The 70,363-nt window shown below is 52.0% G+C and overlaps 2 protein-coding genes across 2 annotated transcripts; one reads left to right on the top strand and one right to left on the bottom strand.

Annotated features, from left to right (window-relative positions):
• The first annotated feature begins 29,695 nt into the window (after positions 1-29,695).
• LOC139044037 (ral guanine nucleotide dissociation stimulator-like) lies at positions 29,696-33,138 on the top strand. Its single transcript, XM_070503643.1, has 7 exons — positions 29,696-29,722; positions 30,501-30,569; positions 31,013-31,087; positions 31,674-31,706; positions 32,084-32,205; positions 32,411-32,502; positions 32,837-33,138. The coding sequence occupies exons 3-7, from the start codon at positions 31,070-31,072 to the stop codon at positions 32,896-32,898; spliced, it is 327 nt and encodes a 108-aa protein (XP_070359744.1). The 5' UTR covers positions 29,696-29,722; positions 30,501-30,569; positions 31,013-31,069; the 3' UTR covers positions 32,899-33,138.
• A 12,236-nt stretch (positions 33,139-45,374) lies between these two features.
• On the bottom strand, positions 45,375-48,817 carry LOC139044038 (ral guanine nucleotide dissociation stimulator-like). The gene is made up of 7 exons (XM_070503644.1): positions 48,791-48,817; positions 47,944-48,012; positions 47,426-47,500; positions 46,807-46,839; positions 46,308-46,429; positions 46,011-46,102; positions 45,375-45,676 (listed from the first exon to the last, which is right to left on the bottom strand). The coding sequence occupies exons 3-7, from the start codon at positions 47,441-47,443 to the stop codon at positions 45,615-45,617; spliced, it is 327 nt and encodes a 108-aa protein (XP_070359745.1). The 5' UTR covers positions 47,444-47,500; positions 47,944-48,012; positions 48,791-48,817; the 3' UTR covers positions 45,375-45,614.
• Between the last annotated feature and the right edge of the window lie 21,546 nt (positions 48,818-70,363).

A 70,363-nucleotide genomic window follows, 5' to 3' on the forward strand; every position in this document is an offset into this window, starting at 1 on the left:
GGCCTTTGCACTTGCTGTCCTCCTACCCAAACCAGTCTTCGCAGGCTGCCCTCTCTGAGCCATCTGCCACACCCACCCCCCAAACTTGCCCATCTGTGCTTGGCCCTCAGAGCTTCCTGCTCGTTCCCTGCCCAGCACTCAAGGCTTTGAGGACTGGCACATGGGCTCCATGCCTGGCCCCCTACTAGCCTTGGCACCCTGTCAGACCAGGCAGCAGATCTCCACTGCCCATCACTGAGTCCTCAGCCCAGCCCTGGTGTTTGGCATGTGGGAGGTGTTCAGTGGTGACAGAAATTCTGGAGTTCATTCTGGACTTTTAGAGGAGCTGAGCACTATCCCAAGGTGTGGCACCAGGGCAGATCTGGGGTCAGCCTTGTCCAGGCAGGGGCCTGGGACTGGAATGCCTCTGCGGCCCTCTTCTGGTCTATGTGCCCCTGAGTGAGTGGGCAGGGTCCCGGGGGTCTCGCACCCAGCCAGACAGGCTCCCCAGCCAGTTGGGCAGGATTGCCATGGGAAGCACTCAGCCCGCAGAATGGCCCATCCTGACACTCGTGGGCCGGGTCCCTGGTAAAAGGCTTTTGAGCTCTGGGCCCAGGCCTGGCTGAGCCTCTCCCTGGCCTCACTCCCTCAGGCTCCCTGGCCTTCTCTGCAGGAACCACACCCCTGTAACATCCACCAGAGGCCTCCCACTGGCAGGCCCTCTGCCCGGGCTAGGGGGCAAGCAGTGAGCTGAGTGGGAAGGTTGGGATTCCTGGAATTTACAGGTCAGGCGCATCAAACTACATTGACTGGCTGGAGTGTGGGAGCAGGGGAGCATTAGTACTCTTGCAAGGGCTCCACTTTAGTTAGGGTGCCCCCAGCCCAAAACGAGACTCAGCACAGGTGGCTTCCATGGAGGTAAGCAGAAAACCTCCAGAGGTGACTGGGGAGGTGAGACGGGGAAGCGGAGGGACCCAGATGGGCTGCATTGGTGGGCAGGCCTCCATGGTGGGCACCTGAGGCCCCCTCCCCTGAAGAACTCACCCTACAGCCATCCCAGGCCCACCGCCAGCCAGCCAGGGCATGGAGCCGCCAGCTCCCACCAGGCGTGGGCCTTGGGCTGCTCTGAGATTGGGGTGACAAGGTTAATTCTGCAGTCCCCCCCTGGGGTGCCATGTATCACAGAGAAACACCTTCCCGGGTGAGGCCTGGGGTGGGCTCTGTGACAGCTTCTGCTACAATCTTTAAGGCCCTTTCCAAGGCCATCTGAGGAGTGGCGGTTTCTACGATAAGGCACACCTCTCCCCCCACTACAACATGCACACGTAAGACTTCCGAGGGACATGCAATTATCCCCAAGAATTCTCAGAATAAAAGCAGCCTCTCTGGCCGGGGCAGCCAGCAACAGCGGCACCCTCACTTGGCCTCTTCCCGCCTGACTTTGCAGCTTCTGGGCCTTCACACGCCATTCCCTCTGCCTAGAGTGCACTTCGACCTGTTGTTTCCGCTCTTGCCTGGTCTTGGTCAGGGCATGGTCCCCCCAGCCCTCCCCACTGGGCAGTCTCCTGCCAGCACCTTGCTCCCCGCTCGGCAGTTATCAGGGCTGTGCTTCAGATGGGGTTGGGTTCTTGCTTGTTGAGTGGCCCTGTCTGCACACTGTAGTGCCCAGCTGCTCAGGAATGCTTGCTGCAAGAGTGAATGAATGCTCAGCAGAGATCCAGAACTGGAGTCCAGGCCTGCAGCATCTCTAACTCAGTGTGTAACCTGGATGAGCATTTCCTCTGCACAGTGTCTGCTGTCCATGGAGGTGTCAGTCCCCAGGCTCCCTGAGGGCCCTGTGGGCTCAGATCTTTGGGGTTCTGGGACAGAATTATCAAGGGAGAATTGCTGTCCACAATCCCAGAACTGGAAGCACCAGCAAAGCCTTAGACCAATGACTGCCATTGCCCTCCCAACGAAGAGAGAGGGACCCCTGGCCTGGATCTAAGACGGCGCAGAGGAGGCTGCACGTGCTGGGAAGGCTTACTAGTCGCCTTGGCCTGAAAGTGGGAGAGCTGCAGAGAAAGCAGGGAGTCCAGGCTGGAGGAAGGAGAACACCCCACTCAGACCCTCCCCCTGGAACCTCGACCTGGTGGGGGAGGGCATATCCATCAAGATTCCTTAAATGACTGAAATCCATGCTGCTAAGTTAAGCCAAAACAAAACATGCAAAGAATGCACTGAGAGTACATAGGCTAGCTCACAGGAGCCAAAGAATAAGTGAAGAGTCAGACACTGGAAAAGACTGGTCTGGCCATGAGCTTTAGGTAACAGAACTCATGGGCAGCCTTTGGGATGAACATACTTTCTCTGCTTCCATCTTTGCGTCATTCCGCTCCAGACTCAAATTTCTTTAATATGTAAAGAGTTCCTACAAGTCACTAAGACAAATCAAATTGCAATAAAAAATGAGCAAGAATACAAACGAATAGTCCACAGAACAGGAAATACAGACGACTCTTAAACTTATGAAAAGATGTTTAGTCTTATTCACAACAGAAGTGCAAAAGGAAACTACAGTCCAATACCATTTTTTACCTATCAGATTGCCAATGATTCAAAACTTCGATAATACTGTGCTGGAGTGGGTATGGGAGATGAGTCCTCTCAACGTTACCAGTGGAAGTGTAAACTGGTAAAGTTGATATAAGAATTTTTTAAATATGCACATGCCTTGACCTAAAAACTCACTCCTAGGAATTCATACTTCCCGAGATATTTGCATGTGTACAAACGACACTAACACAAGGATATTTATTACAATTTTTTTTTGCAATAGCAGAAGATTGAACACAACTTAAATACTCATCAATAGAGGACAATAAACTCCATAATAACATATCCACTCAGTGAACACTGCAGCTGTTAAAAAAAAGGGATGAGGCAGTTTTATACGCTTTGGTCTGGAATGATCTCCAGACCAACTATTAAGTGAAGAGAGCAAGCTGGAGGACAGAGCATTACGTGTGCACGTGGCTGTGTCAAAGCCTCAGTCTCCTGTCCCCTAACTCAGGACACTCCCCTTCGGCCTGGAGCAGGTTCCCACGCACCCCTGCTTTGGCTTCCAACTGTCTGCACCTGAAATTCCTTGGAGCGGACGGTCCTCAGGCTACTGGAGCTACTGTTCCTCCTTGCAGAGAGCTAGAAGTGTCCCCCCAGATGGCCTTAACTGGCAACTGCCAGTTAACTTAACTGGGAGAGTGTGAAAGCTCAACATCCTAGCTCAGTCTGGGAAACGCTGGCATGCGGCTCAGTGCCCTGCGGGGTCGGCGAGCTCCCCGTGGTAGGACTCTGCCTGGGCTCAGAGCCTTGCCTGGCTGCTTGCCTTCTCGGTGTGCTGCCCCCGCTTCCTCACCGCTCCCCCTGGGGGCACTTGCTGAATGGTCAGGCCACATAAATCAGGGCCTACTCCTGGGGAATGTGACCAAGACACCTCCTGTCTTCAACTGCTCCCTCTCTCCTGCCTTCCCACATGCACGAGGGCTAATGTGCTCGATGTCTCCTCGCAGGGGGGCTGTGAATAATATTAGTAAAAATACTAGCGCAGTAACGTTAAGAAAAATAGCTAACACGTGCTGAGCAGTTTTCAGGCGCCAGGCCTGGGTTAAGTGCTGCACCTGCCGTCTCCTGCCAACCCTCCAACAGCCTTTATGACATGGGTGTTAGGACTGTTCTCGGCCTACAGGCGGGGAAACTGAGGATCCCAGAGCTAGGGGACTTGCCCCAGGTCCCGGTTAGGAAACGGCAAGTGGTTTTGAAGTCTGGCTCCACTGCCAAACTCATCTCCACTATGACATTGAAAATAACCCAACACGGTGAGCAGGAGAGCTCCGTGTGTGAGAAAAATCTGCATTTTCAAAGCAGAGAAAGACCAGGAGATTCTCTGCTTTGCGGCATTCCCTTCATACACACACACCCCAGTCTCAGAAGCAAATCCTAGGATGACAGTTAAGCCATTCAAGGTCGGCAGAGCCCCTGGAGCAGCCACGTCTGCAGAGGTGGGAAGGGAGCCACTGAGAGAGGTGCGCTCAGTCCCACTGCAGTGAGCTGTGGCCTCCCGATTTCCCAGGACCTTGGGTGTGGGAAAGAGCAGGCAGACCGTCGGCAAATTCACATACTTTTACCAGCCAGACTACATGCATTTCAACTCTGCTTCTTCTCCATGAACCAAATGCCACCTAGAACTGCAGGACCCCACCCCTAGCCCTGAACCTCAGTGTCCTGATGCCAGGCGGTGAGTCAGCCCCAGGAGGAAGGAGGATTCCTGGAAGCCAATCCCACACTGGGGTGACTAGAAACAACTTACCTGTACACCTGTGCACTAGACACCTATATGCCATAGGAAGCACCTATGAGCCACGTAAGTACAGCCCATTCAGCCCAAAGGAAGCCTAGCCCAGCTCACCTCCCCACAGCACCCATCCATCCTCCAACGCGCGTGGCCACTCCACCCGCCACACCCGGAGGAGTGTCACAGAAGGGAAGACAGACTGCACAGAGACGGTGGGCTTAGCCCACTGTGGTTAAATATCTCACTTGTGCAAAGTTTTATACAGCACCTGCCCACGTGAACACGTGGCTGGAGGTCTTGGCAGGCCGGCACCCCTGCTGAGGAAGGAGCCACAGGTCAGGCCTTTTTACACAAATCCCAGTCTTGATTCTTGACCCTCCCTTACCACCCTGGCCACAAGACAGACCAGCCAAAGGTGTCCAGCAGTTGGTGGGACCAGCTTCCTAGGGGGCGCCCTGGCCTGGGAGCTCTGCCGGAGAGGACCCTCCCTATTGGACGAATGACCCACTCGCCACCCTCCTTCCTGTGGCATGGGGCTTGAGTTTGAGTCCCACCAAAGACAGCTGGAAAAACAAAGCCCACCTCAGAGGAAGCCGAGGACCCAGGGAGATGTGGAGAAATCAAGAAAACTGCAGGGGTCAGCCCCATGGCCGAGTGGTTAAGTTCACACACTCTGCTTCGGTGGCGCGAACTGCTTTCACCGGTTCGGATCCTGGGTGCGGACATGGCACCGCTCATCAGGCCACACTGAGGCGGCGTCCCACATGCCACAACTAGAAGGACAAGTGAAATATGCAACTATGTACTGGGTAGATTTGGAAGAAAAAGCAGGAAAAATAAAAAAGATTGGCAGCAGTTGTTAGCTCAGGTGACAATCTTTTTAAAAAAAAAGAAAAATGTAGTTGTATTTTGGCAGGGGACCCTAAAGTGATGTCAGCTCCTGATAGGGCCAGGGGATGGGTCACCCTGAACTTGACCCTCTTTCTCCTGGAGGCCCTGCCATGTGGCTCCTAGGAGGAATCTGGACCCTGAGCATCGGCTCTGAGCATCCCTGTGATAAGGCACCTGAGTGCACCTGAGCTGCCACCTGCAACCAGTTGGCTCCGGCACCCAGAGGATCTGAATAGATGTCCCTTGCACTTTCCACTTATTTCACTGCTTTTCTACATCCGGGGTCTTGTATTTAACCCCAGAACTTATGAGTAAATCAGTGGCTTTTGTCACATGGACTGATAACAAATCTCACTAGATTGTCAATTGCAGAAGAGTGAGGACTAGTCTTGTGCCCGCTGGCTCCCCATCTAGAAGAGCGGCTGACAGTAAGAGGCTTCAGGTGGAGGAAGGACAGTGACCGTTTGTTGGGCCCTTTGCAAAAGGCACGGGTACACCCTTAATGTGGATCATCTCCTTCAGCTCGCAGGACAGCCCCATTTTCCAGACGAGTAAATAAAGACTCAGAAAGGAGAACATGCTTGTCCAGCATCACGAGCAAGCAGTGAGGCTGGAATTTGAACCTGTCTGTTAGACTAAATACCTCCTCAGAAAAGGTCAGAAAAGGGAGCTGCCCGAGCCTGCATTTGGGAACCTGGCCGGGAGGGCCAGAGTGGGAGCTGGGGCCAGGCCTCCCTTGCTCTGCCGTGCGAAGCGTTCTCATGGGCCTCTCCTCCCTTCAGCTTTTCTTCTCTGCCCCCACTCTCCTTCCTGGGGGCACAGAGGAGTGAGCAGAAAAGCATGCTGGAGGGCACAGTGTGCACAGAGGGCCCCCAAACCTGTGCCCCATATGGAGAGCAGCTCCCTGCAAGCTGAGTGTCTGCCAGCCAAGAAGTGATGTGGGCATCCAGGGAAGAGACTGAGGGAGGAAGGAAGGAGCCGCTCCTCTTCAAAGGGGCACCTGCCCTCAGTTCCTGAGGGACCCTCAGTGTTTCTGTCCATGGAGACCAGTCCCAAACACGCTGGAGCGCAGGCCTTCCTCAGACCCGGGGCCATCCTCAGAGAAGCCAAGAGGACAACCTGTTCATCCCTCGCCGTGGGGCAGGACTTCTGGCCAGCCATCTCTTAGAGCCTCTGAATTACTGAGCATCGAATATAAATATAAAAAACAAAGTAACTTGTGTTCTTTATAGCAGATTTAAAAACACAGAAAAGTATAACAGAATGATAAGATAACCCTCCACTTAGGAATAAACACTTTTCCCCCCACATTTTACGACAAATTTTGAACATCCAAAGCAGTTGGCAGAATCCCACAAAGACCTCCCAGGCTCTCACCTTGTGACGCTGCATTCGCGAGCCCTCCGGTCTTCAGACACCTCTCTCCATCCCCCCCCACCTCGGCCTCTAGCCGTCCTTCCATTTCCCTTATGTTTTCATGCATTTCAAACTAAGTTGAAGACAATTTTAGCATGAATACTATTAATTAGTGTAAAATAACTTTTTAAAAAGCTTTTAGTATAGAAATGTTCAAATACACGAAAGTGGAGAAAAATAGAATAACTATACGAGAGCATGCATCTCTTAGCCTCACCAACTGTCAACATTTTTCCAATCTTGTTTCATCTATCCCTCACCTTTTTTTATGAAAAATCACGAGTTTTCTAAAAGTAAGTTTTACTTTAAATTGTGAAAGTAACACACACTTGGAATCATCAGGATAATAATTGTCAGGCCTTTGATGGATGCTAAACTATGAGTAAAAGCTTGGTGGGGAATAGGATATTCACACAGAACATCACTCAGAAATTACTTACTAATGACATGGGGCCGACCCGGTGGTGCAGCAGTTAAGTGTGCACGTTCCGCACCTTCTGCTTCAGCCAGGGTTCGCCGGTTTGGATCCCAGGTGCGGACACGGCACCGCTTGGCAAGCCACTGCTTGGCTTTATATGTGGCAGGGGTCCCACATATAAAGTAGAGGAAGATGGGCACAGATGTTAGCTTAGGGCCAGTCTTCCTCAGCAAAAAGAAGAGGATTGGCAGCCGTTAGCTCAGGGCTAATCTTTCTCAAAAAAAAAAATTTACTTATTAATGACAGAGGGAACAATTACCTCCACACTGGAGGACCTGGCAGACACTACCCTAACCAAGAGGTCAAGGTCAACAACACCAGTGATGAGAGAAGCCGACTTTGGGTGACTCCTGATAGGATGCACAAGGACAGACACAGTGTCACTGCTGTGAGATCCCAAACCCGCACAGCATGGAGCTAATCACGCGAAAACATCAGACGAACCGAAAGCAGAGACAATATACAAAGCAACCGTCTACACACGTTAAAAAAATCAAGGTCATGAAAAACAAAGACAGGCTGAGGAATCGTTCCAGGGTGGAAGGAAAAGAGAGATGTGACGCCTGAAGGCAGTGCGAGGTCCTGGTTTGGGTGGTGGATCAGGGGGAAAGTAACACAGAGGATGCTGTTGGGACACATGGCAAAGTTTGAATACGGTCTGAGTTTGACCACCATAGAGAATGCCCTTGATCCTAGGATCTTAGGAGATCACACTGAAGTAATTGCGGGTGAAGGGCATGAGGTCTGCAGTCTATGCACGGATGGCTCAGAAGGCAACTTCCCATACATGTACATACGATGTATCACTATGTATAACCAGAGCATATTATATATAACATAACTTAAAAACATTTTTTTTAGGAAGACTAGCCCTGAGCTAACATCTGCCACCAATCCTCCCCTTTTTGCTGAGGAAGACTGGCCCTGAGCTAGCATCTGTGCCCATCTTCCTCTACTTTATACGTGGGACACCTGCCACAGCATGGCTTGCCAAGTGGTGCCATGTCCACACCCGGGATCCGAACCGGTGAACCCTGGGCCACCGAAGCGGAACATGCGAACTTAACTGCTGCACCACTGGGCCAGGCCTATATATAACTTATAATGTGCAATATATAATATATTATTATACCATGCATTATTACAAAGAGTGAGGGAGAAAACAAAGGTCATAAAATGTTAACAACGGGTGACTCTAGGTGAAGGCTATAAGAACGTTATTTTTTAATGCTTGTAAATTTTCTGTAGGTTTGAAATTATTTCAGGATAGAACATTTAAAGGTAACGTGTGCACACAGCAGAGGTTCCAGCTGCTCACACGGCACGCGCAGGGAGGCAGGGGCCCCACCACCCAGGCCCCAGGCCCTTGTCCGCTCACGGAGGCAGCCTCATCAACCCGCTCATGGGCAATCTTGGCATCTTTTCCAAAATACGCATAGTTCTGTATCCTGCCCTTTTTGTGTAACATCATCTCATGAGCATTTTCCTGTGTTACAAAAATTTCCTCAAAAATACCACTTTTAATGGCTCTCTAGCAGCCTGCCCAAGGTTTCTTTGGGTATTCCCCTCTGTCAGAATGTGTATATTTTTCTGCCTTTTCACCACTGTGAATAATGCTGCAGTGAACAACTTTAAATGCTCATCTCTGCTGCAGCTCTGACCAGTCTCTTCAGGAAGATTCTGAGGAGGGAGACCCGGGGGAGTCTTCTAAAGGCATTCTGCAGGTCCCGCCACGCGTGGCCAGGATTCCAGAATGCTCTGCCGGCGGGAGAGCCCCAGTGCAGGGCGCCTGCTCGGCAGCTCCCGGCACGCTCGGAGCTATTAGAAATCATTCAAACATTTGCCAGTTCAAGACGTCCCTCATGGCTCTCATTGTCTGCTTTGATTACGGATATTCCCAGCTTTGTTTTTCCCTTTGGTGCAATGTCTGTTTGCCTCCTTTGCCCATTGTTCTCAGTCTGTCCCTGTGTTTTCCTTGTCAGTTTGTGGTGGCTGTGAGGACCCACAGGGGCCCATGCTCGTGAAGAGCTGCCGCAGCAGAGGGGCAGCATCCAGCTTGTGCGGGCAAGGGCGCCACAGCACCGCCTGGGTCAAGGTCTGGTTCTGCTGCCTGCTGGCTCTGCCACCCTGGCTGGGCTGCTCACCCTCAGCGTGCCTCAATTTCCCCTCTGTGAAAGGGGTTGTTGTGAGGGTTTCGGGAGCTCCTGCATGTGAAGTACTCAGACTGTGTCCTGCACACACCAAACACTCCATGAAACTTGCCATTATTTGTACATGAACAAATTGAGCCCTTCGTCCCTTTTGCTGCCAGTGGCTACCTTCCCCTGTCTGGAAGCTCTGCGATGTGGCTAACCCTGCAGGCTCCCCAGGGAGCCGGGCGGGGAGCCGAGGCTAGTGTTCACTGAGTGCTGTCTTGGAAACAATGTCTACCACTTGAAAACGTTCTCAGAGCCGTAAAGATAGGCCTGGTTGGCCCCAAACCAAAACCCAAATTAGACCCAAGGAAGATGTCGCAACTTCCTTTGAGAGATGGCTCCCAGCGATGCCTCCCAGCGTCCCAGGCTTGGGTGGGAGTGTCTTGCTTGAGGGCTAATCCAATTTCTTCCTGCTCTCCTAGCTTCTCCCCAGTCTCCTTGGGTGGAGGTGGCAGGCACTTTACCCCCAAAGAAAGCCCTCCCAGGGTTTGGCAGGTTCGATTCACCTCGGTGCCAGGTGAGGCCCTGAGAGGGCAAGACTGGGGCCTCTCAGCTTCAGCCCATGCCCTGCTTTCATTCCCTTCTTGTGACTCAACAGGGGAGGGACCCTGGTGCCACTCACCCCATCTTCTCAACCTGCCCCTCATCTCTGGATTCCTGGGGCTTCCTCTGCTCTGTATGGAGGAGCTGGGGCAACCTGAGCCAGAAGTGGGCGTCAGGTTGGGGTGGTTTGAAGAGGCCACAACTGCCTGGCATTGGCCTCCTGGCCTCTGGAGAACAGGCTGAGCTTGCAGCCGCATCTCAGCCCAACCTCTGTGCCGCATCACCTGACCTCCAGGGTGACCCCCTTGTGGGCATGTAGGCAACTCCACCCACTGCTCCATACACACGTCTGCCGCCCCTGCTTGAGAATCAGCTAGCTGTGTGATGTTTTAGAAACTTTTCCCGTGTTTGGAAAACATGCAGAGAAGGGCACCACACCACCACACCGTCACAGGAGAAAGCATTTCTTACACCACTGCTCTGTGCAGAGCAGGGGTCCCGACGCTGAGGCCCCAGCCCCCCAGAGAGGACGCCAACAGAATGCCATCAGCCTCGGCACCCAGCCTGTAAAACCACATGCCTCAGGCCTTCTGGGTGACAGTGCCCAGAGCTCAGGCCTGGCGTTGCCGCCGTGGACAGGACTGTCCAACTCCTGGCTGAGCTGGAAGAAGACCTCCCTCAGCTGGAGGCAACCTGGCCCTGCGGGGACTTGGCTCCCAGGAAGCACTGCCCATCAGGCTGCAGAGGGACAGAGGAGAGCACCGTGCCCTCGCAGAGCTCGGAGGAGGCCGCAGAGGGACAGAGGAGGACACCGCGCCCTCGCAGAGCTTGGAGCAGGGCTCAGAATGCGCGGGAAGGGGTCTGGCATCCAGGCGAAACAGGTGCTTATGTCCACGCAAACGATGCCACCACATTCTACAACCACCGTAAACAAGCCCTCCGCACAGCAGCCTGGACAGAGTGTGCTGTGTTCACACCAGGAGACACCACGCAGCAAAGAAAAAGAGCGAATCCTCCCTCACGCGGCAACTTGGACGAATGTCACAAAGTGGGACAAGAGCATGCAGACACACAAAGAGTGCCAACTGCATGACTCCATTTACACGCAGGTCGCAAACAGGTCAAACTAATCAATGGTGATGGAATCAGGGTAGTGGCTTCCTGGGGGGTTGTTGGCTGGGAGGAGGCGTGAGGGAGCCTTCCGGGCTGCTGGGAATGTTTTAGATTCTCATCTGGGCTGTGGCTACTGCGGGGTACACGTTTGTAAAAAGGCAACACGTTGTACCCTAAGTTTGTGCACTTTGCTGTAAACTATACCTCAATTAAAAAAGGAGAGAAAGGAGGAAGGTGAGACCTGTGAGAATCTGTTGCTGCCGATCCTCGAGCGTTGATTCATTCGGTCCTCCCAGAGCCCAACGAGGTTCAAATTGGAACTCTCCCTGCCAGTGAAACAGATTGCCGGCTCACCCCGGGGCAGAATTTGGGGGCAGAGTTCCTGAGTCAGGAGGTCTGGGGCAGGACCCAGGAATTTGCGTTTCTAACACTTCTGTCGATCAGTCTATCCACAGGCAGCACCGAGGCTCCTGGCGCAGGCAGGGTGCTCTGAGAACCAACTGCTGGTCTGTGCCTCAGAACAGAAGGCAGGAAGGGGGACACGCTACCGTGGTACCATGGGATCTCTCCAAATTGGGAAGGACCCAGGCAAATTCAGGAGGAGTTTCCCTTGAAGGATTAATAAGATCCGAATATGCCAAGTGAGCAGGAGCTGGGGGGTCCAGGGAGGGAAGACAGAGCTAGCCGAGGCAAGGAGGCAGCCGAGTGAGCAGACAGCGTCCAGTGCCCGGGTGCAGAGTGGTGAAGAGGACATTGGGTTTCTGCTTGTGGGGGTTTCTTTTGAGTGATAAAGCCTGAAACTAGGAGGAAGCTGAGGACTCCTCTGGAAACATCCACATACACACCCACTGGGGGTTTACATTTCAGTCAGAAGGTATAGCAAGTCACCTGTGGTTGTTTACCTGTGACAACCTATCCATGGCCCATGAAGGGGACACTGGAGCCTGGTCACAACACGTGCTGTTTCACTGGTTGGGTACCAGATGAAAGCATGCATGTGCACTGAGGGGTCATGTGGGGTGACAGCCTGGACGAAGAGGACCCTAGCAGTTCCCTGTAACCTGTGGGAGCTGGGCAGGTGGGCTGAGGCCGAGGGCAGCTGTGGGTAATGTGGGGAGCAGATTTGGGGGCAGCTGGGGTAGGGATGTGGGGGCCTGCACCTGCTGGTAGGTGGGAGGATGAGCTCATTATAAAGGGCTGCCCAGGACCACCTTCCTCCAGGTGTACCAGCTTCTCTCACAGGCTTCCCCGGAATGTTGTCTTTTCAACTTAGTCTTAGAGCTCTCATCCTGAGACACTATATTCATAACTCATTAAAAGTCACGTGTAGAATTAACATGTCATCCAGTAATTCCACTGCTGGGCATACACATAGATTCTCCAAACAACCAAAAGCAGGGATTCAAACAGATATTTGTACCCTTGTGTTCACAGCAGCATTATCCCAATAGCCAAAAGGTAGAAATCACCCAAGCGTCATCGACAGGTGAGTGGATAGACAAAATGTGACATGTGCCTACAATGGAACGTTATTCAGCCTTCAAAAGGGAACACCGACACCTGCAACAACGTGGGTGAACCTTGAGGACATCATGCTGAGTGAAACGAGCCAGACACAAGGAGACAAACTCTGTGGGATTCCACATATATGAGGTCCCTGGAATAGGTAAATTCATAGGGACAGAAAGTGGAAGGGTGGCTGCCAGGGGCCGGCAGATGGGGGATGGGGAGTTAGTGTTCACTGGGTACAGAGTTTCAGTTTGAAAAGATGAAAAATTTCTGGAGACAGATGGTGGTGATAGTTGTACAATAATGTGAACGTACTTAATGCCACTGAACCATACACTTAAAATGGTTAAAATGGTCAATTTTACATTATACATATTTTATCAATAGAAAAAGTCATCATACCCAAAGGGAGTTCCTCCATCTGCTTCCCCCACCCCCAACTAACCTCCCCTGCTGAGGTGGGGGCCTGCGGCCTGATCCGATCTTTCTCCAGCCGCTATTTGTTGGACAATGTCCTGTTCTGGACAAAGAGATGGGATCCCCATATTCAGGGTCCAGGTGCGTGGAACAGCAGTGGCGTGAGCAGAGGGAAGTCCATTTCTCCCGCATGCAGCCTGCAGGTAGGCAGTGCAGGGCTGGCGTGGCGACTCTGCTCCTCGCAGTCTTTCAGGGACCCGGGCTCCTCTCTGGCTCTCCCTATTTCTCTCACCCACGTGGCTCAAGGTGTTTTACCACCACATCCTGTCCTCAGCAGTGGAGGGAAGAATGAGCATGTTTCCTTCCTTTAAGACACTGTCCCTGGGTCTCTGTATTAGAAGGGGAGTGCGACTGCTGCTTGCTGTGTTGTCTGTCCCCTGCATCCCCCAACAAGATGCCAGCTGCACCCATCTCGCCGTGGAGGTGGGCTGCTCAGATCACCTTTCCAGAGAAGCTGACAGCCTCCAGCTGCAGTGCCTTCGGGAACTTCGGCTATGACAGGCTTTGCCCTGGAGCACCCAGCAGACTGGCCGAGGCTCCCTGCCCACCTCCTGCCCACCTCCTCTGTGGGCTGGCGCCTCTCCATGCTTGCTCATGCTCCCTGTCCACTTATTACAGACATTTTCCATCACATTTCTTGCACGTGTAACTCTGTCTTGTTGCTGGCTTCCCGAAGGACCTAAACTGACACCTTTGCTCAAGGTCGCATCCCCAGCACATAGGAGAGTGCTGAGCACACAGTAGGTACTCAATAAAATCTCCCAAGTGACCCAAGAAAATGCAGTAGGAACTCAATAAATGTGTGTTGACCTGAGCAGACTGCAAAGCAGCCAGGACCCAGCCATCTTCCTTCATCTGAGTGGAGTTCCTCTGTCACATTAGCTGGGGCCCTTTGCCAATGAAAACAGGAATGGAAAGTTAGAACCAGATTGGCTCCAGCCACCGGGCCCCCTTCCTGCCACCTGCAGGGCGGGGTCATCCTGAGCCCCAGAGGGCCCAGAGGGAAACATCTGCTCCTGGCCATGCAAACCACCCTGGTATGGGCACCTCGAGAGTCCCGGTCCCAGGAGCCGGGGACAATAAGGACGCTGCCAGGGCTGCCTCCCTGGGACGAGGGCCCAGGGCAGAGAAGGTCCCCCTGGCTTCCTGGCCACAAAGCCGATTGGACTGGATGGGGTTTGTTGGTGGTGACCCTTTTTTCCCTACAGTAGCTCCCCTGTGGACATATTTTCGAGGCCCCTCATGCCACCTACTTCCCCTGCTGCTGGCAGGAGCAAGGAGAACAGCCTCCTAATGGCCTGTGTGTTTATCAGAGGGCCACAGAGTCTGTTGCAGGAGCTTACCTCACGTCTTCTCTGGTCTCCTGGTCTGTGAGAGCTGTGGTGGCATGTGACGAGCTTGGTCTGTAGGTGGTGGCATGTGACAAGTTTGGTCTGTAGGTGACGCACCGCACGAGGCTCAGTAACGGGCAGTGGAGGGGCCAGTGAGGAGCTGCAAGTGGCTCAGGCCACAGGGACAGACAGAAGGAAGTTTGGTCTGAGAAGGCAAGAAGGAGGCACCAGCAGCTATAGATGGTTCCAGGTCATTCCAGAATCATCTGGATGACTGGATGATTCCCTTCCGGTAGAAATGAGGACCTTGTTGGCTCTCTTCTCACCTTTGCTCCCTGGGGTCGCCTCTCTAGAAGGCATCGTCTCAGCCCAGATTCTGGGGTGGAGCACTGAGGGCAGAGCCCCAGGAAGGGACTGTGCAGGTGGGCACCCTGCTCAGGGGCTGGCAGGGCCCTGGCCCCTGGAAGGTGAGGTGGTGATCACCCCGTCATAGCTGACATCCCATTTACAGAGAATCTCGGTGGAGGGAGTGGGAGGGGAGCCTGGGTTTCCTGGTGATGTAGACGGCTGGGCAGGTGAAGGGGCTGCATGGTGAAAGACTGTGGAAGGCAGCTGCAGAGCCTTGAAGACAGAGCATGGCATCCCTGGGGGCCTGCCGTGAAGGCTGAACAGCTGCAGCTGCTCCCCTGGCATGGCCAGCGTGTGGCTGATCCACGGGGTGGTAGCTGTGGGCCCTCACGGCCCTCCACATCGCGGTCAGTACCCACAGGCAGTGAGGGTGCCCGGAGCCTGGTCAGGGAGGTTCAGACAGGCGCCCCTGGAGTCCTGGGCTCTCTGAGCTGGAAGGGGCAGTCCCTCTCCCTGACAGAGGACAGAGGCCCCCTTACCTGGAGGCCAGAGGTCATGCCAGGCCTCCCAGGCCTTGTGTAAGCATCGTCCTCCTCACCTCGGCTGGTCTCCCCCCGCTCTTCTAGAATAATGACCAGGGTCAGATCCCAGCACAATGCCAGACAGAAATCCTGCAAACAGATTAAACCCCGAGAACACAAACCATCAGGACCCAGGGAAACGGGGCGGGTGGACCCACAAGGACTGGCACAGGGTAGGTGGTGATGAGGGCTGGTGACACGGCTGTGCTGGCCCAGGCTCCCTACTGAGGTCCTGGCCCACAGAGGGTGGTCTTCAGTGAGCTAGGTGGAGGTGAAGCGTGGCTGGTCAGTGTGCAGAGAGGGTCAGCTGTCCTCTGGAGACCAGAGCTGACACCGTGGAGCTGGGCCCCTCGAGTCAGCGAAGGCGACTGCAACCCCAGTGGTGGGGACTGGCAGCTCCAGCCACTGAGGCAGGGACAGCTTCTCCAACTAGCTCGCTGGCCACAGGCAGGACCACAGCCCAGGAGTGGGGAGTCACATCCTGCCACCGGGGACCTCGCTGCCCGTGGCTCCCTGCGGCTGTTTGGGTGATGGTGCTGAGAGGCGGGTGGTCCACATGCCAGTCAGCAGGCATGAGGGATGGAGGCCCAGGGCCTGTGGGGGCCACCACTCAACTCACAGCCCCACAGAGCTTCTGCCTCCCCGTCTTTACCTGGTCCCCCTGCCTCTGGGATCACCTTCCAGGAGCTACAGCCTCCCTCAGACTCCGCCTCGAAGAGTCAGAGGCAAACACACTTCGTTAAACTTATTGCTAAGTCACTACCTGCACAACACGCATTTCTCTCTAATTCAGAGTGGCTGGTGCCAGGAGTCATCACTGCATCCTCGGCTGTGCCCGGGATGCTGCAGACCCTTCGCCGAGCTCTCCTGCAGGGCTGGGATGAGGCCCCAAAATCCTCCCCACAGGCAGCAGATGGCCACCCCAACATGACCTGGCTCGGCAAAAAATGAGGGAGCCTGAACACGGGGGAAAAGTGCAGAATTAGCACGGAGCATGAGGACAAAGTCACAGACACCTGGGGAGATAGCACATCCTCAGAGAGGGCTTAAGAGGTCAGACGATTTGGGCCCTTCAGAAAATGCCTCAAACCAAGTCTCAGGGCAGCGTCCTGCAAACAGCACTGTCCCCCCTTTTTGGGGTGAAGATGGGGCTGTTCCAGCACCAGGCCCTCACCGTGGGTTCTTGTCTGTAGCTGCATCCCATCTCCCCACAGCTCGGAGGCTAAAACCACACACGCCAATCATCACTGAATGTCACAGCCGGGCTCCCACTGGGGTCAGGGTGACCGGTCTCCACGGGGCTCTCCCCGGGGTTGGGTGGGCGGCCGCAGCTGGCTCTTCTCACTCTTGCAGGCTTGGCTTGCGGCTGGTGGTGGCAGGATGACATGGGGAGGAAGGAGTGGCCCATAACTAGGTAACGTGAATGATAATAGAGTTCCCTATGGGACCGCTGCACTTCTTGAGGATTGATCCTCTGACACTCCTGCTGAGGCCCTTAGTCACCTAAGGACTCCTTTTGGTAAAGGCCAGGAGGAGCAGGAGTCCCTTTTCTTCAGAGCTGAACCCCTGCAGCCTCTCATTTCTCTATCAAGCAGTTTGTTCAGACTTTACAGATGCAATTCTTTCCAATTTTAAAGCCAAATTAAAAAGGTCAGCCTTCCCCATTCACTCCAAAGTTCCTCAAGGCTGCTCTGGCCTAGCAAATTCCTCCTAGGTTCCTCTTACCGAGGGTATGTACCGGTACCCCTTAAGACAAATAGTCTTAAGACCTTAACGAGCTCATGTAAGCTCTTGGACTGTCAACATAAAATCAGGAGGTCTGGGTTTCAGGAGAATTCACCAGGGTCACCTGAAGAATGCAGTGATCCAGGGGGGCTCAATGGGCCCCTATTGGTACCAAATGCTGGTTCAGTGTAGATTTCCAGTGGTCTCCCTTGGGTTTCTTTGACATCCTGCCACGACTATGCCAGGAAATGTTGACGAAAATAATCCGTAACCAATCTATAAATGAAAATTTGGGTGAGTTTATTCTGAGCTAAAATGTGAGGACCATGGTTCAGGGCCTTTCTTCCCAGTGGAAGGAAGGGCACCAAAGAAGTGGGGTGTACAGAGCGGTTATATACCCCCAAACAGGATGTTTCACATGTGATTGAAATGTCCCTTTTACAATGGTCACGAGACTGCTCTGTCGGCACAGCGATTGATGGACACAGCAGGTAGGTCTGCTGTCTCAGTGGACACAGCAGAATGGCAGGTCTGTTGTTTTGAGCTGAGTGGTCACAGGTGAGCTGGGTGGTCAAAGATGAGCACAACAATCAGCTCCTAGCCTAAGGAAAGATGCTTATCCTTAAGGAAACGCCAGTGTTGGGGGAAGTTGCACCTTTATCTTAAGGGCATTTGTTCTTGCCATAGGAAATGTTTAAAGCAGATATGCAATGCATGCTTGATGACCGTGTCAGGCCCCTGTGGAGAAAGAAAGTCAGGCCGATTAGGTTTACACCAAATGGCTTCCTCATATACTCCAATATATCCTATTGCTCGCCATTTCCATTTGTCAGGCCACATGTGACTATTGAGTACTTGAAGGGCGGCATTGTCATTGGTTTTTATGGGTACTGATTTTTAATGTTACTGAGGTACTAGACTTTTAATTTTATTTAATTAGAATTAATTTTAATGTAAAAAGGCATTTGCCACTCCATATTGGACAACACATCTCTAAGAAGTGACCTGGAGAGAGGTTGCACAAGTAGGGGGACCTGCAACCCTCCCCCGGTGCCCAATGAGTGCTCTGTGTCTCTACCCCCTAGAGTAGATGGCGTAGTTGGCAATAACAGGAACAGATGATTGAAAGTTATAAATGATTTGATGCGAGCCATTCCATACTTGGGATTGGTAATCAGAGAAGACATCCTGAAGGAAATTCCACTGTAGGTGAATCCTGGCATATGAGTATGAAACACATGGTAAAGGAGAAGGGGAGGAATGTGCTTCTAGACAGGGAAGAAATCATTTGAGAGGGAATTTACAAATTTACCCATGGTCTTGCCAAGTGATGGCCCATGCTCCCCCTCACCATCATAAGATGGCCTGGTGCAATTTCAGTCCTCTGTGCCCAGAGGTATAAATTTGATTTAATTTGTTACACTCTTGTAACGTGATCATGGCCTTGGATTATGTAGCAAAGTGTCCTAATTTTTCAGATATGCAAACTGAAATGGGGTGAAATATCAGGATGTCTACTTGACTTTAATATTCCAGTGAAAATATGGGAGAAAGCATGGGTGGCAGGTCTGAATAATTTACACATTGGATGAAACATGGTTTAACTGGATGAAGTTTACATTGTTAAATCAGGTCATGGATGTTTCCAATATTGTTCTCCTTTTCTACCTGTTTCAAAAATTTTATTTAAAAAAGTAAAACACATTCACATGTATTCTCCATTTTATTGACTTCCAGGGTACTTTGCCAACAGAAGTGATGCCTTGACTGAGAATTCGAGTGAGTCTCAAGGAAGTCCTAGCCCAGGTGGGGCTTGTGCTTCATATCTCAATGCTGTGCCTCATCAAAGGGCACCTTGCACACAGGGTCTTGGCTGATGATGAAAGGTGGCCAGACCATGTGAAGGACTGCTGAGCACAGTGGGCAACAGCAGAAGCCCTGGGAGAATAGCAGGAGGTGGCTCAGCCCAACATTTGTCTCCCCAGACCTCCCCTTCTGGGCCATCGTCCTCATCTGCTTGGCAGGACTCCTGGTGCTCATCACATGCCTGAACTGCTGTCTCCTAGTAAGCAGGGAAGTGTCACTTGTCTTCTTAAACTATTGGATTGTAAGAGTCCTTTGGATATTATAAACATATGTGCTTTGCTAAGGATCTGTTGTGCAGATAGTGTCTCCCATTGACCAGCTGGTGTTCATAGCTCCTTTAGAGCTTGAACCAGTTGTGAAATTGTCATCTGCCCAACTCTGAGTGACTGACTCCCCTGTCCCACATGTTTCCATCAACCCAAAGGATCATGTTCAAAAATAAATAATTCAGAAACGTATTAACCCACACAAATCCCTGATGGCCGGATTTTGGTCAAACACTCATACAACAGATACCCATTCCTCAAGATCGGAAGTGATGCCACATCACCGTGTTCTCAGCTTAATTTCTCTTCTCCTACCCAGCCATTCCTGCAATCTGTGGTCTGTGATCTCAGTAATTCCCTTGGAGCCGTCCAAAATTTCTTACTGCTCATCATATGTGTCTTGTAAAATTTCAACCCCAGAAGATCCTGATTATCAGCCAGGCCTTAGCTGCTGCCAATCTTATGATCTTATGACAAAACAGGATTTTTTTGGTACCAGTGTAAATGCAAAATCAGCTGCATCAACTGGGAAGCATCCCTAATGCCTGGAAATTCTAATTTCTTTTATGGATTGGCATATTTATGCCTTGATTTTCCACAAAGCCTGTTTTCAATGTTCCCCACATTTCTTTTTCCTTCATACATATTCAGGGTCCCTTAACTTGCCTGATATTTCACAGAGAAATTGCTGTCTCTTCTCCTTCCCTTTTGACATGAACCAGTAAGAAAAGGTCATCTACCTTATGTGTTTCTGTGGCCTCACCTGCAAACACCTCCTCAGAAAACCCCATGCTCCATCTGCCCTCACCATTCTATGGGTTGTTCCCTTGTAAGGCCACACTGACTCCTTTCTTACTAGACCAATAGGGGCTTTTCATCATTCATCTGACATGCTTGTTCAGTGGGAAACTTTGATAAGCTTGGAGCTCCTTAGATAAGTGAATCTTATGTTACCTCTGTGAGCATTATAGTATCTCAACACAGATACTGCAGATGAGAAAATATACAACTGACGAATGAAGACTGTGCTCTAAATGGATTAGTAGATCCCAATTAAAACAAAAAAGAATGTGAACTATTTCATTGTTAATTTTTATATAGATTGCATGGACAAATGGTAATAGCTTGGTTATAATGGGTTTAAATATACTATTAAAATTAGTTTCACCTGTTTATTTTTACTTTTTTAAATGTGGCTACTAAAAAAAATTAAATTCCATAAGACAGATTGAGAAATTCTACTGTTGTACAGCACTGTTCAAGCCATGAGAATAAAGCCCAGAGAACGTGGTTAGGGACAATTTTTCCAAGGAAAGGAGTCGATCTGAATGCATGGCAAGATGCAGAAAACAGTCTCATACACACACACACACACAAACACACACACACATAGAAAACAAGACCAACGTCATCATAGAGTTGCACTACTCTTCTCAAGTGGCAAGAGGTTGCAGTCCTACATTGTCCTAAGTGGACGAACCTCAGGAAAGCAGCCAGGAGTCAAGAGAATTTACCAACCAGGAAGATCTAACACCAGAGAGTAAAGATCAGGATCTTTCGAGAGGTTCCCAGCGGTGGATTCTGTTAGTGATTCAATACATTAGGGAGAACTTTGTAAGAAGCGTTGTTACAGAACTCACCTTTCCTTTCCTATGTAAAAATATACAAGTTTTGTAAAGAATAATAGCTCCTGCCAATCAATGAAAAGATGCTAGAACACGAATATCACTCTTGTAAATCACTCCTGGATTAGTGAGCCAGTCAGGGAACAGATGAACGTGGATTGAGCTGGACCTCATTAGGCTGATTCTGACTTGAAGACCATCCTATGGATCGTCTTGTGCCAGGACCTCTGAAACATGCTGCCCCCGCCACTCTTTCGCCACCAAGGTCCACCAACCAGACAAGTCCTTGCTGAAAAATGCCCTGGCTGACCACACCTGGAGGACTCTCCCCAAATCCCACTCCTTCACGGTGCTCTTCCACCTGCCACCGGCCAGGGAGACATTCCCTCCAAGGCTCACACTGTGTGTGCCCAGCTCTGGGGATGGCACTTCTCCCTCAAGTGAAGAAAAGGATCAGAGTGAAGAGCCTGTGGGCTGCAGCCATTAGGACAAGGCCTGGGGTTTGCTGCCAGAGAGAAGAGAACCTGTAGTGGGTGTGGGTCCCAGGGTTCAAGAAGCCCCCGTGATTCCTGGATAGAATCCCAGAAGATGATGCAGGACAGAGGAGGGATGCTTGGGTGTGATTGTGCCTGGGAATGTCCATAGGGAGGTGGATGTGCCATTGGTAATGCCTTCAACAGTGTTGTTCATTCATCGATACGTGCTGTCTCAGGGAGTGCTGTCTACCTCCTTCCAGCCCCTAGTCTCCCGTCTGGAGCAAACAGATAGCGTCAGAAGAACATTTGCATTTCATTCATAATGTATGCGTACAGGGCATGCAATGTGCTGGATGTTGCAAGCGTTTTGAATCATTAACTCCTTTAATACTCTCCGTATTCTCACAAATTAGGTACGCTTATCATTCTTGCCGACAACAGATGAAGAAAGGGAGGCACCGATGAGGTGAATAACTTGCCCTCTACCAATATCAAGGAAGTGATTGAGCTGGAATTTGAACATAAGTTGTGGCTCCATATTCTCTGCTCTCAACCATGTTCTTTGCTCCCTATGACTTCACACCATGAAGACGTTGGCTCAGTGTATCCATTTTCTTGTTATACCCAGTAGCCCCACTCTTTGATCTCTGTCTGAAAAAGATGCTATTTGCATCAAAACTCTTGCACATACACAACCAAAATGACTTCTCCCCATATCCCATGTCCTGGAAAATACATGGAGAACATTTCAAAACATTTCTTGCCCAGTCTGGGAGTGCTTCTGGGAAATCCCACTGTTCCTCTAAGAAGCCAAGGGCAGGCTGGGAGCTGGGTGTGAGGGGAAAGGTGAGCTCAGGAGTTCCCATGGGATTACAAAGTGGATGGGAGGCCTCAGCAGGAACTGACTTCAGGATCTGGTGGTGTTTCAAGCTGGGTGCTAATTTTCTGGCTTTGGGTGTAGGGGCTGGTGCCGCATTCCAGGGAGAGGCCAGTCTCCCTGAGTTCTTGGGGAAACCAGACCCTTGAAAGCAAGGGAATGAGAATTTCCTTTCACAATGGACTTGGGAGGGGAAACATTCAGCCCAGAAGAGACAGTCATGATCCTGAGGAAACCGGAAGAAGCTGCCTCCTCGTCCGCCAAGCAGAAAGCCCTCCTTCATGGACTCACTTTATCCAGATGAGACCAAGAAGGAGGACATGATGATATGCCCTTGCAGGTGGGAGACCTGTGACAGTGGAGCCTGTGCCTGGGAGGCTCTGAAAGGCCTCACAGAAGTGACATTTGCTGTGAGCAGAGTGACAGATGAGAGGCACGCCGGCCTGTGTCTGGGAACAGTTTGAGAGTCAGGGAGAAGGCACCGCTGGTGCAGAGACTCACAGGAAGAAGTGAGTGTGACCAGAGAAGGGCAGAGGGTGGGGGTGTGGCGAGAAGGAGCCTGAGAAGGGAGTGGAGGGCAGATGGGGGCACGGCAGGGCCATGTGGTGGGAACTGGTAGGCTGTGCTTTTTGCCATCGCTCTCTGACGACATTGCTCCAAGAGGTTGCACCCAAAAAGTACAAATCCTTAACATCTCACAAATTCTGTGTGCCAGGAAGAGGGCACGGCTCGGCTGGGTGCTTCTGCCTCAAGGTCTCTCTGAAGCAGGGCCTGTGTCTCTACTGGGGCTCGACTTGGGGAGGGTTTGGTCCCAAGTTCAGTCACATGCGTGTTGATGGGTTTTGTTTGGACTGAAAATCTGAGATCCTGCGTGTCTGTTGGCCGATCATTCCCTCCATTCTCTCCTATGGAGCCTCTTCATAGGGCAACTGAAAACATGCACACTTGCTCCCCCAGTTCCAGAGAATTAAGAGGCAGAGAGAGAGACAGAAAGATGGAAACAGGAGGAGGGAAAGAGGGAGGGGGCTGGAGAAAATGAGTAAGAAGGAAGGGCCAGGCTTTTTATTCTTAACCCTGGGTTGCGTGCCATCCCATCACCTTGGCTGCATTCTGTTCAGAAGCCAGTTTCTGACCACTGTGTGTTCCACAAGGACGCGCACAGCAGAAGACAGTGAGCACCAGGAGCCATGGTGGAGGCTGCCCACCACATAGGCCGACACGAGGCACTTGGGTCTGATTCTGTCAAACAGGAGACCGTGCAAGGTTTCATGCCAGTGAATGGAAGTATCTGAATTTCCCCTAATTTCCACCTCTTAAAGGTGCAGACCTGGGAATGAGGCCCAGAGGGGCAGTGACTTTCTCAAGGTCACACAGCTGGAACCCAGTCCTGTTTTGAGGGGTACTCCACACTACATCCCACCCCTTCTTGTCATTCTTTCATCTCTAAGTGTGTGCATCAGACACATGCAAACCAGACCACAGGTGTTGTCGCTATTGTCTCTTCTACACCTGAGGACGTCCTGAGGGAGCTATTTCTGGCCTCGCCCCCATCGTGCAGGTTGGGTGATTGAGGAGGCCCTGGGAGGCCCATGGGCATTTCCAGGACACAGAGCTTGTAGGAAAAAAGAGGTCGGAACTCAGCTGCATGTCCTCAAGCTGGAACCTTGGTTCCATCACAAGGTCCTGTGTTGGGATCTGTGCTGGCTATTTGTGTACAGTTCTGGAGGTGACATGGGCAAGGAGGGTGAGCAGCCAAGATCCCAGAGAGGTTTTTGGTGGGTGTGATTGAAGGAAGGGGCCCAGGTAAGGGAAACTTGAGGAAGTGACCTCACTTCCTTGGAGACAGACCCCAACACAACTTAGCACACTGGTCTCCAGGCGCCCACAATCTAGACATAGCATCCTATCGAGCCCACTTGAGTGGCGACACTGAAGACAAGAGGATGTTCTCCTGCTGTCTCCCGAGTTGTGGAGGCTCTGGCTTCAGGAAGGCCAAGAAAAAGAGCCTTTTCAGTCACTATAGACACTGACTTGCCCCTCACCTGCACCACCTCTGTCCAATTGGCAGGAGGAGGACTCAGGTAACACAGGGAAAGCCAACAGGGTTAGGCCACAACTGGATGCCACCCGCACAACAATTTGAGCCTCCTTGTGTGTCGGAGGGGAGTGAGAGAGGGACGGCGGTGCTGAGCGGGGACCCACCCTGGGCAGGAGCCATTTGCTCGGTGTTGGAAGCCTGGCAGTGTGTCGTGTTCCCAGCCTAGGTGGTGGCCAGCAGGATGGGAGAGTGGGTGCTGGGAACCAAGCTCCTCTACCCATAGGTTAGTCCCGAGCCCTCCAGGTGTCATCTCATTCCCTCCCTGGCTAGAGGTCTAGGCAGATGCTGCTCGGTACCTGATCTGTGCGGGGGTTTCCTCCTGTGGCCAAGTCGAGGCAGGTGCCTGAGACATCCCGGCCCGGCTCTCGGGCACTGTCTTTGCAGAGCTGCACGCAGGAGGTGGTGGAAGAGCTGGCGGATGGCTTCGGGTACTCCATCTCCCTGGACAGGGACCAGCTGCACCGCGCCATCATCAATAACCAGGGCAGCTCTGAGGTGAGAGTGGGCACGGAGGGGTCTTCCCACCCAGGCCCCTGAGATGACCAGGGCAGGCCCAGAATCCAACCTCAAATTGCCGTTCTCCTGGGACCCTAACAGGGCTGTCCCCCATGAATGTCCCACAGTCCCATTCCCAAAGGAATCTGGACTTCCGCTCCTCCCCATCAGCTGCATAGGAGGGTAGGAGGGCACTCTTTGCATTTTCCTAGGAAGATTAGAGAAAACGTTGCTGTCGTTGTCGCTTCCCAATAGGCCCTGAGTATCTTTGAATTTTGCCTTTTTTTGAAAATGAAACCTTGATAACGAGGGTCTCCAAACTCCCTTTAATGTAAAAGAAATAACCATCAGCGTGTTTGGAAGTCAAAGGGATTCTCAGAACGTGTCACTGCCCTGTACACTGTTTCCAGACCTGGGAGGGGTGAGGTGGCCACATAACATTTCCCTCCGGGTCAGGGTCTGATGAAGCCTCAGGCAGTTAGAGGGGATGTCCCTCAGCCCTCACTTTGGGCGGTTCTCAGTTCTGAGCCACAGGACCTAGAGAAGCCACTTGGCATGCCAAAGCCTCTGTTCTCCTCTCTAGAGAGGGGTGTCTGTTGAGGATTCACTGGGCTGGTGCTCTTCACAGAGGGAGCTCTGTTGTCCCTCAGCAAGCAAATGGCCTTGAGGGAGATCAATGTGGAATCCTTCGCAGGACCAAAGTCAGATTGTACTTTGAGAGCGCAGAACTTTGCTGAGTTGGGACCCCTGGCTCTCCTGTCGCAGATGTCTGGAAGGGCTAGGAGTTCCTGGGTCAGCTGCAGACCCCGATAACACTGGTGGTTCGCAGTGGTGACCCTGACTCTGTGTCCCTCCTCGTCCCACCCAGAGTGAAGATGAGTCCACTCTGTCTGTCACTGAGGCCTGCAGGATGCGTGGCCTCCAGGCAGGCATGATGCAGAGGCTCTCAGAGACTGTGCTGCCAGCCTTCCCCAGCAGAGTCCTCTGCAGTGTCATCACCTCCCTCTGCAGCTACTCAGGCTCCAGCACAGCCCACCAGGTGCTGGACCAGCTGTTTCCCAGGTGACTGCCCACCTCCTCCTCAGCACAGTGGTGACTCTGCCCACTGCCAGCTGTGTGTCTTGCCTTGGGAATGTCACCGCATCTCTCTGAGCCTGAGTTGGCTCCTCTGAAAGGTGGGGTGGCAGAGGATGAACTTGCTAGGCTTCTCCCAGGGATGAATGGGATCAGCCCTCCAGGTGCTGCCCTGGTGCCCGGCTCTGCAGAGAGGGTGGTGGGCCATGCTGTGGTTGTTGGTGGTGATTATTTCTCTGTCCCCCATGGAAAGTAGTCTTCCTCTCCCTTCACTGGCTTGTGGCTTTTTGAGTTTGGAAAAGCACCTGGAGAGCACCCTGTCAAGGAGTTTGAGATGCCATCCAGCTGGTCCTGGTGCTTGTCCTTGGTGTAGCCACTTAGGGATCTCTAGGGCCACAGAGGGGACCCGGCCCACTCAGACACCCGGGGTGGTTCTGGTTGGAGATCATTCAACAATGTCTATGAAGGACCTACTCTGAGCAGGACTTCTGGACACACTAAGTGTCACTCAGTGACTGAAGCAGACAGCCTCCCTGGCCCTCCCCTCTAATCTGAGAGTCAGACAGTCACACTTGACATCATTCACAGGTCCCATCTACCCTCCATCCCGGGCGATGCCCTCATCCCCTTTGGGACACATGGAGGCAGCTTGGCCCAATGCGTGCGGGATGCTGGAGGACAGGACCACCTCCCAAAGTGAGTGGTCTTTGGGTCGAGAAGGACGGCCTCCTGTCTCTAGCAAACAGGGTGCAGGGAGAGGATGGAGGCTGTGGCCGGGTCAGGCCTGGGAGAACCCTGCATCTCACCCATCTTGTGATTCCCATGGGAGGGCTGAGTTCTGGTGGCTTCCACTCCGGCAGGACTGGACTCAAAGAGAGCTGTGCATGGGTCCCAGGCCCCTTGAGAATTGGAAGGGAGGCTGGGCTGCGTTGTTCACTAGAGACCCACTCCCAGCAGAGTCCCAGCCCCTCCTGCCTCCCTTTCTCCACATCCACCCCTTGTGAGCACCACCGCCAGGTCCATAGTAGGAGGTGTGTGAGCAAGCTGCTCCCAAGTCTGCTGGAGTCTTCATTCCAGTGGCCCACATTCATGCAGGGCTTGGGTGGGCTGTGTCCAGACCCTTGGGGAGGAGAGTATCGGTGGGAACAAGAGACTCTCACAGACTCTGTGTTCAGCCTGCTGGATGAGCAGGCCTGCCACAGCCAGGACAGCCAGCCAGGGCTCAGGGCTGGGATGGGGCCCTCCTCTGGAGGGGGAGGGTCTGGCACAGGGGCACAGATGCTAACATGAGTGCCTTGGGAGGGCAGTGTTTAAGGAAAGGCCAGGCCACTGACTCTCTGGCCCATCTGCCTCCACGCAGTGCTATCTATTTCCTGCTGGGAACCTGGCTGGGCCAAGGGCAGGATTGCAGGGAGCCCCTGCGGTTTCCCTCTTGGACCCTGCAGCTGGCCACTCTGCACGTCAGCTTTGGTGGCTCCCACGTGGAGGGCCATGCCTACCTTCTGCCAGGCCACCTGGAGCATCTCAAGGCCATTGAGGCCGAACGGAAAGGTGAGGGGACTGGAGTCTGGGAAGACTGTCTGTGTTGAGGTTCATGGGCTAGCGTTCCCTTAGAGGCAGTGGAGCCCTTCCTATCTTTGGAAAGGCATAGAAACTGTCAGGTGTGTGGGTGAAACTTTCTCTTTATCCTCCTCCAGAGCAAGCTCCAAAGCTCCTGCCACTTCCAGAGCCAGAGCCAGTGCCATCCCCCGGGCTGGAGCCAGCTGCACCTCCAGTCTCACCACGTGTGGTAGAGCTGGAGCCAGCAGCCCCTGAGTCAGCCACTCCAGGACCAGAGCAAGGGCCATCATTAAAGGCAGCTTCAGAGCCCAGCTGCCCCTGGGCCGTGACCACCGAGGACCAGCTGCGGGAGGAGAAGCCGAACATCTTGGACTTCCCTCCCCAGCTGGTGGCAGAGCAGCTGACGAGGATGGCTGCGGTGAGCAGAGGAGCTCGCGGGGTGGGTGGCCCCTGCCTTCCCGGTGCCATGAGCCGCCCCACACCTGCCATTCCCTGCTCGGGATTCCGATGATCTGGGTCCAAATCCCTGCTCCCTCCCTTATCAACACTGTGACCTGGGCAGCTTTCTTTCTCCCCAAGCCTTCGCTGTCCCCTAGCGAACAGGGGACGGTAGAGACGGACACTCAGCACCTGCTGTACAGGGTGGCTGTGCCGATGAATGAGGTGGGAGAGAGTGGAAGGTGGGCAGAGTCTGGCCCTTTGGTGGGGGATGGGCACTCACTGAAGTGCTGCCAGGTCCTTGGGTGGATCCCCCATCTGCGCAGGTGGCCCGGACAGCCTCAGCACTTACCAGGAAGGTGATGTGTATTGACTCCAGTGGAGACAGTCAAACAAAGCTGGGGGTTGTCCCTGCCTCGGGGGGAATGTGCATGGGAATGGGGAGTGGGACCCGAGGGGCACTGGGATGGGTGGATGATGGCCCTTCTGGTGGGCATGTGTGGGCTGCCTTCTGGAGCTTGGAGGAAGTGAGACAGGGCTGGGAGCAAATGTCCCCTCCCTTCCCCACAGTCCTGAGTCCGGGGTCATCCTGGACTGGGTGCATTCAGTGGACACAGACAAAACCCAGGGACTCCCACAAGCCTCAGGCCACATGCTCTGCTTCCTGAGCTCCAGTTCTGATCTCACCCTGCTGGTCCTATGGGGGACTGTGGACGCCGAGCTGGGGTGCGGCAGGACCGGGTGACACTCCGAATCTTCTGCAGGAGCTGTTCAAGACGTTGGTGCCCGCCCACTGCCTCGGCTCCATCTGGTCCGAGCGCGACAACAGGGAACGAGACTACCTGGCACCCACCGTCCGTGACACTGTGATGCACGACAACACCGTGGCCAATTGCATCCTCGTCACCTGCCTTGGGGACGCGAGCATGACAGCACAGGACAGGGCCAGGGTGGTTGAGCTGTGGATCAGGGTGGCTGAGGTAAGCCTTGGCACGCCCTGTCTGGATGCGTGAGAATTGCCTCTTGTTTCTCTGCTCTCAGGATTGAAGTCTGGGGTCTTAGTCCCTGGACTGTCCCTTGACCCTCATGCCAGGGCCACGTTGACCTTGACTTGAGGTCCCAGTGGGGACAAGCTCACTTCCTCCCTTGTGCTGAGCTACAAATCCTTGCGCCTGGCAGTGTTACTCGTCGGGTGGCAGGTGTGCCCTCCCTGGCTTCCCTGGACATGTGTCTCCTCCAGGACAGGGGAAGTCCATGAGGGGACAGAAACCAGAGGCAGCAGAGCTTCAGCTCCCCCTCACAGCTCCATCTCTTCGCTTCCCCAGGAGTGCCGATGCCTCGGGAACTTCTGTTCCCTCCACACAATCCTTTCTGCCCTGCAGAGCCCTGCCATTGCCCGTCTCCAAGACACCTGGGGACAAGTTTCCAGGTGGGTAGTGGGTGGTCTGCTCTCCAGCCAAGCACCATGAGGGTGAGGTGGCCCAGGCAGCCTGATTTGGGCCGGCATGTCCCCCAAAGTCAGCTGAGACCACCTGGGAGACAGCGAATGCCGGGCACAGGGACTGACCTGGGTGCTGGGTCTCTGAGTCTCTCAGCGCCCTTCGGCCAGCAGTTCCGTCCCAGGGATTCATTTCCTTCCAGACCAGATCCTGGCTTGAGCCCAGGTGGAGATTCTCAGGTGTTTCCTTTGCAGCAACAGAAGCCTCTATGCAGCTGAAACCAACACTGTTCCAAAGAGATCTGTTTGGGACATCTGGGAATGGAGGCCCCAAGGGACAAGAGGAGAGGCCCCTCCGCAGTCCCATGGGGACCTTAGAGCTCAGAGCACCCCAGAGAAATCCCTCATCCAGGTCCCAGGCAGTTTGGATCTGCTGGGTTCTCAAATAAATGGGACTTGCCTTCAAGCATCCCACAGTTTTTCTTGCTTGCTTTCTTTCTTTCTTTCTTTCCCCACCCCGCAGGGAGAGTTCTCGAACCTGGAAGAAGTGGGTCAGGAGAGAGAAACGCGTGAGCAGGGAGCTGCTGGTGCAGGTAACCTGGAGGCTGGAGATCTGGAAGGAGGCCAGAAGGAGAGGGGAGGGGGGCATCCCGAGGGGATCCTAGGAGGTGAGGCTATGGCAAGGCTCGGCCCAGGCTGGGGGTCAGAGAGCCCCGTGAGGGTGGGGCAGGCCGGGGCCACTCGGCCAGGTCCCCCAAGACACCCTGCCCTCCCCCTCCCTGTCTGTTCAGCTGGGGTCTGGACACACCCCTGGAGTCCAGAGGTCGGGGCCTTGGTCAGATTTGGAGCCAGGGCTGGGGTGAAGGCAGCGGGGACAGGGCCTGTAGCTGGCACGGGGAGCGGCCTCTCCCAGTGGGTCCTTGAGCCAGTCACTGCCCCTCTGGGGGCCTCCGTCTCCTCCTCTGGGAAGTGGAGGGAAATGATCAGCGGTGCAGGCCTCCCAGCGGGGTGCTACCATCCAAGGGAGGACAGGAACGGGAGGAGATTTGTGCCGGCTCCTCCTCGAGAGGTGAGGGGAGAGCAGTGATGACACGCAGATGACTCTGAGTCCTCAGGAGACTCCTGGAAGCAGGTGACGTTCTCCTCACACTTTTCAGCTGAGGAAAGAGGGCCAGGGAGGCCTGGGCAGGCCCAAGGTCACACAGGACTGAGTCCTGGAGCCAGGACTGGTCTAGAATCAGAGCACCCTGGAGGTGGGAGCAGCAGAGGCAGCAGGGGACTGGAGCCGATGGCCAGGGTCTGAGATCAGGGGCCTTGGGGGACATGCGGAGGGGAGTATGGGCGCACTGACCCTGTCCTCGGCCCCGACAGGAGGCGACCTCCGTGTTAAAGACTGCAGAGAGGGCCCGCCAGGGAGCCCAGGAGAGGCAGCGGCAGCAGGTGAGGGTGACTGTGGGGGAGGGGCCCAGGAGTCAGAGGAGAGGGGGCTCCCCCTCCCAGCTGGAGACCTCCCTCAGGAGAGGGGCCTTCCTCCTCAGGCGAATCTGCTGTGGCTGCCAAGCATGACGGGCCTGCAGTGGCAGTGAGCAGGAGGAGGCCTGGAAGGGCTGGCAGCAGGGCAGATTTGGGGTGGGGAAGGGCAGGGGCCACTGCCCCTGGGAGGGGCCAACAGCCAGCCCTGGGACTTGACTGATGGAGTTTGGTGTTCCTGGACGGAAGCGGGGGAGGGAATTGTGTGTGTTGGGGTGTCCCGACGATCCTAGGCTGCTCTGTGTGGGAGCGTGGGGTGGGCAGCAGGCTGGGCTGAGGGGTTTCAGGGGAAGGTTCATGGGGGCACCTGAGAGCGGGAGCTCATCACCATGCCCATCCCGATGGCGGCACAGGGTGTCGTCCCCTCCCTGGTGACGTTCTTCCGTTCCCTGGAGCTGCTGGACGCTACGATGGAGGATTATGTGGAGGTGAGTGAGCCTGGAGGTGGGTCCGGGGGCTCAGGCTCCTGAGGGTGGGGAGGAGAGAGTCCTGTCCTGAGCCCTGAGCTCTCTGCATTTGGCAAAGGTCCTCTCAGCAGGGCCTCCAGCCTCGTGTGGGAGTTAGGGTGTCAGGCCCATCTCCCCAGTGGGTGATGCAGGCTCTGCATAAGCCACCGTCCAGGTTCCCTGGGCTGCTGAGGCTCAGAGCTGCCTGACTGTGTGGCCGCAGGAGGTGGTGTCTGAGCTGGACTCAGCCTCTCCCTCTGGCCCTGCCAGTGAGGGAAGAGAAGTCGGGCCCCTCCCAGTCAGGAAGCACATCAGAGGCTGAGCTGTCCCTTCCTGCCTGAGGCCTCAGTCTCCCCACGTGTCATCAGAGAGGGTTGGGTCACAAGGTCTGTTGCCTCAGTTGCTCTGCGCCCCCTGCTCTGGAGCCCAGAGACTGGCCCAGGTCCAAGTCCGGGCTCTGGATGGGCCTGCCCACTGGCAGTAGTGCAACATTGCAAGAGGTGTGGACGGGGGCTAGTGCTGGCCCAAGGGGGCTGTTTCTGATGGACTGCGGCTGTCTGCTTTCCAGGGCAATGTGCTCAACTGTCGGAAATGGAATGAGGTAAGCGGCTGCGGCCTCCCGGTGGGGAGGGTGGGGGTTGGAAATCAGAGACCCCCCCGCAGTGGGCAGGACCCCCTCTGGCCCAATCCCCATTTGGATTGGGACATTTATTTGCACAGTTCGATATACAGAGCTAGGGATCCTATGGCATTGGCGGGTGGGGGAAGGGCTGGCATCAAAGACTCCTTCCTGGAGGAGGAGCTATTTTGGGCCAAGTGTGAGAGCAGGCAAGCCCTGACTGGAATCGCAGGGAGGGAGGGTTCCCAAGTGGGCAAAGGCCCCAGACTGGCCCCTTGCCCCCTTCCTCACCCCCTCCACGAGCCCTGCAGGGTCCCCCACTCAGGCCCTGTGGGCATCCTGTGCTTGCTCTGTCCTAGCAATTCAAACTGATGGACGAGATCGAGCTGCTCCAGGAGGCTGCAAATCTGTACACCGTGCAGCCCGACGAGCACTTTGGGGCCTGGTTCCAGGCCGTGGAGCCCCTGAGCAAGGAGGAGAGGTGAGTCGGGTCAGGAGTTGGGGGAGGGCAGGGCAGCCTCTCTCTGCTGACCAGCTCCAGAGCCCATGGCCGTTGCTCCATGGTCAGCCCCTGATCCGATTGCATGGCGACCCCTGGGGCCCTTCGACCCCAGCTGCTGGCAGGCTCCAGGATGCACATGTGATGTGTGGCTCCTGAGAGCTCCCAGCTCCGCTCTGTCCTGTAGCTACAGCCTGTCCTGCCAGCTGGAGCCCCGATACCACTGGGTCAGAAAGATTCGACTCTTCTTCAAAGGCAAGAAGAACCGCTCAGGCCAGAGTGAGTGTCCAGACCGGCAGTGGCTGAAACCATGGGCTCAGGAAACATTCAGGCTGAGCGTGGGCCTGGGGAGGCAGACAGCTGGCCCTGGGTTCCAGCTCCACTGCTGAGCAGTCCCGTCCTGGGCGATTGCACTCACGTTTCTGGGACTGGTTTCCTCCTCTGTGAAGTGGGTGATGCTAAATATCAGCCCCTGTGTCAGGGACAGATGGGGTGCTCTTGGCTGACTGAGCACTGAGCACAGGGCTGGAGCACAGAGCGCAGTGGGGGCCGGGATGGGGTGTGCACTGTGGTTCCAGGGCAGGTCGCTCAGGAAATGCCTCTCTTTCTCCAGACACCAGACCCCCAACCAAGGGCCCAGTGGTGGTGGTCGATGACCCTCCTGAGACCAGCTGAGCTACAGCGGGGACACAGCATTGACACTCAGGGTGCACAGGGCCACCTCCCCTGATTCTGATGAGGAGAACTTTGTGATCCGTTTCTTGGGGTCCCCTGTTGGCCACGAGAGAAGGCACCAACCCCTCTTCCCCCTCCCCCCTTTTGCCCAGCACCTATTTCCCTATTTGGCGGGGCCATATTTTGTTGTCAATGGTAAATGCTCCGTTTGAGTATTATATTAAATTGTTGCTTCTTTCTAATCCTGGGAGTGGAGGTGTGAGTCTTTCGCTCGCAGCACTCATGGAAACCAGATCCAGAAACTCACATTCCTCCTCGAATTTAGAAATCTCCCAGAGTGAGCGGCTCAGTTTATGTGGAGAAGGGAGAAGTGCCAGTCCCCTCCCTGGCTACTGAAGGACTTGCCCAAGTGCCCCTCCCGCCGAGGACAGGATCATTGCAGTGTGGTTCACCCTGTCCAGGAGCAGAGATGGCCCCTCCGACCTCTTGGGACTAAGCGGTTGGAGGCGTTTTCTCAGCCAGAGCCACAACCACTAAGCTGGGTGTGTCTGTCAAAGTAGCACGTGCCTGTCCCTAGCACACGTCCTGCCCAGGACAGTGGCTGCCTTTTGACACTCTGCCGGAAGAGGGAACATTTTCCCGGTTTCTCTTGCACACAGATTAGGACCTTGTTTTCTGATTCAGTCTCCGCAATGGCTTCAGCTCTAAGTGGGGAAAATACCGTCAAAAGCTCAAAACGTGCACATAGAGAGGATGAGGCCAGAGGAAGGTCCTGTGGACATGGACCATGGGCAGGCAGGACTCTTCCTTCTCGGGCCCACTAGGGGCTCCCTGTTCACCTCTGACCTAGACTGGATCCCCCTGGGCTTCTGGTCCCTGACTCCGAATACCATTTCCTGCTTGTTGCCTGTCCAAGGGGAAAGCTGTGGGATGCAGCTTTTAGGGCCTCAGCCAGGTCTCCCTCCATAAACCTAGTGCTGCCTGTGAGCTAGGATTTTCAGCATCTCTGCACTTTTGCATACAATTTTATCTTGGGGCAGAAATTCCCTAGATGCCCCCAGCCTTTCTATTCATCATCCTGACCAGGAATGACCCTACAGTCTCCCTGCTGCCGAGGGTGACTTCTGCGCCTGTGTGCTTCCCAGGCCCGTGGTGTCAGACAGTCCCAAATTTACACAATCTGGAGTATTTTTAGTGATTTTCCTAAAGTCGTTGCTGTGCCTGAGCCCAGCAAGTGTGCAGACCCTCGGCTGGCTGTGTTCTTTTCCACAGTCTTGTGCTGTGGTTCTGTCATGGGGATGTGTGCCTTTCCTGTTGGGAGCTTTGAAAGAGGAGGCCTAAGAAGGGTGTGAGTTGGGGGTCCTGCGGGGAATGTCAGTAACCTGATGATCTGTGGATGTGCGTGGACACAGCCTTACCAAGGGAAATGCTGAAATGCTTCCCATCTGGGTGCTAAACAGACACTGCTCTGAGCTCAACAGGAGCACCGGGTCCAGAAGCAGGAGCGAAAGCGTGACCACCCACCCTTTGCAATGTCGTCCCTTGGAAAGAGCCTGAAAGACAAGGGCTGGGTGAAGCGCTTGGCACTTCTGAGTTATCCCCTCCTTCCTGGTGGCTGCAAGTGTCACTCAGACACAGGCAGGCTGGGCTCTGCCAGGGAGGCCGTCTCAGCACAGCGGGAAGCTGAGGATCAATCCTGGTCCCTGGCAGCCCAGGTCTTTGCTGATGCGGCACAGCCACCCAGCAAAGAGACTTGCCAGAGGAAGGTGGGGAAGGCTGTCCAGTCCCTCGGAGGAGAAAGAGTCGTGGCAGGTCCCAGGGCTAGCCCAGGGCTGGGATGAAGGCATGGGTGTCCCAAGAGAGTCTCCTCCGGGACTGGGGTGCTCCTGAGAGCCGACCCAGCAGGTAGCAATATTTAGTTTGTTGTGGGAGTACAGCTGTGGACACAGGAGGCACCATTCATCCCATCTTTGGGTTTCCAAATTGGAAGTAGGTTGTGGAAGTCCACGAGGAAAGAAATTAGCAAATCTGGATGAAATGTTTCTTGTTCAAGGCACACAGAAGTTACCAAAACTGGCTTCCTAGAAGCTGACTTAGGGGAAGAGAAAGTAACAATGTGAGTCCCTTGAAATGCCTCAGGTGAATATGGTCTTGACAGGAAATGCTCAAAATGTTTGAGGAACTGGTAAGTTGGGTGCCATTTAAACTATTCCAGGTCTAAGGTGGGGATGGATGCTTGCATCTTGGCTTCCACTGCAAGCGAAAACAAGGCCACGTTGGGATTCAACTCAGTCTTTCCAAAGTGGTCGATGAGACGGCGTTTGTACTCCTCACTCACGGACCTCGAGAACATCTTGCCGTGTGGTCCATGCACAGATGCATCTTCCATTTATGGGAGCTAACAAAAAATCTGTCCAGTTGACAGCCATACCATCCAGCCTAAAGCCGTCTCCCCCTACTCACAGTGCCCTGAACACCTGTCTTGCTGATTTGGACACGATTTGCCTCATCACAGTGAGAGAGCCATGCCAGGGGGTTCTAGAGCCCCGGGAACCATGTTCACACCCCCTCTATCTGCCAAGAAAGGAGCATCTCTGGACGGGTAACCTGAGTCCAGAACCCTGCCTTTCCCTAGGCTTGGTTTAGGATTTGTCCCTGAATGGCATGACTCGCCCATTCTCCTGAATGCTGCCCCCTGGCTTAGGTGTGTCTGGAAGAATTACCAGCATAGACTGGCCTTTCTTTCACCCTTGAGGAGACCAACGAGGACGCCCCTCGACTCGCCAAGCTGCCCCTGGGTTTCGATGTCTACCAGGCCTGTCCCTGTGATGCCAAGACCTTGGAGAGCACACTGTTCTGGCTCTCTGGAGGGAATCGGACTCTCCCTAACTACAAGCGCCCGACTACAGCAAATCCGTGGCCACTGTTACAGGAACAACTTCAGCACTGTCAGCCAAGGTCGGAACCCTTCTGGAGCTCTCCAGAAGCCCCCAGGTAAGAGGGTCTGAATGCTGGAGAGAGAGATTCTGGTCTTCCCCCATGCCTTTCTCTCAGCCAATCACAGGGAAAGGCAGAGCTCTACATAAGTCCTCCCAGGGACATCCTCCCATGGGGAGATTGTTAACTGGGTTGGGAAGGAAGACCACGGTGAAGGAGAAGTGCCGTTGAAACATTGAGACTCAGCCCAGACTCATGCTCAAGGCCAAGGCATCCACCCCACAGCTCCTGGGAATATTGGCTGAGGACAGCTCACAGCTCTGTCCCTCACAGGACATTCCCACAGTGTAGGAAAGTGCCTAATCCGAGGATGCAGCCCTCCCCAGGGACAGCCAGGGGCCCATGTCTGGCAGATAAGAGAGTAAGAAGCCTGGTTCCCTTGTCTCAATTTGGGACAACACCAAAGGGCCGTCCCAGCTCCAGAGATCCCTGAGGGTTGGCTGAGACCCAGTGGCAGCAGGCTTGGGCTTCAGCTTCTCCTGCGACCATCTCTGCTTTGCTACCTTCCCATAGGGATATCTCTCCAGAACACTTCCATACACTTTCCACATGCAATACTCCCCATCAGACTCAGAGTCTCTTGGCAGGGCCCTGATATGTGACAAGCAGCCGTCAGCAGACACGACTTCTGACCATAGCAACATGAGATTCACGAAATTCTGCTTTGGGAGAATCACCTTTTAGACAATCTGAGAGGGTAGGTCATCGTAATCTTCAGGACAACCTTAGGTAATGCTCTGGTAAGAAATTAAATGCAATGATTAAGAAATCCATGACTCAAGATGTATTTCTCCTCAGATTTACATCAAACATTGGTCGCCGGGGTGAAGGGAACCCTGCTTCCCAAGTCTCGTTGGGCAAGGCTGATGGAGACCCCATGACCTTGTTGCTACACCATCTGAAACTCACGCCTTCTTCCATTGCCACTGAAGGACACAAAGAGCACCTGGGGCCTTACACACCCTCCTTTCTCCTTTGGCCTAAAAGTGATGCCTTGGGCAGAAGTAGCCACACATCCATTCGAAAACCAAGAGGGCTAGGAAACCTAGTCTTGTGTGTGCCAGAATGAAAGGAGAACTGGATGCAGTCTGCCACGCTCTTTCTCTACACCAAAGCAGACAGTCGCTCTCCCCGTCACATACAGTGTTCCCTCGCCCTGTTTCCCCAGGAGGACATCCGAAGACCCACTGAACTCAGGATCTCTAGAAGATCCTTAGGCTAACAGATCCAAGTGTTCAGTGGCCACACATGACAAACACTACAGAACTTTCAGGGTTGGATCAGAGTATCCCCTAAAGAAACTATCACCATCGATTGCAGTCAGCATCCCCCAGAAATGCTGGGGAGGGGGAGAACATGATTTCCCTAGTTGTCACGTCATAATATTCCAAATGGTAAGTTTTCTGCCAAAAGTCCCAGGGCATACAAAGAGACAAAGAAGGATGGCTCCTACCTAGGAAAAATCTAAGAACACATGGGGTCCCTGAGGAAGCCCTCAGGGGCGAGCACACAAAGCTTTCTCTGGTTGTTGCTGTTCACATTCCTGTGTCGAGCCTCTGTCTTCCTAAGCAGCAATATGCTGAAAACCTCTGTTTTAGGGTCAAGACAGAGTCAGAGGTCGTGGATGCCGGAAATGGATTTGTCTCTTTTCTTCTGTCTTTGTCCGGGACTGTACCTACTGCCTCATCTCGATTTACAGGGAAAACCTGGGAAACCTACCCAAACAAGTGTGTTTTGGTTCCTGCAGGCAGAATACGGAAAATACTGCAGTTATTTTGGGTGACGAAACTCAACTTCGTGGAGCCACTTTCCACCTCAAGGTGAATTTTGCTTAGAAAAAATTAAACATAGAGTTATCAATGATCTAGCATGTTCATTTGAGATTTTCTGGCATGGAGGGCTGTGGCATCTGATCCGAAGGTCCGACTGTGGACCACATTTCCCAAAGGCCAAGGGGCAGAGACACGCAGCTTCTCTGTTTCCAGTAAAAAAAGACTCCATTTCCCAGCAGGCAGCGGGCGGGAGGGGCGCGGCTCCAGGAGTTTGTGAGCAGGCAGTTGGCCAGCCTGGGCTCCGCCCCCACGGGTCGTCCTGTTGGCCACGCCTCCTCACACGCTCTGCTCCCGAGGGGGCACAGCCTCTCCGCTCACACTGCTCCTCGCGCTCCTGCTGTCTCCCCTCCCAGGGCGGCTCGACTGCCCCGCCTCCTCTGTGGCCACGCCCCCTGCTCGCCACGCCCCCCTCGCCCCGCCTCCCCGCTCTGCCTGTCACTCAGAGTTATGCTCTCTGGCCTTCCCCTGTGAGGCTGCAGGCTGCAGCCCCGGCTCCTCTGTCTCCGCGCCTCCCCGCTCGCCCCGCCTCCTCACTCGCTCCGCCCCCCGCCCCTGAGCCAATGGGGAAGCCCCAGACGTCCGCGTCAGGCGTGGCGGTGCCACCGTGTGGAGCCGGTGAAAGGGGCTGCAGGTTCAGACCGGCGTGAGGGGCGTGCCTGACGCGGAGAGCCGGCAAGCTGGGGCCTCGCGGGCGTCCGCGACGATCCGGTTCCCCTCAGCCCAGTGCGCGCGGGGCTGTCCCGTCCAGGCCTCGTCCCTCCTGGGCGGGAGCGGCCGGTCCAACGCGCGCCGCGTCGGGCGCTCGGCCGGCGGAGGACGGTCTGTGCCGCCCTGGCCCGCGAGGCCCCCGGGGTCCGTGCGTCGCTTCCGCGGGGAGCTCGGGCGGGAGCGCTTTGACGGGGCTCCGCGGAGACGAGGAGGCCCTCGGAGGACGGCGGGCAGGGCCGCAGCGGGGCGGGAGGGCCGCTCCGAGGGGAGACGCGCCCTGAGCCCGGGCACGGATCCCCGACAGCCTTCCGGGCGGCGGCGCGGCCCTGGCCCGCCGTGTCCGCTGAGGCCTGCGGGGCGCTGTCCTCGAGGGCCGGGGCGCGGGGCTCGCGGGCTGCACAGGGCTCCTCGGGGCCTCCGTCCCCTCCGTCCCCTCCGTCCCCGCTTCCCAGCGATGGCGGGGCCGTCCTGGCGGCTGTCTGAGGCTCAGAGAGGCAGCCTGCTGAGCTCCCCGCTCTCAGGGGCTCGAGGGAGGGACAGCCGGCTGAGTCCGGGCGGAGGGAGCGGGAGGCCGCCTGCTTCTCTACCTGCCTCCCCGCGACTCACCTGGTTGTGTCTCGCCTGGTGTGGACGCCTCCCGTCTCCCCACAGCTCCCTGTCCTGGAACGACCGGGATGCCCTGCTTGGCTGTGGGAGGGCGGTGGGTTGGGGGACAGTGGAAGAGCCTCCTGAGTTCTTGTTCTTGTTCTCTGTTTTACTGGGATCGCCTGTAGAGGCTGAAATTTGCAAGCGTCGGAGGAAACACAGGGCAGCATTTCTTTGTAGGAGTTCAGAGCGACAGCCCCTTGCTTTTGAGGCCATGCTGAGCAGGATGGTTTGGGGAAGGATTTGGTCTATGATCATAAAGCAGTTGCAGAGGGAAGCAGAGTTATTTCCTGTCACCATTGGGTCCTGCTGCTGTTTATGCTGTTGCAACTGGCGTGTCGTGATTGGCATTAAGTTTCTGAGTAGACGAGGCGATGTTCCTCTGCTCCCTGGAGAAGGGAAGGTGTCTCGGGAGGTCGCTTAAAGGCTTTCTCTGCAGAAGGGGCCGCAGGTGGTGTTCTCTGCCTCCTGACGGTGCCGCTCAGATTCTGGGTCGGCACCGTGACCAAACTTTTGGACTTAATAACAGGTCACCATGTGAAGCACTCCTGTCACTTCAGCGCTAGCATCTGCGTGAACGATCTGCACGGATATTTACAGGGTAACGGCTTGCTGTTGTGTTCAGCGCTGCAGCAGTTGTGAAGCCAATGAGATGATGCAGGGCTGTGTCAAGCGTAGAACCTGGCTGACAGCAAGTGAGAAAGGGCCCAGGAGGGGCCATTTGACCTTCGTAGAGGCGTGACTTCCAACACGATGACTCGTCCACGGAGGAAGGTGGATCGGTGCTCTCAGGCTGTTCTGTGATGACATCTAGGTGAGCACGGCATTTTCACAAGTGCTGAGGGGACGTGTGATGGTGTGAGGGAGCCTTTTTGTTGGTAGTTACTTTGGGGGCATCACTAGGGAAAATAAGTTAGAGAGAATGTAGTAACACCAAGTCCTGCCAGTACAGACTGATTCTGGAAGGAAACTCAGGAATCAAGCTTCTTTCTCTGTTCTGTTTTTCCAGTGTCTGTGCTTCATCACGGGGTCTTCATTCCTCAATAGTATTTCCGTCTTTCATGGTTTATTCTTTGTCTCCCATTTTGGGAATGTCTGTTTATCCTCCTTCAATAGTTTGTTTTTGCAGTCATTAAAAAAATCTTTTTTTTCCCAGCAATTGATGTATGGTAGGCACTAAATCTTATTCTGGATATTAAGTAATGACTAAGACACTGTTTATTCTCACAAGGCACTCATTGGCTAAACATGATGGGAGATGTAAAAAACTGTAATATCCAGAGGTGACATTGAACTCTGGTGAAGTCTATCCAAAGAAGTTGACTCTTCAGTGAGAGTCTAGTGAAAGCTTCACAGACAAGCTTGTGACTGTGCTCAGCCTTGAACAAGGTGTTGGAATTCTCCCAGGTGATCGAGAGGTGGGAGCACTCCAGGATGAGCCGGGAGAGGAGGACGTTTAGGGGGTAATTAGACTGGAAGTTGTGTGTATAAAATTGCAATACGACATTGTAATGCAGATTATTCCTATTTGACCAATACTGCATAGCAGAGGGTGGGAAATGAGCCTGGTCAGAGAGAACACAGTCAGGTTAAGAAAGAGCCTTATATTTTGGCCACAGGATTGTGGTTTGATTCTGAAATTAGTGGACGGTAAGTGCAGGTTTCCTGCGAGGGGACAGCCATGATCAGGTCTGCTCTGTGGAAAAGTCACCCAGGTCAATGTGAGGAACAGACTGTTGCTGCTTTCAAAGTGTGAGAGAGACTGAGGGACGGAAACAGCACGGGAACCCTGGGAGTGGAAGGAGAGGAGCGGGTCTCTGAGGGGTGAAAAATAATGTATCCCAAAATTCCAATTAATTTTTCCATTAAGTAGTGAATTTTTACTAGAAACAATGCCAGAAATGTTATATTCATTATTTAAATCTCCCAGAAACTATGAATTTGGTATCATTATCCTATTTCATGAAGAATGTGACTGTAGTGACAGTGCTTGTGCAGGGCACATAATGGAGTCTGGAGACATGTTCAGAACTCATGGTTTCCAGGTATTTTGCATTTCGCTAGTACTCTGATTTTTAATTCACTTTATTTTTTGAACAGTTGTACAGTTACAAAAACTTGCTGTGATAGTACAGAGAGTTTCCCTCAGCTCCGCTCGCAGTTTCTGCTCTTATGAACACATCCTGTCTGCTATCCTACACTACATTTAGTCCTTTCTGCCTAGCCTCCCCTGGCTGTGACAGGTTCTTGGGCTTTCCTTGTTCTTGAAGAACTTGGTAGTTTTAGGGAGTAATGGTGAGGTGTTTCGTAAAATGTTCTCCAACAGAATTTGTTTTATTCTCATGATTAGATTGGGATTATGGATTTGGGACAAGAAGATCAGAGAGGTAAATTGCCATTTTCATCTCATCATTTCAAGGGTCCATGCTCTCCCTGTGACTTCCCCCCATTGATGTTAATGTTGGTCACCTGGCTGAGGCAGCGTTTGTCAGATGTCTCCCCTGCACAGTCACTCTGTCCCCTCTGTCCACACTGTGCCCTTTGTAGGGACTTTTGTCTGTGCAGCCCGTGCCTAAGAAGCGGAGAGTTAGCCTCGACCTCCTTTAGAGCAGAATGTCCGAGTGAATCATTGGTATTCTCCCGCACAGGAGATTTGTGTCTTTTCATTTCCTTATTATTCAGTTATTTACATTGTTACAGTATTGATATTCATACATTCTCCGGATTATAATCCAACAACTTTATTTATTTTGTTTCTCAGGTTGTTCCAGCTTTGGCGATTGAGAGCTCCTTCAGTTAGTCGATGTGTCCCTTTGGTGTCCCCCCAGCATTCTTGGCTTTTTTTGAGTAGCATTTCATGACTTTCTTATGTTGAATGACACTTTAGTCTCATTTTCTTACATTTCCTTCTCGAATCCTAGAATTGGTTATTTCTACAAGGAACCCTGTTTCCTTTTGTTGGACTGTGGTATTAGAATTAAGACCTGGGTACCAGGTGTGTTTGCAGCTGTCAGGGCATTAGGTTCTTTCAGCGGACATAGCAGGGAAATATATCTGTGTGTAGTAGCCTGTGTGTATTCAAACACCTATAAATATATCTATACACAGCCTTCTGTGTCTATGTTCAGCTAAAGTAAGTTCATACTGATGTCTCCAACTCTATCACCACGTGGATCATTCTAGCCTCTTCTCCTTGCTTATCTGTAAACTCCTACTCCAAATAATAACCTTGTGCCCACTGTTCACTGTCCATTTACTTATCTGCTCATTTTCAGTCCACATGGATAGAAGTATCAGCATTGTTAACAATACCCCCCGGGTCACAACTTTATCAGCTACAATACAGTGCGTCTGCACAGTTTCTTTCATCTTCAGTTTTACAGACTCGACTCACTTCCCAAATTACATATTTCTGCACCTTTTCACCCACTCCCTTCATTCAGACTGTTTCATACATTTGTAATACAGTTAGATTTTTTCCACAGTTTTCATTCACTTTGGGAATTTTCTTGGACACATACGTGGCTTTTTGCTTGCACACATTGTTTCACTCTCTGTGCTATAAAATTCAGAGTTTTGATAACTATCTAAGGTTTTTTCCATATTTACAGTATTATGCAGAAGAGTTTCACTGCACTAAAAAATCCCTTGTGCTTTATCCATTCGACTCTCCTTCCTCTTCCATGAAGACCGTGCTACTACTGACATTTTATTGTCTCTATACATTTGCCTTTTCTAGAATGACATAAAATTGGTGTTCTACAATAGCCTCTTCAGATCGCTTCTTTCACTTAGAAATAAGCGTTAAAATTCATTCATGTCTTTTTGTGACTTAATGCTTTGTTTCCTTTTATCACTAAATAATAATAATCCATTTTATAGCCGTACCCCGGTTCTTTCTCCACTCACCTATTGAAGAACATCTTGGTCATTTCCAGTGCTTAGAAAGTATAAATAAAGCTACTATCTATATTAGCCCACAGGTGTTTTGTAAACCTATTTCCAAATTACTTGGGTAAATACCTAAGAATGCAGTTGCTGGATTGTGTGGTAAGACTATGCTCATCTTTGTAAGAAACTGCCAAACTGTCTTCTGTTATGGCTGTACCATTTTGCTTTCCAGATCGCAATGAATGAGAGTTTGCTTTGCCCCACATCCTCACGTGCAGTTGGTATTGTCAGTTTCCTGCATTTATCAGTTCTAATAGGTGTGTAGAAGTGTCTCATTGAGGTTTTATTTGAAATTCCCGAATGACCTGTGGCGGTGGTTGTCTGTCCTCAGGCTCGTTTGCCATCTGTATGTCTTCTTTGGTGAGGGATATATTCAGGTCTTTTGCCCATTTTTCAATAAGGTTGTTTATTTTTTTGTTGTGGTTGACTTTTTTTTTTTGAAGATTTTATTTTTTCCTTTTTCTCCCCAAAGCCCCCCAGCACATAGTTGCATATTTCTCATTGTGGGTTCTTCTAGTTGTGGCACGTGGGACACTGCCTCAGCGTGGCTTGATGAGCAGTGCCATGTCTGCACCCAGGATTCGAACCAGCAAAACACTGGGATGCCTGCAGCAGAGCGCGCGGACGTAACCACTCAGCCACAGGGCCAGCCCCCTGTTGTGGTTGACTTTTAAGAATTCTTTACATATATCTTGGACATATTTTCTTTATCATATATCTGTTTTGCGAATATCGTCTGCCAGTCTGTAATTTGTCCTTTGACTCATCGATTTTGCCTTCCACAAAGCAGGAGTTTTTAATTTAATAAAGTCTAACTTGGGGCCAGCCCGCTGGCACAGTGGTGAAGTTCACGCACTCCACTTCGGCAGCCTGGGGTTCACAGGTTCGGATCCTGGGTGTAGACCTACACACAGCTTGTCAAGCCATGCCGTGACAGCATCCCACAGGACAAATAGAGGAAAATCGGCACAGATGTTAGCTCAGGGTCAACCTTCCTTACCAAAATAATAAATAAAGTCTAACATCAGTTTTTTTTCATAGATTACATTTTCAGTTTGTATCTTAATAACATAATTCCAGATTCGAGTCCACTTAGAGTTTGTTGCATAATCTTTTTAGAAGTTGTATTGTTTTGCATTACATTTAGGTCTCTGTTCCATTTTCTAAAAGTTTGTGAAAGTGTAAATTCTAATCTATGTTCATTTTTGTAAGAGCTTTAATGAGGTGCAATTGATAGAAAAAGAACCTGACATTTCTAATATGTACTATTTGATGACTTGCCCCCCCATATCAACTGACAGATATGTATAAATTTCTCCTTTAGCCTGTGACAGGGTGGATCACATTGATTTGATTTTGGAATGCTGATACAACCTTGCATACCTGAATAAATTTCCTCTTTGTCCTGGTGTATGATTGTTTTACATTGTTGGCTTCAGTTTTCTAATATTTGTAGAAGACAGTAACTGCTCATTTCTGAGACTTGCTGTTCTCAAGTTTTCCCTACTTTTAAACCCTAGTTTTGCTTTTAGGGTACTGCTGGGCTCATAAGATGAGTTGGAAAGTGTTGTCTCTGGTTATATTTTCTGGAACAGATTGTTGGGAGCACTAGGTTTATGGAGGGAGACCTGGCTGAGGCCCTAAAAGCTGCATCCCACAGCTTTCCCCTTGGACAGGCAACAAGCAGGAAATGGTATTCGGAGTCAGGGACCAGAAGCCCAGGGGGATCCAGTCTAGGTCAGAGGTGAACAGGGAGCCCCTAGTGGGCCCGAGAAGGAAGAGTCCTGCCTGCCCATGGTCCATGTCCACAGGACCTTCCTCTGGCCTCATCCTCTCTATGTGCACGTTTTGAGCTTTTGACGGTATTTTCCCCACTTAGAGCTGAAGCCATTGCGGAGACTGAATCAGAAAACAAGGTCCTAATCTGTGTGCAAGAGAAACCGGGAAAATGTTCCCTCTTCCGGCAGAGTGTCAAAAGGCAGCCACTGTCCTGGGCAGGACGTGTGCTAGGGACAGGCACGTGCTACTTTGACAGACACACCCAGCTTAGTGGTTGTGGCTCTGGCTGAGAAAACGCCTCCAACCGCTTAGTCCCAAGAGGTCGGAGGGGCCATCTCTGCTCCTGGACAGGGTGAACCACACTGCAATGATCCTGTCCTCGGCGGGAGGGGCACTTGGGCAAGTCCTTCAGTAGCCAGGGAGGGGACTGGCACTTCTCCCTTCTCCACATAAACTGAGCCGCTCACTCTGGGAGATTTCTAAATTCGAGGAGGAATGTGAGTTTCTGGATCTGGTTTCCATGAGTGCTGCGAGCGAAAGACTCACACCTCCACTCCCAGGATTAGAAAGAAGCAACAATTTAATATAATACTCAAACGGAGCATTTACCATTGACAACAAAATATGGCCCCGCCAAATAGGGAAATAGGTGCTGGGCAAAAGGGGGGAGGGGGAAGAGGGGTTGGTGCCTTCTCTCGTGGCCAACAGGGGACCCCAAGAAACGGATCACAAAGTTCTCCTCATCAGAATCAGGGGAGGTGGCCCTGTGCACCCTGAGTGTCAATGCTGTGTCCCCGCTGTAGCTCAGCTGGTCTCAGGAGGGTCATCGACCACCACCACTGGGCCCTTGGTTGGGGGTCTGGTGTCTGGAGAAAGAGAGGCATTTCCTGAGCGACCTGCCCTGGAACCACAGTGCACACCCCATCCCGGCCCCCACTGCGCTCTGTGCTCCAGCCCTGTGCTCAGTGCTCAGTCAGCCAAGAGCACCCCATCTGTCCCTGACACAGGGGCTGATATTTAGCATCACCCACTTCACAGAGGAGGAAACCAGTCCCAGAAACGTGAGTGCAATCGCCCAGGACGGGACTGCTCAGCAGTGGAGCTGGAACCCAGGGCCAGCTGTCTGCCTCCCCAGGCCCACGCTCAGCCTGAATGTTTCCTGAGCCCATGGTTTCAGCCACTGCCGGTCTGGACACTCACTCTGGCCTGAGCGGTTCTTCTTGCCTTTGAAGAAGAGTCGAATCTTTCTGACCCAGTGGTATCGGGGCTCCAGCTGGCAGGACAGGCTGTAGCTACAGGACAGAGCGGAGCTGGGAGCTCTCAGGAGCCACACATCACATGTGCATCCTGGAGCCTGCCAGCAGCTGGGGTCGAAGGGCCCCAGGGGTCGCCATGCAATCGGATCAGGGGCTGACCATGGAGCAACGGCCATGGGCTCTGGAGCTGGTCAGCAGAGAGAGGCTGCCCTGCCCTCCCCCAACTCCTGACCCGACTCACCTCTCCTCCTTGCTCAGGGGCTCCACGGCCTGGAACCAGGCCCCAAAGTGCTCGTCGGGCTGCACGGTGTACAGATTTGCAGCCTCCTGGAGCAGCTCGATCTCGTCCATCAGTTTGAATTGCTAGGACAGAGCAAGCACAGGATGCCCACAGGGCCTGAGTGGGGGACCCTGCAGGGCTCGTGGAGGGGGTGAGGAAGGGGGCAAGGGGCCAGTCTGGGGCCTTTGCCCACTTGGGAACCCTCCCTCCCTGCGATTCCAGTCAGGGCTTGCCTGCTCTCACACTTGGCCCAAAATAGCTCCTCCTCCAGGAAGGAGTCTTTGATGCCAGCCCTTCCCCCACCCGCCAATGCCATAGGATCCCTAGCTCTGTATATCGAACTGTGCAAATAAATGTCCCAATCCAAATGGGGATTGGGCCAGAGGGGGTCCTGCCCACTGCGGGGGGGTCTCTGATTTCCAACCCCCACCCTCCCCACCGGGAGGCCGCAGCCGCTTACCTCATTCCATTTCCGACAGTTGAGCACATTGCCCTGGAAAGCAGACAGCCGCAGTCCATCAGAAACAGCCCCCTTGGGCCAGCACTAGCCCCCGTCCACACCTCTTGCAATGTTGCACTACTGCCAGTGGGCAGGCCCATCCAGAGCCCGGACTTGGACCTGGGCCAGTCTCTGGGCTCCAGAGCAGGGGGCGCAGAGCAACTGAGGCAACAGACCTTGTGACCCAACCCTCTCTGATGACACGTGGGGAGACTGAGGCCTCAGGCAGGAAGGGACAGCTCAGCCTCTGATGTGCTTCCTGACTGGGAGGGGCCCGACTTCTCTTCCCTCACTGGCAGGGCCAGAGGGAGAGGCTGAGTCCAGCTCAGACACCACCTCCTGCGGCCACACAGTCAGGCAGCTCTGAGCCTCAGCAGCCCAGGGAACCTGGACGGTGGCTTATGCAGAGCCTGCATCACCCACTGGGGAGATGGGCCTGACACCCTAACTCCCACACGAGGCTGGAGGCCCTGCTGAGAGGACCTTTGCCAAATGCAGAGAGCTCAGGGCTCAGGACAGGACTCTCTCCTCCCCACCCTCAGGAGCCTGAGCCCCCGGACCCACCTCCAGGCTCACTCACCTCCACATAATCCTCCATCGTAGCGTCCAGCAGCTCCAGGGAACGGAAGAACGTCACCAGGGAGGGGACGACACCCTGTGCCGCCATCGGGATGGGCATGGTGATGAGCTCCCGCTCTCAGGTGCCCCCATGAACCTTCCCCTGAAACCCCTCAGCCCAGCCTGCTGCCCACCCCACGCTCCCACACAGAGCAGCCTAGGATCGTCGGGACACCCCAACACACACAATTCCCTCCCCCGCTTCCGTCCAGGAACACCAAACTCCATCAGTCAAGTCCCAGGGCTGGCTGTTGGCCCCTCCCAGGGGCAGTGGCCCCTGCCCTTCCCCACCCCAAATCTGCCCTGCTGCCAGCCCTTCCAGGCCTCCTCCTGCTCACTGCCACTGCAGGCCCGTCATGCTTGGCAGCCACAGCAGATTCGCCTGAGGAGGAAGGCCCCTCTCCTGAGGGAGGTCTCCAGCTGGGAGGGGGAGCCCCCTCTCCTCTGACTCCTGGGCCCCTCCCCCACAGTCACCCTCACCTGCTGCCGCTGCCTCTCCTGGGCTCCCTGGCGGGCCCTCTCTGCAGTCTTTAACACGGAGGTCGCCTCCTGTCGGGGCCGAGGACAGGGTCAGTGCGCCCATACTCCCCTCCGCATGTCCCCCAAGGCCCCTGATCTCAGACCCTGGCCATCGGCTCCAGTCCCCTGCTGCCTCTGCTGCTCCCACCTCCAGGGTGCTCTGATTCTAGACCAGTCCTGGCTCCAGGACTCAGTCCTGTGTGACCTTGGGCCTGCCCAGGCCTCCCTGGCCCTCTTTCCTCAGCTGAAAAGTGTGAGGAGAACGTCACCTGCTTCCAGGAGTCTCCTGAGGACTCAGAGTCATCTGCGTGTCATCACTGCTCTCCCCTCACCTCTCGAGGAGGAGCCGGCACAAATCTCCTCCCGTTCCTGTCCTCCCTTGGATGGTAGCACCCCGCTGGGAGGCCTGCACCGCTGATCATTTCCCTCCACTTCCCAGAGGAGGAGACGGAGGCCCCCAGAGGGGCAGTGACTGGCTCAAGGACCCACTGGGAGAGGCCGCTCCCCGTGCCAGCTACAGGCCCTGTCCCCGCTGCCTTCACCCCAGCCCTGGCTCCAAATCTGACCAAGGCCCCGACCTCTGGACTCCAGGGGTGTGTCCAGACCCCAGCTGAACAGACAGGGAGGGGGAGGGCAGGGTGTCTTGGGGGACCTGGCCGAGTGGCCCCGGCCTGCCCCACCCTCACGGGGCTCTCTGACCCCCAGCCTGGGCCGAGCCTTGCCATAGCCTCACCTCCTAGGATCCCCTCGGGATGCCCCCCTCCCCTCTCCTTCTGGCCTCCTTCCAGATCTCCAGCCTCCAGGTTACCTGCACCAGCAGCTCCCTGCTCACGCGTTTCTCTCTCCTGACCCACTTCTTCCAGGTTCGAGAACTCTCCCTGCGGGGTGGGGAAAGAAAGAAAGAAAGAAAGCAAGCAAGAAAAACTGTGGGATGCTTGAAGGCAAGTCCCATTTATTTGAGAACCCAGCAGATCCAAACTGCCTGGGACCTGGATGAGGGATTTCTCTGGGGTGCTCTGAGCTCTAAGGTCCCCATGGGACTGCGGAGGGGCCTCTCCTCTTGTCCCTTGGGGCCTCCATTCCCAGATGTCCCAAACAGATCTCTTTGGAACAGTGTTGGTTTCAGCTGCATAGAGGCTTCTGTTGCTGCAAAGGAAACACCTGAGAATCTCCACCTGGGCTCAAGCCAGGATCTGGTCTGGAAGGAAATGAATCCCTGGGACGGAACTGCTGGCCGAAGGGCGCTGAGAGACTCAGAGACCCAGCACCCAGGTCAGTCCCTGTGCCCGGCATTCGCTGTCTCCCAGGTGGTCTCAGCTGACTTTGGGGGACATGCCGGCCCAAATCAGGCTGCCTGGGCCACCTCACCCTCATGGTGCTTGGCTGGAGAGCAGACCACCCACTACCCACCTGGAAACTTGTCCCCAGGTGTCTTGGAGACGGGCAATGGCAGGGCTCTGCAGGGCAGAAAGGATTGTGTGGAGGGAACAGAAGTTCCCGAGGCATCGGCACTCCTGGGGAAGCGAAGAGATGGAGCTGTGAGGGGGAGCTGAAGCTCTGCTGCCTCTGGTTTCTGTCCCCTCATGGACTTCCCCTGTCCTGGAGGAGACACATGTCCAGGGAAGCCAGGGAGGGCACACCTGCCACCCGACGAGTAACACTGCCAGGCGCAAGGATTTGTAGCTCAGCACAAGGGAGGAAGTGAGCTTGTCCCCACTGGGACCTCAAGTCAAGGTCAACGTGGCCCTGGCATGAGGGTCAAGGGACAGTCCAGGGACTAAGACCCCAGACTTCAATCCTGAGAGCAGAGAAACAAGAGGCAATTCTCACGCATCCAGACAGGGCGTGCCAAGGCTTACCTCAGCCACCCTGATCCACAGCTCAACCACCCTGGCCCTGTCCTGTGCTGTCATGCTCGCGTCCCCAAGGCAGGTGACGAGGATGCAATTGGCCACGGTGTTGTCGTGCATCACAGTGTCACGGACGGTGGGTGCCAGGTAGTCTCGTTCCCTGTTGTCGCGCTCGGACCAGATGGAGCCGAGGCAGTGGGCGGGCACCAACGTCTTGAACAGCTCCTGCAGAAGATTCGGAGTGTCACCCGGTCCTGCCGCACCCCAGCTCGGCGTCCACAGTCCCCCATAGGACCAGCAGGGTGAGATCAGAACTGGAGCTCAGGAAGCAGAGCATGTGGCCTGAGGCTTGTGGGAGTCCCTGGGTTTTGTCTGTGTCCACTGAATGCACCCAGTCCAGGATGACCCCGGACTCAGGACTGTGGGGAAGGGAGGGGACATTTGCTCCCAGCCCTGTCTCACTTCCTCCAAGCTCCAGAAGGCAGCCCACACATGCCCACCAGAAGGGCCATCATCCACCCATCCCAGTGCCCCTCGGGTCCCACTCCCCATTCCCATGCACATTCCCCCCGAGGCAGGGACAACCCCCAGCTTTGTTTGACTGTCTCCACTGGAGTCAATACACATCACCTTCCTGGTAAGTGCTGAGGCTGTCCGGGCCACCTGCGCAGATGGGGGATCCACCCAAGGACCTGGCAGCACTTCAGTGAGTGCCCATCCCCCACCAAAGGGCCAGACTCTGCCCACCTTCCACTCTCTCCCACCTCATTCATCGGCACAGCCACCCTGTACAGCAGGTGCTGAGTGTCCGTCTCTACCGTCCCCTGTTCGCTAGGGGACAGCGAAGGCTTGGGGAGAAAGAAAGCTGCCCAGGTCACAGTGTTGATAAGGGAGGGAGCAGGGATTTGGACCCAGATCATCGGAATCCCGAGCAGGGAATGGCAGGTGTGGGGCGGCTCATGGCACCGGGAAGGCAGGGGCCACCCACCCCGCGAGCTCCTCTGCTCACCGCAGCCATCCTCGTCAGCTGCTCTGCCACCAGCTGGGGAGGGAAGTCCAAGATGTTCGGCTTCTCCTCCCGCAGCTGGTCCTCGGTGGTCACGGCCCAGGGGCAGCTGGGCTCTGAAGCTGCCTTTAATGATGGCCCTTGCTCTGGTCCTGGAGTGGCTGACTCAGGGGCTGCTGGCTCCAGCTCTACCACACGTGGTGAGACTGGAGGTGCAGCTGGCTCCAGCCCGGGGGATGGCACTGGCTCTGGCTCTGGAAGTGGCAGGAGCTTTGGAGCTTGCTCTGGAGGAGGATAAAGAGAAAGTTTCACCCACACACCTGACAGTTTCTATGCCTTTCCAAAGATAGGAAGGGCTCCACTGCCTCTAAGGGAACGCTAGCCCATGAACCTCAACACAGACAGTCTTCCCAGACTCCAGTCCCCTCACCTTTCCGTTCGGCCTCAATGGCCTTGAGATGCTCCAGGTGGCCTGGCAGAAGGTAGGCATGGCCCTCCACGTGGGAGCCACCAAAGCTGACGTGCAGAGTGGCCAGCTGCAGGGTCCAAGAGGGAAACCGCAGGGGCTCCCTGCAATCCTGCCCTTGGCCCAGCCAGGTTCCCAGCAGGAAATAGATAGCACTGCGTGGAGGCAGATGGGCCAGAGAGTCAGTGGCCTGGCCTTTCCTTAAACACTGCCCTCCCAAGGCACTCATGTTAGCATCTGTGCCCCTGTGCCAGACCCTCCCCCTCCAGAGGAGGGCCCCATCCCAGCCCTGAGCCCTGGCTGGCTGTCCTGGCTGTGGCAGGCCTGCTCATCCAGCAGGCTGAACACAGAGTCTGTGAGAGTCTCTTGTTCCCACCGATACTCTCCTCCCCAAGGGTCTGGACACAGCCCACCCAAGCCCTGCATGAATGTGGGCCACTGGAATGAAGACTCCAGCAGACTTGGGAGCAGCTTGCTCACACACCTCCTACTATGGACCTGGCGGTGGTGCTCACAAGGGGTGGATGTGGAGAAAGGGAGGCAGGAGGGGCTGGGACTCTGCTGGGAGTGGGTCTCTAGTGAACAACGCAGCCCAGGCTCCCTTCCAATTCTCAAGGGGCCTGGGACCCATGCACAGCTCTCTTTGAGTCCAGTCCTGCCGGAGTGGAAGCCACCAGAACTCAGCCCTCCCATGGGAATCACAAGATGGGTGAGATGCAGGGTTCTCCCAGGCCTGACCCGGCCACAGCCTCCATCCTCTCCCTGCACCCTGTTTGCTAGAGACAGGAGGCCGTCCTTCTCGACCCAAAGACCACTCACTTTGGGAGGTGGTCCTGTCCTCCAGCATCCCGCACGCATTGGGCCAAGCTGCCTCCATGTGTCCCAAAGGGGATGAGGGCATCGCCCGGGATGGAGGGTAGATGGGACCTGTGAATGATGTCAAGTGTGACTGTCTGACTCTCAGATTAGAGGGGAGGGCCAGGGAGGCTGTCTGCTTCAGTCACTGAGTGACACTTAGTGTGTCCAGAAGTCCTGCTCAGAGTAGGTCCTTCATAGACATTGTTGAATGATCTCCAACCAGAACCACCCCGGGTGTCTGAGTGGGCCGGGTCCCCTCTGTGGCCCTAGAGATCCCTAAGTGGCTACACCAAGGACAAGCACCAGGACCAGCTGGATGGCATCTCAAACTCCTTGACAGGGTGCTCTCCAGGTGCTTTTCCAAACTCAAAAAGCCACAAGCCAGTGAAGGGAGAGGAAGACTACTTTCCGTGGGGGACAGAGAAATAATCACCACCAGCAACCACAGCATGGCCCACCACCCTCTCTGCAGAGCCGGGCACCAGGGCAGCACCTGGAGGGCTGATCCCATTCATCCCTGGGAGAAGCCTAGCAAGTTCATCCTCTGCCACCCCACCTTTCAGAGGAGCCAACTCAGGCTCAGAGAGATGCGGTGACATTCCCAAGGCAAGACACACAGCTGGCAGTGGGCAGAGTCACCACTGTGCTGAGGAGGAGGTGGGCAGTCACCTGGGAAACAGCTGGTCCAGCACCTGGTGGGCTGTGCTGGAGCCTGAGTAGCTGCAGAGGGAGGTGATGACACTGCAGAGGACTCTGCTGGGGAAGGCTAGCAGCACAGTCTCTGAGAGCCTCTGCATCATGCCTGCCTGGAGGCCACGCATCCTGCAGGCCTCAGTGACAGACAGAGTGGACTCATCTTCACTCTGGGTGGGACGAGGAGGGACACAGAGTCAGGGTCACCACTGCGAACCACCAGTGTTATCGGGGTCTGCAGCTGACCCAGGAAATCCTAGCCCCTCCCAGACATCTGCGACAGGTGAGCCAGGGGTCCCAACTCAGCAAAGTTCTGCGCTCTCAAAGTACAATCTGACTTTGGTCCTGCGAAGGATTCCACATTGATCTCCCTCAAGGCCATTTGCTCGCTGAGGGACAACAGAGCTCCCTCTGTGAAGAGCACCAGCCCAGTGAATCCTCAACAGACACCCCTCTCTAGAGAGGAGAACAGAGGCTTTGGCATGCCAAGTGGCTTCTCTAGGTCCTGTGGCTCAGAACTGAGAACCGCCCAAAGTGAGGGCTGAGGGACATCCCCTCTGACTGCCTGAGGCTTCATCAGACCCTGACCTGGAGGGAAATGTTATGTGGCCACCTCACCCCTCCCAGGTATGGAAACAGTGTACAGGGCAGTGACACGTTCTGAGAATCCCTTTGACTTTCAAACACGCTGATGGTTATTTCTTTTACATTAAAGGGAGTTTGGAGACCCTTGTTATCGAGGTTTCATTTTCAAAAAAAGGCAAAATTCAAAGATACTCAGGGCCTATTGGGAAGCGACAATGACATCAACGTTTTCTCTAATCTTCCTAGGAAAATGCAAAGAGTGCCCTCCTACCCTCCTATGCAGCTGGTGGGGAGGAGCGGAAGTCCAGATTCCTTTGGGAATGGGACTGTGGGACACTCATGGGGGACAGCCCTGGTAGGGTCCCAGGAGAACGGCAGTTTGAGGTTGGATTCTGGGCCTGCCCTGGTCATCTCAGGGGCCTGGGTGGGAAGACCCCTCCGTGCCCACTCTCACCTCAGAGCAGCCCTGGTTATTGATGGTGGCGCGGTGCAGCTGGACCCTGTCCAGGGAGATGGAGTACCCGAAGCCATCCGCCAGCTCTTCCACCACCTCCTGCGTGCAGCTCTGCAAAGACAGTGCCCGAGAGCCGGGCCCGGAGGTCTGAGGGGCCTGCCTCGACTTGGCCACAGGAGGAAACCCCCGCACAGATCAGGTACTGAGCAGCATCTGCCTAGACCTCTAGCCAGGGAGGGAATGAGATGACACCTGGAGGGCTCGGGACTAACCTATGGGTAGAGGAGCTTGGTTCCCAGCACCCACTCTCCCATCCTGCTAGCCACCACCTAGGCTGGGAACACAACACACTGCCAGGCTTCCAACACCGAGCAAATGGCTCCTGCCCAGGGTGGGTCCCCGCTCAGCACCGCCGTCCCTCTCTCACTCCCCTCCGACACACAAGGAAGCTCAAATTGTTGTGCAGGTGGCATCCAGTTGTGGCCTAACCCTGTTGGCTTTCCCTGTGTTACCTGAGTGCTCCTCCTACCAGTTGGACAGAGGCGGTGCAGGTGAGGGCCAAGCCAGTGTCTATAGTGACTGAAAAGGCTCTTTTTCTTGGCTTTCCTGAAGCCAGAGCCTCCACAACTCGGGAGACAGCAGGAGAACATCCTCTTGTCTTCAGTGTCTCCACTCAAGTGGGCTCAATAGGATGCTATGTCTAGAATGTGGGCGCCTGGAGACCAGTGTGCTAAGTTCTGTTGGGGTCTGTTTTCAAGGAAGTGAGGTCACTTCCTCAAGTTTCCCTTACCTGGGCCCCTTCCTTCAATCACATCCACCGAAAACCTCTCTGGGATCTTGGCTGCTCACCCTCCTTGCCCATGTCACCTCCAGAACTGTACACAAATAGCCAGCACAGATCCCAACACAGGACCTTGTGATGGAACCAGGGTTCCAGCTTGAGGACATGCAGCTGAGTTCCGACCTCTTTTTTCCTACAAGCTCTGTGTCCTGGAAATGCCAATGGGCCTCCCAGGGCCTCCTCAATCACCCAACCTGCACGATGGGGGCGAGGCCAGAAATAGCTCCCTTGGGACATCCTCAAGTGTAGAACAGACAATAGCGACAACACCTGTGGTCTGGTTTGCATGTGTCTGATGCACACACTTAGAGATTAAAGAATGACAAGAAGGGGTGGGATGTAGTGTGGAGTACCCCTCAAAACAGGACTTGGTTCCAGCTCTATGACCTTGAGAAAGTCACTGCCCCTCTGGGCCTCATTTCCAGGTCTGCACCTTTAAGAGGTGGAAATTAGGGGAAATTCAGATACTTCCATTCACTGGCATGAAACCTTGCAAGGTCTCCTGTTTGACTTAGAATCAGACCCAAATGCCTCGTGTCGGCCTATGTAGTGGGCAGTCTCCACTATGGCTCCTGGTGCTCACTGTCTTCTGCTGTGCACGTCCTTGTGGAACCACAAGTGGTCAGGAACTGCCTTCTGAATAGAATGCAGCCAAGGTGATGGGATGGCCTGCAACCCAGGGTTAAGAACAAAAAGCCTGGCCCTTCCTTCTTACTCATTGGCTTTAGTCCCCTCCGTCTTTCCCTCCTTCTGTTTCCATCTCTCTCTCTCTGCATCTTATATCTCTGGAACTGGGGGAGCAAGTGTGCATGCTTTCAGTTGTCCTATGAAGATGTTCCATAGGAGAGAACGGAGGGAATGATTGGCCAACAGACAGGTAGGAACTCAGACTTTCAGTCCAAACAAACCCCGTCAACATGCATGTGAGTGAACTTGGGAGCAAACCCTCCACAAGTCGAGCCGCAATATCGCCGCAGCCCCTGCTTCACAGAGACCTTGAGGCGGAGGCACCCAGCTAAGCTGTGCCCCATTCCTGGCACACAGAATTTGTGAGATGTTAAGGATTTGTATTTTCTAGGTGCAATGTCTTAGAGCAGTGTCATCAGAGAGCGACGGGAAAAGCACAGTCTGCCAGTTCCTGCCCTCTGGCCCTGCCTGTCCCCATCTACCCTCCTCTCTCTTCTCAGGCTCCTTCCAGCTCCACTGCCCTCTTTCGGACATTGTCTGGTCAGACCCACTTCTTCCTGTGAGCCTCTGCACCAGCGGTGCCTTCCCCCTGACACTCAAACTGTTCCCAGACACAGGCAGGCGTGCCTCTCATCTGGCACCCTGCTCACAGCAAATGTCACCCCTATGATGCCTTTCAGAGCCTCCCAGGCACAGGCTCCACTGTCACAGGTCTCCCACCTGCAAGGGCATATCATCATGTCCTCCTTCTTGGTCTCATCTGGATAAAGTGAGTCCATGAAGGAGGGCTTTCTGCTTGGCGGACGAGGAGGCAGCTTCTTCTGGTTTCCTCAGGATCATGACTGTCTCTTCTGGGCTGAATGTTTCCCCTCCCAAGTCCATTGTGAAAGGAAATTCTCATTCCCTTGCTTTCAAGGGTCTGGTTTCCCCAAGAACTCAGGGAGACTGGCCTCTCCCTGGAATGCGGCACCAGCCCCTACACCCAAAGCCAGAAAATTAGCACCCAGCTTGAAACACCACCAGATCCTGAAGTCAATTCCTGCTGAGGTCCCACATCCATTTTGTAACCCCATAGTATCTCCTGATCTCACCTTTCCCCTAAGACACAGCTCCCAGCCTGCCCTTGGCTTCTTAGAGGAACAGTGGGATTTCCCAGAAGCACTCCCAGACTGGGCAAGAAATGTCTTGAAATGTTCTCTATGTATTTTCCAGGACATGGGATATGGGGAGAAGTCATTTTGGTTGTGTATGTGCAACAGTTTTGATGCGAATAGCATCTTTTTCAGACAGAGATCAAAGAGTGGGGCTACAGGATGTAACAAGAAAATGGATACACTGAGCCAACGTCTTCATGGTGTGAAGTCATAGGGAGCAAAGAAGATGGTTAAGAGCAGAGAATATGGAGCCACAACTTATGTTCAAATTCCACCTCAATCACTTCCTAGATATTGGTAGAGGGCAAAGTACTTACCTCATTGGTGCCTCAGTTTCTTCATCTGTTGTTGGCAAGAAGGATAAGTGTACCTAATTTGTGAGGATATGGAGAGTGCTAAAGGAGTTAATGTTTCAAAACACTTGCAACATCCAGCACATTGCATGCCCTGTACGCATACATTACAAATGAAATGTAAATGTTCTTCTGAAGCTGTCTGCTCCAGACGGGAGACTAGGGGCTGGAAGGATGTAGACAGCACTCCCTGAGACAGCACGTATCGATGAATGAACAACACTGTTGAAGGCATTACCAATGGCAGATCCGCCTACCTATGGACATTCCCAGGCACAATCACACCCAAGCATCCCTCCTCCGTCCTGCATCATCTTCTGGGATTCTATCCAGGAATCACGGGGGCTTCTTGAACCCTGGGACCCACACCCGCCACAGGTTCTCTTCTGTCTGGCAGCAAACCCCAGGCCTTGTCCTAATGGCTGCAGCCCACAGGCTCTTCACTCTGATCCTTTTCTTCACTTGAGGGAGACGTGTCATTCCCAGAGCTGGGCACACAGAGTGTCAGCCTTGGAGGAAATGCCTCCCTGGCCAGTGGCAGGTGGAAGAGCGCCGTGACGGAGTAGGATTTGTGGAGAGTCCTCCAGGTGTGGTCAGAAGGGGCCCAGCCAGGGCATTTGTCAGCAAGGTCTGGTTGGTGGACCTTGGTGACAAAAGAGTGGTGGGGACAGCATGTTTTAGAGTTCCTGACATGAGACAATCCACAGGATGGTCATGAAGTCAGAATCAGCCTAGTGAGGTCCAGCTCAATCCACTGTCATCTGTTCCCTGACTGGCTCACTAATCCAGGAGTGATTTACAAGGGCGATATTCGTCTTCTACCATCTTTTCGTTGATTGGCAGGAGCTAGTATTCTTTACAAAACTTGTGTATTTTTACATAGGAAAGGATAGGTGAGTTCTGTAACAACCCTTCTTGCAAAGTTCTCACTAACGTATTGAGTCTCTAACAGAATCCACCGCTGGGAACTTCACAAAAGATCCTGACCTTTACTCTCTGGTTTTAGATCTTCCTGATTGGTAAATTTTCTTGACTCCTGGCTCCTTTCCTGAGGTTCGTCCACTTAGAACAATGTAGGACTGCAAGCTCTTGCCACTTGAGAAGTAGTGGTTCAACTCTATGATGTTGGTCTTGCTTTCTAAGTGTGTGTGTGTGTGTATGTATGTGTGTATGAGACTGTTTTCTGCATCTTGCCACGTGGGTCAGATTGACTCCTTTCCTTGGAAAAGTTGTCCCTAACCACTTTCTCTGGGCTTCATTTTCAAGTCTTGAACAGTGCTGTCCAACAGTAGAATTTCACACTCTATCTAATGAAATTTAAACTTTTTTTAAATACTGACATTTAAAAAACTAAAAATAAACAAGTGAAACTAATTTTTAATGGTATATGTAAACCCATTATAACCAAGATATTACCATTTGTCCAGGCAATCTATATAAAAATTAATAGTGAGATAGTTCACATTTTTTTTTAATTGGGATCAACAAATCCATTTACATAGTCTCCATTTGTAAGTTGAAATTGTTTACATACGTGGTTTCTGTGTCCCCCACTCAGAACCTGGGCTGACGTGTTAGAGAGGAAAGAAAGCAGAACAGGCATAAGTAACGATCACTGTCAATCCAGCTCAGCACGAACACTCACCACTGACAAAAAGGCTGTCCCTGAGCAGGGAGTAGAGGCCCCTCGGGGTGACATGGTGGATCAGCTGGTTCCGCACCCAGGAATGCTGCTCTCTGTCACATGGGGTCTCTGTCACACTCTCCATCATGAGCCATGGGGTCAGGGTGTTAGGTGCAGACAGCTTCCATGCTGGAGGCTGCCCCTTCCTCCGCAGGCCCGGGGAGAGAGGAATGTGGGGACTCTAGAGAGATGTCCTGAATCCTCTGATAATGGGGGCCAGAGGGAGGGAGGAGCAAATTGGCAGTCAGTGGAAATTGAGTCAGTGAAAATTGGAGCAAATTGAGTCGGTGAAAATTGGGGTGGTCACCGAAAGTGTTCATGACTCTCAAATGCTCAGAAAAGGGACTTCCCTGAGGGAGATCAGTCTACAGCCCAAGACAAGGGGCCCAGGCTGCTCTTCTTGAACAAGGATCCAAGCAGGGGAGGAGGCAGGAGAAGGACGAGCAGGAGAGACAGCAGGTTGGGTGCGGCTGGCTGGGACTCATCCTGCCGGGAGCTGCTGGCACCAGGGTCTCATCAGGTGCTGCAGGACTCTCTCAGTGGAGTTCAATGTGGCTGAGCTCTTGCTCATGTCTGTCAAATACTGGATGTTGGAGATGGTGGAGTTGAGTGTGAGGGCCTTCAGGTCGTGCCCCTTGGCTGCAAGAAGAGAGGGAGAGAGATGGCCATCACTGAGAGCTGGGCTGAGACCAGATCAGAAGCCTGAACTCAGTATCATCTGTTGCCTTTGCTCCCAGTGGAACCACCACCCAATGCTGCGCTCATCCAAGTTGAAGCCAGCATATCTCTCAGCTCCTCCTCCCTCCCCTGCCGGTAACACCAACTGCACCTACAGATTGCTCCTCAATGCATTCCTTCTGTTCATTCACGTCCCAGGTAGGTCTTATCTTTTCTCACCGGAACCAACACCCTAACATGCTCACTGGATGCATTGTCTAAAGGATGTTCTCTGCCTTGAACATTAGAAGCATTTTTCTGAAATGAAGATCTCACTAGAACACTCCTGCTCTAGCATCACCCGTGGCTCCCTAAGGCCTTCAGGGTTAAGTTCAAACTTCTTGACCTGGCACTCAAAGCCCTTGCACATCTGGCTCCTGCTGACTCTTCAGCCTCATTGATGCATTCACTCTGAGTTAGGCTTTGTGCTTCAGGCAAACAAAATTCCTGTCACTTCTCCCATACACTATGCTGTTTTTGCCTACAGGGCCATTGCTCATGCAATTTCCTCTGCCAGGAACACGCTCCACACCTTATTTCCCTATATAACTCCTACTCCTTCTTAAAGACCCCAATTGGGCAAAACTTCCTCCAGAGAGCTCTTCCAACCCAAAGGATGCCAGGTGCTTCTCCTCAAAACATCCCACCTTGTATTAGAATTTTCTGTGACTTTCACAAGACCAGGGGCTCTCTGAGGGCTGCATCAGATTGAAATATTGCTATAATCCTTGTGATCAGCATGCTTGCCCTCAAAGCAGAATTGCACACCTCGGCTTCCCAGCTGCCCAGTAAGAATTGGTCAGTTGAGGTGTGGGGCTGGAGAGCTCCTCTGGGGAAGGAAGAGGGGCCCCCTAGGCCTGTGGTGGCTTCTGGTTGCTCAAGCAATGAGGAAGTAGGCAGGAACATGCTGCCCGGCTCAGGAGCTGTGGAAAGGGCTGTCGTCTGGGAGACACAGAGACCCCACACAGTGGGTGAAGCCCCACAGGCTCATCTGCACTCCAACAGTGGCTGTCCCAGGACAACCATTCACAGGTGAGCCATAAATGTGAGTGACAGAAGGAGGGATTGTGTGAGTAGCGGGATGTTCGAGCCTGTGAGTGAGATGAACCCAAGAGAGACAGTGTGCTTGAAGAAGAGAGAGACGCAACAAAGAGACAGGTAGAGGCACAGATAGAGGGGATACCTGGATGGACAGAGGAAGAGCGGACAAATGGAGGGTCACAGGGAAAGCAGGAAGAACAAAGACAAGGAAGAGAAGTTGAGACATGGGAGGAAAGAGGATGGAAGGAGAGAAGAAGGACAAACCGGCGAACAGGCAGGAGGACAGTTGGACAGATTGATACCTGGACAGATGCTCGGGTGGATAGATGGAAGGAAGGAAGGAAAGAATGGAGGGAGCGAGGGAGGGAGGAATGAAGGATAGGAGGAAGAGAGGAAGGAAGGAGTCTGAGAGGAGGGAGAACTGGGAAAGTCACCTGCCCACGTTCAGAGGGTGCTTTAAAGGGAGGGTAAGGCTGAGAATACAGGACCCCTAACTCCCAGGCTTGTGTCCACCTGTCCCAATGCTGCCTGTTATTACTCGTAGAGACGGGCATATGGATGTAAAGGAAACCTTGAGCCCTACCCTCACAACACACAAAACTCAATTCCTGGACACTTTGACCTAAAGGGGAAAGGTAAAATAATGAAACTTCTAGAAGACAACATAAGAAAACATCCTCGGGACCACAGGGTAGAAAAAACTTCTCAAAGAAGACACACACACACTCTCCATACAAGAAATATCGGTAAACTGGGATTCACTAAAATTTAGGCTTTCGGTTCATCATAAGACACATTACAAGAGGGAATTTGCAAGTCACAGGATGCGAAGAGATTGTCCCAGTTCCAATATTCAACAAAGGATTCACATGCAGAATACAGAAAATCTTCAGCATATTTATTAGATAAAATGCCGTGAAAGAGATACATATTAATGCTGCTTATTTTAATGAGCCACATTTATTTGACAAGGACAGTGAACAAAGCAATCTGAAAAGCAGGGGGTGAAAAACGAACAGTAGATAAACAGAATCCCAGGAGGGTTTGGAAAAAGCAAGAGAAGCCCCTTACATAACAGTTCATTGGCCTTAGAAAAGGAAAGTACTACTGGATTCTGTTAGGAAGTCAGAAAGATTGAAATATCTAGTGGCTTCAGCGGAAAAATAAGATAGGAAAAAATAACTATGATAGTTATTTGATTTTCCTCCAAATGACTTTATCCCTTAGAGAGCAAGGCACTTTCCTTTTCAATCATCAACACATCAAAGTTTAATTTCCCTCCATTTAGCCTTTTTCGTGGCCATAGGTTAGAAGCAGCAAAGGGGCTCAGCAGGCTGAACCAGTCTGCAGACATACTCTGTCCTGTTCCACACTGGCTCACACATGTGCAAAGTGGTCGCTTCTCACAAGGGAAAAGCCTGCAGGGCTGAGGGGCAGCCACCCCTTGGACCCTGTTTGTTAGTACCATTGGAAATTTCTCCTGAGTCCCTACTCAAAAAGGAAGTGGGTGGGGGGTAGAATAAGAAGGCCATATATTTGAAGGAAATAGGAGAAAATATTTCATTGTGAAAGTAATAAATGTTGCTTTTCAGAAGTCATGTGTATGTTGAAAGTCTATGTCTTAAGGTACCACAATGAAACAACGTACACCTCATCTTCTCCCTGTTTTATCTGAGCATTAGGTTAAAATCCATGAAATTCCTAAGCTTAAAAAAACACACAAAAATCACAAGGAAAGTTTTGGAGGTCATGGATGTGTTCAGCACTTGGTTGTGGGGATGATATGATGGGTGTATGCATATGTCCAAACTAATCAATACACATATAGAAAACGTGTGCATTTTTTGTCTATTACTCATACCTCAACAGAGCTAAAAATTCAAATAAATTCCTAAGTTTACTTTTTGAGGGTGCATAAAAGTCAAAATTTCTAATAAAATTCAGATTCTTAATTTCTGAACATAAATAGCATTCCTGCTTTGATGGGTGACCCCACGACTCTCAAAAAAATCAAGAGCAATTGCTACTGTCAATCTCAGTGGAAGTTATTTTCAACACCTCACCCCCTCCTGTACACCTCATTATTTAAAAACCAAGGAAATAGTCTTCAGCTTTTAAAATGAAGGAGTAAATGAGTCAGCTTGACATTATACTTTATTCAAGATTTAATGTTAAGTAAAGGAAATAACTGAGCATGAGCAGAATCCCTTCCATAACTCATCTTTTCTCCTATGCTGATAATAAAAATGACACTCTACTGAAACATAGTTTGCATGATATATTCTCAAGTAAATACACTTAACTGCTGGACATTTTATTTTGAGATTCTTATTCAATTTCTTCATATTTATCTATAAAACTTATTTGGCATCTTTCATCTTTTTACCATTTTCATCTTTTTAACTTTCGAAGGTTTAACTTTCCAAGAGACTATTTTTTAATGACGAGCTAACTGATGAATTTGTGCACCAACTGTTTTTTTGAGACTGAATATACAAATGGACAAAGGACAGATCATATATGACAGTATAACTCTGACCCCCCAACGTGGGAAGCAAACATCCCAAGAAGCCAAATCACAGCCCCTGCAGCATTCAGCACAGAACAGTCAGCACTTGGTCAGTAACTGCCAGTTTCCAAAACTCTCGTTCTGCTTTCAACACAGGACCGCCAGAGAAAGCCACATGTGCTCCCTAAACCATCACATAGGATGCCTGCCTTCTACTTAGTGAGCTCCAGCTTCCCCGTGTCAACAAATTCCAATCAGGCCACCCCTCCCCCACTCCCCTGACCTCTGCCACCCTCTCCCCTCCCTTTCCCTTCTCTCCTCTTCTTGTGCATGCGACAATCCTCTCCTGTCGCATTACAGTCTCTGCAATATTTTTAACGTGTGATAGACCAGCTCCTCCCTCAGAGTTCTTCCTGGTCCATATTTTCCTAGCTTAGCTTATGCGTTTATTTTTTCCATGTAGGATCATTTATCTAACTCAACAGAAAAGCTCGTTAAAATTTTTATTGGCATTGTATTCAATTTATAAAGTAATGGGACTGACCATTTAATGAAACTTCCTAACTTAAAACATAGACTGACTTTCCATTTGCCAACTATTTTTAATTGAAATTTATAGTGTGATCATTGTAGATTCTACACTGCTGTAAGGAATAACTCCAAAAGTTCCAGTGTACACTTTACCGAGTTCCTTACAATGATAACATTCTGCAAAACTATAGGACGATACCACAGCCAGCTTGTTGGCATTGATGCAATCCACTATCTTATTCAGATTTCTCCAGTTTCACTTGTACTAATTTGTTCCTGTGTATTTAGTTCTGTACAATTTTATCAGATGTGCAAGTTTCTGTATCCATCACAGCTAAAATAATGACCAGTTTTATCACTACAAGGTATTCTTGCATTGCCTATTAAAAAATCAATGGATGTTATTTTTTAGAGCAGTTTTACGTTTACAGCAAAATTTAATGAAATACACAGTGTTCTCATATAGTCCCTGCCCCCACATATGCATAACCTTTCTGTTGTCAATACCCCTCATCAGAGTAGTATACTTTTCACAATTGATGAACATACATAGGCACATCATTATCACTCAAAGTCCATAATTTACATTAAGGTTCACTCTTGGTGTCAGAGATCACTAGGGTATAACTCTGTGGTCCATTTCTGGATTCTCTACTCTGTTCCATTGATTTATGTAGCTGTCCTACAATGAAAATGATGATGCTGTGATTACAGTATGTACAAGGCAATACTAAATATTGTTAAAGTGTTTACTGCCGCATTATTCTTCCTGTCATGATTGTTTTAGCTACTCTCAGCTATGTGCCTTTCTATATAAATTTTAGAAAAAGGTGTCTCTGTCTACAAACTGTGGTGGAATTTTTATTAGAATAATATTAGACCTATAGATCAATTTGGGGATAATTGAGACCTGTCCTCATTATTCTATCCAGTAACATGGTGAGGACTGCAGAATTCTCAGCACATAACAACTCCTTCCAAACCCCCACACCAGGAGGAGACTCAACCAAACTCTGGCGTGGCTTCTAGCTGCATAAGTCTGTGTAACCGGAATGACTCCAGCCCACCATTAAAATGCCTTCCTGAGAGCTCAAAGCTGACAGAAAAATTTTCTATTTATTTTAGTCAACACCCAATTATAGGCCTCTGATCCCCCTTCTTAGAGTATTTACTAAAGAGGGCTTACAACTGTAGATATGTATCTCTCACAATTCTCTAAAGGACCTAAGAGCCACTCCTTTGAAATACGATCATTAAGACAGATAGAGCCTCTTTCTCTCAACTTCTGAGTGAGGATAGAATCCTAACTTTGATAACTGCAAAGTAACGAACACAGTGGGTCTAATCACAGTTACACTGACCAACCTTTGTACTTTTTTACTTCTTTGACTCTACTGAGCCCCTGAACCCTGCTCCTTCATTCCGTCTTTAAAATTCTAGATTCACCTCCGTACAAATCTGAGCGCAGCTCAGCTTCTGTCAGCTGTTACTGAATAAAATCTGCTTTCACCACTTTAACTAATTTCTGCTGCATTTGTCTTTGACAATAGTAAGGCTCTCAATTTATTTGCATCTTCTTTAATCACTGTAATCGGTATTTTATAATTTTCAGCATCAGATCCTGTACACATGTTCTTGAATTTATGCCTGAATATTTCATGTTCTTCGGAGTGGTTCTAAATAATACAGCATTTTCAAGTTTATCATCTGCAGGTTCATCATTAGTTGTAGAAATAAAATGGTCTTTTGTGTGTTGATCTTGTACTTGGTGAACTTTTTGTACTCATGTATTAGTTCTGATTTTTTTTTTTTTTGTAGATTCCCAGAGTTTTTTTACACAGACAACAATGAAACTAGGAATGGTTACATTTTTTCCTTTCTAAACTCTATGGCTTTTATTTCCTTTACTTCTGTTATTGCCAGAAGCTTCAGTATTTTGTTGAATAAGAGTAGTGAAAGTGGTATTCCTTTCCGTGTTCCTTATTGTGGGGAGAATCATTTAGTCTTTCCCTGTTAAGCATGAAGTCAACTGTGCATTTTCTGTAGACGACCTTCAACAAGTGAAAGTAGTTTCCATCTATTTCAAACTTGCTAGAAAATTTTATGACAAACAGGAGTTGGATTGTATCAAATGTTTTCTCTACATCTCTTGCCTATTAACAAGTCTTGCCCTTAAACAAATAGACAGCCAGTTATTTCTCTGGCAAAAATTGGTTTATCTGGGATTAGCAAAGAATAGCCATTTGGAGTGTGCAACCATGGCAAGCCATGCAGGAGCACCCAGCAAGGAAGAGAGGAGAAGCTCTTTTATCTCAGAGTGGGGAAAACTGTGGGGGCTATTGGACACAGTCTTGAGGGCAGTGGCTTTTCATCGGCAGAGTTGTGACAGTCTCTCCTTGGGTTAGTTTCTGACTGGTCAGGAAGAGGATGTCTTTATTCTTCCTGTTGCACTGCGCCTTTGACATAGGGCATGAGAACTCCCTCTATTAGCCTTCCAACACTATTTCAACTACGTTTCCGTTTATTAACTTTCACATGTCCCCATTTTGATTGCCATCTTTCTCTGAAAGCACTGTTGATCTGCAGTCAGATTTTTCCACTTTCAGTAGCCTCTCGTCCCTCGAGGCCAGGAAGGAGCTTCTCTGGGAGTCATGTCCCAGGTTGGAGGAAAAACACACAGATTGGAAACCTATTGTGGCCACATTTGAGGAACACGGAGTGAGAGGAGGGAGAACTCTCTGGCACTTTTTACCTGAAGTTTGCATGTTATCAAGATCATAGGCATTGGAGATGATCTGAAGTGTCATGTCATCCTCAAAGGTTTGGCAGACAAACTTCCAACAGACCTGGTCCAGACACCTTGGAAACCTTCGCATCAGATACTGTCTGCTTCCATTTGGAGAAATCTTTATTTTTAAGTCACCAAATGATGTGCAGTTCCCCCCAGAGTTTGTGCTTTCTTCAGGTGTGTCGCATGAATCCAAGTCTTGAGTTTTGTGGCAAAAAGCTTGGCTAGCAGCGCCCGATTGAGGAAAATACTATCATCTTGGTTGAGTTTTGTTAGTTTGAAATTTTTGGTAAGTTGTTCCTTGTTTTCAAGTTGTTAAATTTATGAGAATGGAACTGTTTATATTATTTTCAATGGCTGAAGAACCTGCAGTGATCTATCCCTCTCGTGTGTCTCAGGCCTTTGAGGGTGAAGAGGCTTCCCCAAAGCTTCTTGAGGCAGAACCCTGTTTGCTGTTGGCCCCTAACAGCTTGAGTGCATCTGGGTTGGGGAGGAGACAGAGACTTCCAAGAACAAGTTGTTTCTTCTTGAAGGAATGCTGAAGATGCCCAAAGTATGGTACTTTGACATACAAATTATTTGGAGCCAAAAGCAATCGAGAGCCAGCAGATGCAGGAAAAACTCTTGATCTCCACCTTGACTGCTTTAAATGAAGGATAGACTTCCTCTTTGGAAAGGAAATTTATGTTTCTAAAGGAAATTTCCATTAGTGAAAGCATCTGCACCAGAAAGAGAATGACTCTTAGAGAATTTTTTTTTGAGGAAGATTAGCCCTGAGCTAACATTCCCCACCAACCCTCCTCTTTTGCTTAAAAAGATAGGCCCTGAGCTAACTTCCGTGCCCATCCTCCTCTACTTTATACGTGGGATGCCTGCCACAGCATGGCTCAATAAGTGTTGTGTAGGTCCGCACCTGGGATCTGAACTGGTGAACCCCAGGCCATCAAAGCAGAATGTGTGAATTTAACCCGTGTGCCACCAGGCCAGCCCCTAGAGATTTTTTTTTTTTTGAGGAAGATTAGCCCTGAGCTAACTACTGCCAATCCTCCTCTTTTTGCTGAGGATGACTGGCCCTGAGCTAGCATCCACACCCATCTTCCTCTGCTTTATATGTGGGACACCTGCCACAGCATGGCATGCCAAGTAGTGCCATGTCTGCACCCGGGATCAGAACCGGGGAACCCCAGGCCACCGAAGCGGAACATGCGCACTTAACCAGTGAACCACCAGGCCAACCCCTAGAGAATTTTTTTAGCTGAGAGATTTATCTGCATAACAAGGCAAGCTGTATTTATTATGCATTTTCTCCCCTCATTTTCCCATAATTTTTCTTCAGCCACTTCCTGCTGCTGCTCACCCAGATGGCTTCCTGCTTCCAAGCTCCCCCATGTGCACCCAGTGTGGACTGGACTTGCAACTGGCAGCTGGTGTGGAGCTGCCTGCTCAAGGGCTGCAGAGCACCATCCTAAGTCTCATCCCCACCATGACCTACCTGGCCAGCAATACTCAGGATCTGCCACCACTGCACAGGCTTGGGGCCGTGGCACTGATGGTTCAGATTGTGGGCAGTACCCGGCCCAATTCCCACCCACTTTTGTTGACCACACGCCTGTGCTGTTTGCAGATGGTGCAGATTTAAAAGAGAAGTCATATCCTGTCATTAAAGTGGAACTGTTGGGCTGCCTTGAGGAATTTTTCAACACCTGTAAAACTAAAGAGAAACTTGGAGAATTATCAGAAGAGTTCTACAAAAATGAACTACTATTGATTGAAATGTTGAATATACCTGTCCCTGCAGTTGCTAAATTGAGATGTCTTTTAGACAGTTCTCCTAGGGAAGATTTACTAGACATTCTGACATCACTTATCCAAACAAGCAACAAAAATGCTCCAAATTTTAGATACCATGACTCTGGAAGAACTGTCCAAGATGATGATACCACTGCTGGTGAAACAAATGCAAGAATTGAAATTGCTTTAAAAAAACAGAGAACTTGGGGCCAGCCTGGTGGCACAGTGGTTAGGTTTGCATGTTCTCCTTCAGTGGCCCGGGGTTCGCCAGTTCAGATCCTGGGTGCAGACCTACACACCACTCATCAAGCCATGCTGTGGCAGGAGTCCCACATATAATGTAGAGGAAGATGGGCATGCAGGTTAGCACAAGGCCAGTCATCCTCAGCGAAAAGAGGAGGAGTGGTGGCAGATGTTAATGAGGGCTAATCTTCCTAAAAATATTATAATAATAATAAAACAGAAAAAGCGAGAAGGATGATAATAAATGCATTATGTGAATATGCCTCAATAGGATTTCAAACATCCTAGGTACTTTATTTTTTTTATTTTTTGAGGAAGATTAGTCCTGAGCTAACATCTGCTGCCAGTCGTCCTCTTTTTGCTGAGGAAGACTCGTCCTGAGCTAACATTTGTGCCCATCTTCCTCCACTTTATATGTGGGATGCCTACCACAACACGGCTTGCCAAGCGATGCCCGGGATCCGAACCTGCAAACCCTGTGCTGCTGAAGCGGAACGTGTGCACTTAACTGCTACACCACCGGGCTGGACACCATCCTAGGTACTTTAAAAAACGAACGTGAGGAAGAAGATAATCATGATATTGTCATGCTAGAAAAAAAAGTGAGCATCCAATATGTCAGAAGAAGCCCATTAGATCTGTGTCAACAAGAGAAAAAGACTTAAAAAATGCTGCAAGCAATGCCAGAATATGTTCAGATTAGAAATTATTTAGAATTTATGGTGGAACTTTCTGGAACAAAAGTGCAACTGACCATCCAGACATTCAAGAAGCCTAAATTCTTCTGAATAATAAGCATTTTGCCTTGAAAAATTGAAGGAAAGAATGTTGGAATATTAGGCTGTCAAACAGCTGAAAACCAATCTGAAGGGCCCATTCTTTGCTTTGCTGACCCTCCTAGAGTTGGCAAAACAATGTGGGAAATTCTGTGGCCAAGACTCTAGATCAAGACTTCCACAAGATTGTATTTGGATGAGAACGTGAATAGTCTGACACTGGAGGACACAGGCACACCTATGTTGGCAGTATACCTGGTCATAAAATCAATGACTTGAAGACCGTTGAGGTTAACAATCTGGTGTTTCTATTAGATGAGGTTAACAAATTAGAAAAAATTGTGTCCAGGTGATCCTGCAGCAGCTCTGCTTGAGGTATTGGATCATGAACAAAACCATAGCTTCACAAATCATTCTCTAAATGTGGGCTTTAACCTCTCCCAAGTTATTTTAATAACTATCGCCAATACCACTGCTACTACTCCACCTGTCTTCTTGGACAGAATGAGGACATTCAGGTGCCAGGGTATACACAAGAGAAGATAGATTGCCAGCAAGCACTTGATCCCAAAGCAACTGGAACAACATGGGCTGAGTCCTCAGCAGATTCAGATCTCTCAGGTTACTCCTCTTCACATCTTCACCAGGTGTGCCAGAGAGGCAGGGGGTCATTCTCTGGATAGCTGGTTTGGGGCCATTTGCCCAGCTGTTGCTGTGAAGGTGGGAAAAGAACAATATAAGGAAGTCAAGTTGGGCCATTTTGATGTGAATGAGAAAGAAATTTACAGAGAAAACATCTTAGAAGACGCAAAATCTGAATCTATCAATGACAGCAGTTACTTGGCCCTACCACCTGAAATGCCAATTTTGATTGATTTCTATGCTCCAAAAGACAACTTTGGGCTCCAGATATATAAAATGGGCAATTGAGTCAACCAGGAATGGCAATAAGTTTGGCTTGGACTCCCTTAGGTGGAGAAATCATATTTGTGGAGGCAAGTTGAATGGATGGCGAAGGTCATTTAACTCCAACTGCTCAGCTAGGGGATATCATGAGAAGAGTCTGCTCATCTTGCTATTATCAGACTCTGCAGCAATGCCGAGAAATACCATCTGCCCTGTGCTTCTGGAAGTTTTGATCTTAACAACACAGACATCCACGTGCACTTTCCAGCTGGAGCTGTCACAAAAGATGGACCCCAAGCTGGAGTTATCACAGTGACTTGTCTTGCCTCACCTTTTAGTGGGCTGCTTTTACATTCAAATGTAGTTATGACTGGAGAAATTACAGAGGGGTCTTGATCTTCCAGTGAATTAAAGAAAAAGTGCTGGCAGCACACAGAGCAGGATGGAA

The sequence above is a fragment of the Equus asinus genome, unplaced genomic scaffold, assembly GCF_041296235.1.
Source record: "Equus asinus isolate D_3611 breed Donkey unplaced genomic scaffold, EquAss-T2T_v2 contig_535, whole genome shotgun sequence".
Taxonomy (NCBI): domain Eukaryota; kingdom Metazoa; phylum Chordata; class Mammalia; order Perissodactyla; family Equidae; genus Equus; species Equus asinus.

Coding starts and splice junctions, on each gene's coding strand:
- LOC139044037 (XM_070503643.1), top strand. Junction 31,707..32,083: donor ACTGTCGGAAATGGAATGAG/GTAAGCGGCTGC, acceptor GCTCTGTCCTAG/CAATTCAAACTGATGGACGA. Junction 32,206..32,410: donor CCCCTGAGCAAGGAGGAGAG/GTGAGTCGGGTC, acceptor TCTGTCCTGTAG/CTACAGCCTGTCCTGCCAGC.
- LOC139044038 (XM_070503644.1), bottom strand. Junction 46,103..46,307: donor CCCCTGAGCAAGGAGGAGAG/GTGAGTCGGGTC, acceptor TCTGTCCTGTAG/CTACAGCCTGTCCTGCCAGC. Junction 45,677..46,010: donor GAAGAACCGCTCAGGCCAGA/GTGAGTGTCCAG, acceptor CTCTTTCTCCAG/ACACCAGACCCCCAACCAAG.